Source organism: Elgaria multicarinata, chromosome 5 (assembly GCF_023053635.1).
Source record: "Elgaria multicarinata webbii isolate HBS135686 ecotype San Diego chromosome 5, rElgMul1.1.pri, whole genome shotgun sequence".
In the NCBI taxonomy this organism is placed as follows: domain Eukaryota; kingdom Metazoa; phylum Chordata; class Lepidosauria; order Squamata; family Anguidae; genus Elgaria; species Elgaria multicarinata.
Genome location: NC_086175.1, coordinates 44,066,866 through 44,131,262, shown reverse-complemented (window position 1 = coordinate 44,131,262; position 64,397 = coordinate 44,066,866). Strand labels below are relative to the sequence as shown.

General features: G+C 41.4%; 2 protein-coding genes and 1 pseudogene across 2 annotated transcripts in view; all 3 read left to right on the top strand.

Annotated features, from left to right (window-relative positions):
- Positions 1-3,695: 3,695 nt before the first annotated feature.
- On the top strand, positions 3,696-26,334 carry LOC134398750 (interleukin-1 receptor type 1-like; annotated as a pseudogene).
- A 4,439-nt stretch (positions 26,335-30,773) lies between these two features.
- Positions 30,774-47,135, top strand: LOC134398752 (interleukin-1 receptor-like 1). The gene is made up of 10 exons (XM_063126233.1): positions 30,774-30,833; positions 32,819-32,898; positions 34,017-34,203; positions 34,281-34,455; positions 36,055-36,217; positions 37,309-37,377; positions 41,094-41,214; positions 41,537-41,676; positions 45,313-45,385; positions 47,065-47,135. The coding sequence occupies exons 2-9, from the start codon at positions 32,829-32,831 to the stop codon at positions 45,333-45,335; spliced, it is 948 nt and encodes a 315-aa protein (XP_062982303.1). The 5' UTR covers positions 30,774-30,833; positions 32,819-32,828; the 3' UTR covers positions 45,336-45,385; positions 47,065-47,135.
- A 17,081-nt stretch (positions 47,136-64,216) lies between these two features.
- LOC134399587 (interleukin-1 receptor-like 1) overlaps positions 64,217-64,397 on the top strand; it is a 15,446-nt gene continuing 15,265 nt past the window's right edge. Inside the window, exon 1 of the mRNA XM_063127670.1 lies at positions 64,217-64,283. Within this exon, the coding sequence (XP_062983740.1) occupies positions 64,217-64,283 (67 nt within the window). The remainder of the gene's footprint in view (positions 64,284-64,397) is intronic.

Sequence of the window (64,397 nt, the reverse complement as noted above, 5' to 3'; positions counted from 1 at the left end):
TGCTGTGGTCCAAATCTGGCTATATTGGAAATAAGTTTAAAGAGACTGAGATGTATCGTGTTTCTCTGTCAAAACCTGGTTTGATCCTAGGTCTGAGCTAAGAATGTATATTCTTATCTACACCACATTGACGTTCTGTGCCAACATAATTTTCTAGGTTCTCTTCATGTTTACATGCAGCCATTAATTAAACTCATTATGTGTGTATGTACTCGTCTTTTCACGGTGTTCTGCTTTTATATAATTCAGTACGCATGGTTGAGTATGCTTATAGTTGGATTAAAACCCTGTATGACACATGTGTACAGAGCTCAAAGTATTGCATATATTTCTCCTGCATTAAAAAAATACATTGTGCCAATCGTCCAGCATGTTTTCATTGCTAACAATACTTCTTTCTAATCTGAAATGCTCAGATTTGACAGTTGAAATGTCTTCTTAATTGGAAAATGTCCACCCTTAAGAAAGGAGTATTTTGTAATGTTCAGAGTATCATTTCCTGGGCTGACTGATTTGAGTCTATCTATGGCCTCGTTGAACTCAGAACATGCCTTTACCCCTGTCCTGTGTTCAAGGCTGGTCTAAAGATTAGTTGTGTGGGAGGTTTCTTCTGCACTAGAACATTCCTTACCATGCTGAAACTTGTAGTACTGCTCAACATATGGAGTCTGAGGAATTTCCTTGCCGAGGCTAAACGTTCCTTTATGGCAAGCAGAAGCTGCTTGCCATAATGATGACAGGATGTGTACAGTGGTTCTAAGAAGGATAGAGAGAGCTGGAAAATTTCTCGGGAGCAGCTGTGTGGATGGGGTGAGTGTGTCATCTCACACACAAGACCTAAGCATGGGGTTTTGTAGAGGAAGGAGACATTTTACCTGTGCCAGCAGAACTGGGATGGCCTGACCTGGTGGGATGAGGCTACGTGATTCTCAAGGTTGTTTATGCAATATTATTTCCTTGTATCTATATGGAGTGTCCAGATTTTATAAGATCTTGCAATTTACCAGATATAACAATGTGCCGAACAGTGAGATACTGTCCTCGGCTCACTGCTGGGGAAGTAAGGAAGAATAGAACAAACTGGTGAGGTTGCAAAGCAAACTCTAGTTTAGGTCTTGAAGAGTCAGAAAGAAGTGTGTCTTCCTATGTGACATGTTCCTTAAGAACCATTTTTCAGAGTTTTAGGATGTCCAAATGCAAAAGAGAACAAGGCTTCTGCACCTTTAATACTTGTATAGAAGATGGAAGTTCAGAAGGTGTAGCTTGCTATTATACTACATTGGCTTGTTAAGAGAGGAACCATTAGATACATTACACTCCAATGCTACCCCTTTTGGGAGCACTTAGTTTGCCACCTTTTAAAAAAGCACCTTATGCTTCATTATTATTATCATTATTATTACTATTGGTCTTGCACAAGAGCACAGAACTGCCTATCTGCCATGTGTAGTTTGGTCTAGTGAGTGGATAAATATATGGATATTTGGTCTGCTTTTTAAAAAATAATGTTTTACTTGATGGAATATTGATATTTCTATTCATGTAATTTCCTGTTTCTTTCCTTCTTTTTTCCTTTTCCTTTTCTTTGTTTTGTTTTCACAATAAAAGGCAAAAAGTTTAATTAAAGAAATGTGTGTCTGGTCTTGTTAATTTCCCTGTATGTTACGTTTCTCCAAGGAAACCCAGAAGTGAAGTAGGTAGCATACAAGGAAATTGATAAGGTGAGACTGCACAGAGGCTAATCTGTGCATACTTGTAAAGGACTCTGGGCTGGGTGGGGCTGGGGAATAATACTAAAACAAAGTGTGAATGTATTTGCGTCATTCAGAAGCACTGGAAAAAATGAGTGAAGGCAATTGATTTCGGATGGAAATCAATCTATTTTTTTCTGTGTCTGAAATATATCATTTGGCCACATGGGGGTGACACTTAAATAGCCATGACACATGGAAGAGTGACAGTTTCTTACCTTGCCTTTACAAGTTGAACATGTAAACAAGTCATTGGTCCACAAAATATCTTTTCCAGAAAAACGGTAATAAGATTTATAATATCTTCATTAAACCGGAAAATACTGTAAAACAGAGTTTTATGGGTTGAAGTAGGAGACAGATATTAGTAAGGCATCTATACTGTCAGGCAGTGCTCTGATGGTATCTTTGTGGCAGGTGTTCTGTCATTTGTGTCTTCCAAGTGAGCCTGCAGCATAAGCCTCTGAAAATATGGGAGAAAAGGTGGTTTGAGTTTTCTTCTGGGGGGAAATTAGCTCTGCTGAGTGCGGCCACGTCTTCAATAGTGCACAGGAATGGAGATGTGCAAATAGAGTGCAGGGTAATTCACAACTTTCCCTGCCAAAAATGAAGTAAAATCATGATGGAGGAGAAGAAGGGGTGGGTTGAGGAGAGAAGGTTTTTGTGGGGGTTGTGGGGCTTCTGCCCAATGCCATTCTCCCATAGGGTGAACCCAACAACATCGGCTCCCCCTCCTTACTTTACTGCAAAGTTAAGAAGAAAAGAAGTGGTGAAAGACAGAAAAAGTGGTAAGGGAACATGGGAGGGTCTCTAATAGATGTTGGTTGAGCTCATGGTAAATGTCTGTGAATGAGGCAGGGTGAAAGCCTCATCTGGAACACCCCAAACCTGCTTGTAACCATCCTGTGTTTGTCCAATACTGCTTCCATATTTTTTCTTGCCACAGAAAATCTGTCAAAGAGGAAAAAAAAAAGGCAGAATTGCTGCACCATTCTTCTGATTGTTAATACTGGGAGCTCCCCACCCTCTCATTTCCATACAGGGCTTTTGTCATAAGCAATCCATCTTCTTTTCTTTTTCCATCTGAGGCAGTAAGCCTATAAACACCAGTTGCTGGGGGACATGGGCAGTGGGGAGGGGGGTTGCTGCACCCATCTCCTGCTTGTGGGTTCCTCTTTGACAGCTGGTGTGAACACAGTGCTGAACTAGATGGACCCTTGGTCTGATCAAAAGCAGCACTCTTCTTATATTCTTATGTCCTTAATGGATTTTCCATGGCAGGAAAAAAGTCTATATAAGACTGTCTACTTTTGGTTTCATTGAAGAATTGAGATCTGAGATCTACATAAAGTGCTTTTCTTTTCCTCTTCCTCAACTACATAGGGCTTTTCTACATGAGGCTTTTAACCTGCCACTTTACTGAGGCTTCTGCTTCCGGATTCTTCTCAGGATTAAGATCTGCTCTTTTACACTCCCTCCCCCAGAGTTTTTCTTTCTCTGCCTTTCTGTATGTTCCATTACACAACCATGAGGTGGCAATCTGGGATAGTGGAATTCCACAAATATATCAGGGTTTCACGCTGCCATTCACAGAAATACCAGACTTTCCTCATTAGAAAAAACAAAAACACCCATGCTATAATGCTTGCAAAGAAAGGGAGAGAGCCTGGAGGATGACAACATTGTGTAAAGCATCTGCAAACTACAGTGAGTGGGGAATCTTGAGCCCACAATAGAAAGGCTTGAAACCTATATGTGGAACTGTGCAATAGCAGAATAGCACAAGTAGAAACAGCAGTTTCAGAAATAATATCCCATTTCCCCTTTTCTAAAAAACCAGGGAAAGTGCTATAAAAAAAACTGAAGCAAAACTAGAGGGTCACAACATCATGTAAAGAATCGACAAACAATTGTGAGTAAGGTATCATGAGCATGCAATAAATGCCTCTGGTAGAAAAACTCTGACGCAGGGAAATGGCAAGATAAAAGCCTCATCTGGAAAAACTTTTGTCTACTTAACAGTAAGTCCCTTTGAGTTCAATGTAGTTTACTTCCAGCTAAGCAATCATTGCGTTGCAGCCTTAGGTGTCCAGCCAAACAACACTCAGGCAAAGCGTCTTTCTCACCCCTTTCTCCAGCATGCGTCCCAACCTCAAATGGCACCTCCTGAGGATCAGGGGATCTTACTGAGTGACATTCCTGCCTCCCCAGCCATCAGGAGAGGCTTTTTGAGGGTGTACTGGGGGCTGCATGAGGATAGCAATTGCAATCCTATCATGTCTTTAGCTAAGCGGCTTGGGACTCGATACATGAGGTATTGCCTCTCCCTATACATGTCTGCCCAAGATTTGAGATCTGTTGGTGGAGCACCTGCTGTGTCCCACCAACCTGAGTCATACATTATGGTGGGACATGGGAGAGGGCTAACTCTGTTGTGGCATCCCGGTTGTGGAATGCCTTTTCCTTGGAGGCCCAACTGGTGCCAACACTGGCTTCATTTCGGCACCAAGTTAAAACGTGGCTCTTTATCGAAGCCTTTGAGGACTAAATTCTCCATGGCAACACATAGTTGTAATTGTTTTTATTGCTTTAAAAAAATCTACTGGTTTAAGTTTGTTAACAATTTAATACTATTTTAGTTGCGCATATTATGTTTTACATTGTTCTGATTTTATCTGTACACTGCCCTGAGATCCCAGTGATATAGGGCGGGATAAAAACATTTTAATAAATAATAAACAGCTTCTGTTCTTTTCTCGCTCTCTCAGCCTGCGTGCAGTGCCAAACACAGGTTTTGTAGAGGTTAAGAGCTATGCAAAACCAAAGAGGTTTTTTCTTTTCTTTCGGAGAGCTTTAAAAGGCAAGATTTTGTACAGCTTTGTGGAAATATATCTGCATTTTCAACCATATAATTATAGGATTACTGTATTATTAGAATAAGTTAATTTATGTTTGCCATTGGCCAACATTCAAGGGAATCCTGTCCTTTCATAGCTGATCCTTGAAGTAAGTATGAGGAGTCACTTTCCTCCCCTAAATTTCCTCCTGGGGGCTAAAAGAAGCGGGGGGGGGGGGAAGACAACCTCAATTGGTGGATTTTCTATCCAGTGTTCCATATTGATTCTACTATTTTATTTTACTCTTTGGGGAGGGTGAGCAAAGAAAATCAACAAAGTACAAAAGTAAATGCATTTTTGCAGAAGACAGGAAATTAGTAATACTTCAGTTATGCATGATGTTGAAATGGGTTGGCATAACTGAGCCGTTTTCTCTCTTTCCTCTTGTGTAGTAAAACATGAAGGCTGCGCTGGAGATTTCCTGTACTGTTATACTGTCATTCTTCTATGTGCTCAAATCAGGTGGGTGCTATGGCAATGGATAGTGTGGAAAACTTTCCAAATATTTAAATAAATGGAATGTATGCAACTGTGAAAACCAGAAGCCTTTTTGTTAGCTGCCGAAATGCTTTAGACTTTTCAGTACACTTCTAAAATTTGCATGATACAAAATTGTACAAAATTATGCTCAGTATGTGCAAACATACCTTTTTCAAAAGAATACTGTGCATATTGAATGCATATTGAGAAGGCTAAGAATTGGTGAAATTATGGAGTGGTCTTTCGAGTTATAGAACTTTTTGTGTACATTGACTGTGTCATATTTAAAAAGGCAGGCAGTTATTTAAGAGTCTTGACTGCTGTGGTGAGTGGAAGTGAAGATTCCTAAGATAACAGTTCCTATCAGGTCTCACTATGAGAAAATTGAAATAATATTTTTTTAATCACTTTTTAAGGTTGAGGATCAAAGCAGGGAGACATAGTGAGTGATAATAATGTCTATGTCTCCACGCTAGGGTTGTATAGTTAACCTTTGTTTTGATTTCTACTTCCTGGAGGGGATCTACACAGCGTACTGAAGGCGCACGCAAGCACATTCAGCGCGACCCGAAAGCGGGTGTGTAGATCCTGCCCTGGAAGAGGCGGAGGAAGAGGCGGAGGAGGAGGCATCCTTGCTGCCGCCGCCCACCTCCCTGCCGGCCTCCTGATCAGCCCAGAGGACGTGCTGGGGCTGGGGCTGGCCTGGGTTGGGAAGAAGGAGCCTGGTCCGCGGCGGGAGGGGGTCTCGCCCCCCACCCCCATGCCTGGGATGAGGCTGGCGGGGAGGTGGGTGGCGGCAGCAGCGGCAAGGACGCGGCCGGATTCCCCAGCCTCCTCCTCCTCCTCTTCCTCCGCCTCTTCCAGCAGGTACACACGTGCTTTCGGGTCGCACTGAAGGTGCTTGCATGCGCCTTCAGTATTATTTATTTATTTATTTATTTATTACACTTATAGACCGCTCCCATAGCCAGGGCTCTCTGGGCGGTTTACAGAAATTCTAAAATTGAGGTAAAAACAAGTATACAAAATTTAAAACTCTAAAACACAGAACATACACACATAAAGTATGCTGTGTAGCTCCCCTCCTGCTGTCTTGCCCTTCATCTATTCTTTTGCTCTACTTCTAACTTCTGCAGCATGAGCAGGAAATGAGTAATAAGTGATGAAACAATTGCCTCATAGGATATATGCAACAGCTTGCTATTTCTAGTGTCTGGGATGAAGTGCTCCAGTTTGCTATTCAAAAGTCAAGGTTGAAAGGACCACCTGCTCATTGCAAAATATTCCCAGAAATGAGACCATTTTTAAAGGAATTTTAATAGTATTTTAATCGAATACAAACTTTCCTGGTACAAAAACTAGAATGCAGCCCCAAGGATGCAGTGCACAATCTGTGCTAGTTGTTCCCATTATATCCTGAGATAAATTATCGAAAAGACAGATGTTATAGGTACTAATTAATATTAAACATGGCATAGCTTCATATTTATTAGGGATGTGCATTAGATTCAGACAAAGTCCACAGTCAGAGCAGAATTGGGCTACTTTGGTCCAGTAGTGATTGATTTCGAGGTGAAGCAGGTTCCCCTCTGAAGCCAACAGAACCGAAGCATTGTTAATGTCTCGTGTTTCAGATACAATACAAACCCTCTAAATAGTGTTTCTGGGTTTTGTCTGACTGTCTGATAGGTCAATTTTCTAATCCTAAGGAATATTTTATCATGGGCTGCAATAACTGTGCTTTGGAGAAAGGCACAGATGGGATCCTGAGTTGGCCATTCTTCCAGTGTCATCGTGCTTCACTATGGAAAAGCCTTAAACTAATTTGCAGACTTCCTAACTCCCTAACCCCTGGACCTGTCATTCTGAAACCTGGAAGGTTTCTTGCATGTGGACAGCTCCACGACATGTGCCATTTTCATACAAATTGACCAAAAAACCATGAGGGGAGGGAAGGGGGTATGAAACATCTTTCCATACAAAAATTGGAGAACACTCCTTCCACGTGAACTATTACCTTCTGATACTTTTCATGTGTCTTATTTTGAGGCACCTCTAGGCTGTCATTTTCAGAACAATGGTCCTCAAGGAACATAGGGGAATAACTGTGTCCTCTTTTGGAGACTGTGAGAACGTCAAGGCTCCTCTAACACAAAACTCCCTGTGTTGATCTCCTTGTTCTCTCTTCCCCTTCCTCTCCTCCCCACTACTGCAGCACTTGACTAGTCTTGGACTGATGGTAGTGGGTTAATTGAATTTCAATTGATTGTTCACTGTCAGTTACAGATTGATGATGACAAAACTCCCTGTGACTATCAAATGAAATTTGGCAGCCGTGATCCCCTCAGGAGGGGCTTACTCAGAAATAAGTGTATTTAGGATGGCAAGCTTAGGCTGTGTCCTATGCACTCTAACCTGAGAAATACAAGAACTGTATCAATTTTTTAAATCTCATGATTGAGGATGGATGAGGGGGAAGAGCAGGAACAAGCTCATTAGCACTGTCCCCTTGGTCATGTCACTTTCACTGGCTCTGCCATTCTACATCTGTTGCTGGGCACACCTCTGCACTGGGAAGTCTGCTGGACTCAAATAGGCTGCCGAAATGACTTAGAACCCTGATCGTGCACCTGAGGAGGACTCCTACGTAGAATTCTGCTGTTAGACTCCTTTTGATATCCAGAAATTGACATGCTCCCACAGCTTTATTGCAATCACTTGATGAGCCAAGAAAATGTAGGACATGAGGAGGGGTGCTGGCAGGCTCTATGGTCCAAGGAATGTCTGTTGAATATTAGTTGGGAATGGAGTGTGTGCAACATGTCATGCAGGCTCGGGAACAAGGACAATCACCAAAATGTTCACATGCAGAAAAGCTTATGGGTTGATGTAGTAACTGCCGATTGATACATGGGTTAGCTGGCCTCGTTTTCTCCAATAAGCATATTAAAGAGTAAAAACACACACCCCTCATTTGTCACTTTCTATTTTTTTTCTCCCTGCAGAGAAATGTGTTCAACACGAGAATGGGTACCCGAGGCAGGTTGAAGAAGGGCAGCCTCTTGGAATCGATTGCTTTTTTGACAAACTATCATATCACGAACGTACAAACTATAATTTCAGCTGGTATATAAATGGAAGTAAGACACCTGTAACTGAACAACAATCTTCAAGAATTCATCAAAATGATCATTTGCTTTGGTTTCATTCTGCAAAATATCAAGATTCTGGATCCTATGATTGTTTTGCACGGTCAGGATTTGCATTTATCTGTGCGGCTTTTAGGATGTTGGTGGTAATTTTTGCTGTACCATTAGAGTTGTGAATATTTTTAATGTAATTGGCAAGAATCCCCTCAAAGTGGTGATAAATCATCACCAGCCCTCCAGAGTAGGAAACTGAGCTACATACACCCCATGCTGTCTCAGCTGCCACCACCCACATTTACCCAGCTAATCTCTTGCAGGGAAGCAGTAGTAGGGTGACCATATGAAAAGGAGGACAGGGCTCCTGTATCTTTAACAGTTGCATAGAAAAGGGAATTTCGGCAGGCGTCATTTGTATATATGGAGAACCTGGTGAAATTCCCTCTTCATCACCGTAGTTAAAGCTGCAGGAGCTATACTAGAGTGACCAGATTTAAAAGAGGGCAGGGCGCCTGCAGCTTTAACTGTTGTGATGAAGAGGAAATTTCACCAGGTTCCCCATATATACAAATGACACCTGCTGAAATTTCCTTTTCAATACAACCATTAAAGATATAGAATCCCTGTCCTCCTTTTCATATGGTCACCCTAAGCAGTAGGAACCTTCCTGCTTAATAGCACCTACTCATGACTAGACTACTGGTTAAAGCCTGTTCCTGCTCACTATTCCCTCCCTCCGCCTTGCTTGGCACTCAGCATGTATAACCCAAGCAGCAGGAAGTGGAGGGGTTGGGGGACTCCAACCTTCCTCTTGAAGGTGAAAGATAGGAAAGCTATCCAGCTCAGTAATTCAATTAAGCAAGTTTATTAAAGTAATGCACTGGGCACTGGGCATGAATAGGTTAGGGAAAGGGAAAATGGTGAGAATGCACAATAAAACCAGAAAATAAATCCTATACCAGAAATCCTGGTTCATCTTAGATCTTTGCTGACTAAGCTAGTAACATAGATAGGGTCCCTCCTGGTACTTCTTAGAGCGTCATGGTGACTGGAGAAGCTCAAAGACAGGACAACTAACATGGGCGCTGAGTCATGTTTTATGCTGTTTGGCATACAAGGGCTTTGACAGCTGTCATTAAGTAGCCAGTGCCCATCATGCCACATAGGCGGGAGATGCAAGTCACATACACAGAGTTTGCCCAAGAAAGAGGCAATTACTGGCAGTGAGAAGTAGTGCTGAAGTGCTTAATCTCCCTCTATCAGTCTCCTTGCGGGTAACTGATGGGCTATTTGGAGGTGACCAGAGAGTTGTAACAATGGCAGTGAAATTCCCTGTCAATACTCAGCCTGATGTGTTTTAGGGTATTGTGACAATAATAAAGTAATAAATCAGAGAGAAGCAAATATTGTCAAACCACTACTTGGAAATTATTTATTTTAGTTTCTTAGTCACCTTTCTCTTAAAAAAAGACCCAAGGTGACATACAACAAAATGATTAAACCATACAAAATATAAAATAGCTAAGAATATTTCTGTGAAATACCAAAACACAATAAAACAACTAAACCATCAGGACAGACCATAAACAAAACCACTGATACATAAAAAGCCCATCATATTTTGCAGAGAAATTGCGGATATGGCATTCCACTCAAAAGCATGCGCTCTTGATTGGCTCATTGCAAGTAGGAGTTCAACCTCAGGCACCTGCTGGCCCTGCTGCTCCTTTCCACCAAAGGCCCAGCGACTTACCTGTGGTTGCATGGAAGGCAGCAGAGGTGGAAGCTGGTGCCCCGTTCCTGCCTTTCCCACCAGAACCTGTTCCCAATGACCCAAGAAGGAAAATGATGCAACTTGTATGAGTTTCCTCTTGGGATAAGGCACCTGGAGCTATTCACATCCATTTCTGCAGGGAATACTGGGACATAATTCCTGTTCCCTCCCCACAGGAAGCTGAAACACCCGCTGTTATCTACATTACCTTTCTCATTTCTGCAGGAAGTCCTTGGGTCCTTGAGAGGTAGGAAAAGGAGAAGATGGTAGAGGTGGGTGCTCCATGAGCATTCTTGAGCATTTGCAGGTACTCAGTCTGGGCATTAAGGGCTTCAGGGTTTGCAATGCTGAACACAGTTGTTAGTGAAAACACAGGCTTTTGGGGGTCAAATTTCAGGATGCACAAGCATCACTACATTGCACGATGTCTAGAAGCCCACGTTCGAGGATAGAGATGGGGCTTTCAAAATTGTATAGCCTTTGTGTTATTCTATTATTGCCTCCCAAAGCTCAACTGGTCCTCACTAGCTAGATTTTCATTGGACCATCTTCTAACAATTCCAAGTAGATTTTGTTCACAATTTCCCATATACAAATTATTGCCCACCCCCTCCATTCCACAAAGTGGAGCAAATAAATACGGTTACCTTTAGCTATATTAGCCTTACCCAAAACATTTGTGGAAGATTGAGCTATATATTGTGAACCGCCCAGAGAACTTCGGCTATTGGGCAGTATAAAAATGTAATAAATAAATAAATAAACAAATAAATTTCCATGCTAGGTGAAGTCTCAGAAAACTATAATTCAGTCACAATTTTTCAGCAGATGCCTCACTTTTGGACTCTATTATTTAATTTATTTATTTAATTCATTTATTGTTGCATTTATATCCTGCCTTCTTTCCTCCAAGGAACCCAAGGCAGCGTACATAATCCTCCTCTCCATTTTATCCTCACAACAACAACCCTGTGAGGTGGGTTGGGCTGAGAGTGTGTGACTGGCCCAAAGTCACCCAGTGGGTTTCCATGGCCGAGTGGGGACTAGATCTTCCAACTCCCAGTCCAACACTTTAGCCACTACACCACACTGGCTCTCACTTATGCCCCCGCTGGAGGAGTCCTCTTCGGAGGAATGAGCTAGAGGCCCCAGAAACACAGGACACCCCAGACCAGGGGCTGCTACCAGACCCACAGGAGCTGGAGACCTTGGGATAGGTAATTGCAGGGCCATCTCGCCAGATCTACACCAAGTAGGATTTAACACTTTGAAAGTGGTTTGAAAACAGTATATGGAATGTGTCATGGGCCTCAGCTGTTGTCAATACCATTATAAAGCACTAGTCACTAGATTCTGCCTGTCAGGGGAAAGGGATTCTGCCTCTGACCACCCAGGAGGGTCATCGTCTCAAGTGTCAGGCAAGTAAGTCTCCTGTGTGAAGAAGTGCTTGCCTCCAGAAAAGGTCTCCTCAGAAGAAATTGACTCCTCAGGAGTAAAGGCCTATGAAGGGAGGGTTGATCATGACAGCTGAGCTCTGGGTGGGGTCCAGCAGGTTTTGGTCTTATAAGCATTCACAGAAAATTCAGTTAGTGTTGGAATAACTTGGTCTATCCTGCCTTGTATCCAGTCTCCTGAAGCATGCCTGCAATTGATGTCTTGTTTCCTGACCTTTTGGACTGCCTAATGACTCTGCTTCTGAACTGTGTGATGTACCTGATTGATTTACCATGTTTGATCTCATGATTGTTATCCTGACCTGCCTGATCTTCTTGTCTGGCTGACCGTGCTGACCTCTGTTTTATCCTGAACTGCATCAGCTAAGCACCTGTAGGCTGAACTGTTTGCTGACTGCACTACAGTCAAAGTAGGGCACTCTAAAGGCCAAAAAGGTTATTGAGATGGATTCACTGAAAATTGATTACTCAGTCCAACGATGAAATTACTTTAGATAAGAATCTCCCCCACCCCCCGAATAAACAGTTACTTGCATATGTAATGTGTACACTCTTGGTTTTTTTCAGTGTTTGCTAGAATTCACATTAATATTGATTAAACCAAGGACCATCTGGAAAAAATTGAAACATCTTAAAACTGATAAATGATTAACAGGATTTGGAAATTCCCCAAATTAATGTAAGCTGGGCATGATTGACTGTACATCTCATTCTCATATTTGCAGCTTCCCATTCTTTTGCTAAGTTCATAAGAATTAGGTGGAAGGAAAAAGCAACAGAAAATGATAGGGAAGCATTGTTTTCCTTAAATCAATCTCTGGATGTAAATTCTGTTGAGGTAGTGGAAGCTTATATTAACAATACTCTTAATCTGTGAACATAAACTCATAGAAAAAATGGAAGTAATTTTAATAGTATTTTTGTTTGTGTTTAGTTACAGGAACTCAACAAGATGTTACAAAAACACTGTCCAAATAGAAGTTGTCAATAACAGTGACGGGCTTTGTTTTAATGAGAAATTCTACAAAGAGCAAAAGTTACCGCCATCAATATCTTCATCGGTTGTGTGTTTTCATGAACTATGGAAGGAAGTTGTGTCCATTGAATGGTATAAGGTATAGATCTTACAGCAATCTTACGTTTTTGTTTAATATTATAAGATTTTAACGTATTGAATGTGAGGAACTATGGGGTTCCCAACCCTGTGACCTCAAATAGGAGGTCTTGTGGGGGATTTGCTCCCAGCGCTGCCACTACCTGTGGGAGAAGCCTCAGTCTTTGGCTTGAGTATCCCATCACGAATGTTCACCATCTGTGGGGAAATGATCCCACCTATGGATTTCTTTTTAGCAATATTATATTTCAAGGCCTAAGGAATCTCTGCCACTGTAACCGAGAGTTCCACAAGTTAAACCTTCTCCACTGCAAACAGTTGGAATCCTTTAAAGCCTCCTAGTGGTTTGGTATAAGGGACTTAGGTATGACACAACACGAACTCTTCAATTAAGAGGGTTATTTAGGGATACGTTGCACATGAGAGAGTAGAATGTTGTTCAAATTATAGGACAGGGATGCTTAAACTTAACTTAAATATGCTTAGTTACTGTACTTAATAAGAGATCCTTCCCACTAATAAGCTGTCAGTAGCTTCTCCCCAAGATCCAGTTTCTAGCCAGTCCAACCACCCATAATCAGGAGTGTGAAGTAGATCCTCTAGTGCTTTTGACTTTTGAGATGATGATACTCTATTAAGCATCACTTGCTCCAGCTCTTTCTAGTCAGTCCTCTGACTGAATCCCCCTGGTGCTGGGCTCTGCTGCCTGCTGGAAGTATCACCACAACCTCACAGCCTGGCCTCCTGCTCTCTGGATTCAAAGGGGCTGTCTATATGCGGGGAAAGCCCCACGGTCGCTGTGTATCTGCACCGTGTCAGTTAGACAATGCGAGCGTAGCTTTACAGCCAACACAGGGCTTTCCCACGATGTGGTGATATGAAAAAGTTAGGGATTTACCCCAACCTTTTCAAAGGGAATGACGTCAACATGGCGCTTCCACCCACCATGTATTGTTGCTGTGCTACGCGGCCAGTCTGGGGGCAACTTGGGGATGGAACCTGTTGGAAGGTGAGCAGTGACTGGTTGCCTTCCACTATGGCCACCCAGAAAACCTGCGCTCCTTCCTCAGCATCAGGATTACTTAATACCGCCCTGGGAGAGGGAAAGTGTGGGGTTGAAGAGGGAGGCAGCACCAACCTGGTGCCATGAAGTGAGCCCCTCCAGAAGAGTTCACTCAGAGTGGCTTACTCTTTCCCTAGCTCTGAGCACTGCTTCCTTCAGCTAGCCACCGGTAACTCCTAACTCCCTGTCATCTACTCTTGAACTGACCCTGGCAGTCTCTAGTTGACTTCTCCCAGACATTTCTAAATCTACTGGCCAATCATGTTTCTTGTTGAACTCACAACTGCCAATCACCTTTGCTTTCTCACTCAACCAATCAAAACCAAAGTAACATCTCCTCCTTTACATTTTAAACAGCTTGAAGTCTCCCTTCATAAGCTACTATAACCAAGTATATACCACTGTTTAAGTTTCCATTCACAGTAACAAAGCTAGGCCTCTGGATTTCTCAGATTTGTTCTAGCCACACAGAGGTCACACAAAATTTTTAAACATAAGAAAACGTAAACCAGGGGTCCACAATGTGGCACCCATGGTTGCCATGGCACCTGCAGAAACCCTTAGTGGTGCCCATGGAGCTCCCCACACCCTGGGGTAAGCAACCTTGGGCAAGTCACACTATGTACCCAAACTCAAGGGGTTGTTTTACAGATAAAATTGAACAGCCTCACATACATTGCTCAGAACGCCTTGAAGGAAGGATGGAATAAAAATGCGATATAAAGAAAAAGCTCATCACAGAATAAATAATACAAGTCATGGTACTTACATAAGCTATGTATACATCCACAGACTCACAAACATGCAGGCTAATAAAACAGCTTGTATGTCTCTGTTCAATACAGATAATATGATTGTATTTTTTTATAGAATGCATATTATATTCAGTAAAATAAAATTATGTTACATTCACATCCTGCATTTATCTATTCACATGGTCAGAACATGCATGAGCACAAAACAATTTGAGTGACATTGATTTACATAGAAATGTAATAAATAAATAAATTGGATAAACAGAGTCAAATTACTTAGGAAAATTTCCATCAGGATTTTTCTACCTTCGAAGGTCAGTGTTTTCAAATTTTGGTATAGTATATTGTGGTCATGTTGTACATCATACAAAATGGAGGAACAGTATAAGCTCTGAATGTTTATAAGGATTTGTCTAGGATAAGCAGAAGTCCATAGTACGCTTGTTGCAGCTTAATAAAGTGTTCACTTCATATTCTGTGCTTAATTTTTTTAAAGCTCTACTTCCTTGAATTTAGGAATGTACACCATTGAAGCCAGAGCGATTCATCTTCTCAAAAGCGAAACTTATAATACCCAACATTAGAGAGGATGATGAGGGAAAATACCAATGCAAAGGAACATATGCTTATTTGAAGAATAAAGCCAACTTTTCAGAGAGCATTTTGGTGACTGTTCAAAGTAAGTGTTTGTGTTGCTAGTTCACCAGGAATGCTGTTTGTACCCATCTTCCCTGGGTAGTGTTTTCCCACTTCCTTTTGTCAATGCAGAACTTCCATTTGCTTCACTGGGTTTCCAAGGACTGCCTGGTATGATCTTCAAGGTGCACAAATCACAAATTTCAACTTTGTACATGAATTCAAACCCATTGTGCTTTAAAATTGTTATCCCTGCTGACACTATAAACAATTTGTAGTCTTGAGGATGCCTCTTTATGAATATTGTTAGTGAAACAGAGAAAGCAGGAGAGAGATACTTTAAAACCAAATGGCACATTCTGTTCAATGATTCTATTTAATTCTAATCTTAGTGCTCCTTCTGAAATCTCCCTCTGAAATGATCAGTTACTGTGAAGCAGGAGCGTATCCCTGTAAGTCATGCTTCAGTGTGTGCTAGGGATTTTGGAAGAAGTGTGTGTGTGTGTGTGTGTGTGTGTGTGTGTGTGTGTGTGTGTGTGTGAAACTCACCATTCATCAGCTCAACCCCCTCTCCTGGATTTTGGCTCGCTTTCCTGTGAGCTGGCCTGATTTGATCTGCATCAAGTAGGGCCAGCTCGGAGTCTTTTTTTATTTGTGTGAAAAGCAAATTGCACAAATTGCTATTTCAATTTGTGTAATGTGCACTGATTGCTTTTCACTCATTTTTTTAAAAAACATCAACCCTGAAAAGTTCCCAGATTTTGGGAAGAACCTATGGCTTGGCTCACAAATGAAAGCCAAGCTGGGGGCACTGTGGAAATCTGGTGAGCCCCATAGTACCCATGGGTGCTTGCTGACGGGCAGTTCTTGGTGCTGCCCATTGCCTTTTTATTGGGAGTTGCATGAGTTATTGTAGTTGACCTTCCACACTTTGAAGGTGGCGGGATAGTGCATTTTGTGTCTGCATCTCACTATGTTTCATCCATACAAGTGGGCATAACATGCCCATGTGTCTAGAAGGGAATTAATTCACTGTCTTCAATCCATTTTTTACCCTTTTAAAAAAATGAACTACGGCACTATTAAAATGTAAATGCTATTGCACAGGTATTTCAGTACTTTAAATTGGGGAAAGTCAGTTTTGCTGTTTGTTCTGTAACTGAAGCGCAATTAGAGATTGTGTGAATATTGAAATATTTCTCAAATTAAAAGTGTACGTACATACAGCATAAACAGAGCAATGGCACCAAAGAAAAGAGTTGATTGGACACCCAGGAAAAGAAGCAGGATTGTTGTATTACGCAAATCAGGTCTTTCAACTGATATATAAACATTTGAGTTTCACGAAACAGAACATTTTCTATAAGCATGCAAAGTTGCGAAACATGACGATTTCAAAAAGCGTCCACAATTCTGGCCACCACTGTATAGTGACGAATCAATGATTGAAAAAGACATCATAGACAGATTTAGCATCTGAGTAATAATATATTAAGTAATATATTAAGGAACACTCTAAATCCCTAATAAAATATCAATGATTAAGAAATGTTGATCTGAACTGTTGTAGCAATTTGTAGCACGCTATCACTTTTCTTTGTATACACAGAGACACACATACTCATACATGTTCTTCTTAAACAACAAAATCCCTCTTGTTTCTTTCACTGCTAGAAAAACAAGAAATGAAGAGAACTGAGATTTTGTACCCCAGAAACAATACAATTGAAGCTGAACTTGGTAAGTCTTTGGTTACTTTCTAATTTTTGATAGAATATTGGCAAAACAACAAAAATACTTATAACTTGCAAGTAATATTAACCCCAGTGACAGAAACATAGATGGTTCACATTTTTGTCCAGCCTTTACCCATAAGCCATAAGCAAATACAATACTGTATTTTTCTTTTTCTGCTCTTCTGTTGGAAATGTTGGAAATGGAAGACACCCAGCACAGGCATTAGGGTGGAAGAAGCCGTCTCTTTCTTTGGCGATGCACACAACCATTTTGTTTGGTTGCGCGCTTTCCATTATTTCCATGCATCAAAGGCAGTAATGAAATTAAAATTGTAGAGCAGCAAAACTTTATAAAATACCAAAAAAAATAAAAAATGGAACAAAACAGTATGTACTGCCCATCTAAAGCAAGATGAAGAAGGGAGTTCCATAATTAGGGTGCTGCTACCAAAAAGGCCCTGTCCTGAGTACTCACCAAACTAAACTTTCTAGGTGGGACATATAACAGGGTCTCTGATGATCATCCTAAGTAGATTCATATGGATGGAGCAGTCATTCAAATATCCTGGGCCCTTCTTCGATCTTTTTTCTTACTTCAAAAATAAATAAATAATAATAATAACAATAATAAAAAAAAATCTGTTAAAGAGAGAAAGATGGAATGGTTGCATAATGTCTTTCCATTGGTAGCACTAATAGCCAGTGAGGGCACCATAAACCTAACCAGGAAGCATTTCAAATGATAGCGAATACGACTTTTACTTTATTGTGTGCATGTCAAACCTCATCTGCAGTACTGTATCTCATGCTTCCAGATGAGGTTTTTATCGTGTCATCTCCCCTGCCTAATGCATGGCAATTGCATCTTCATTACATTGTGCAACTATAGTTTATTAAAATCTTCTGATGGTACCAATTTTTCAGGATCCAATATATTTACAGAGTGCAATGTGTCAAGTTACAGAGACAATTTTTTTGATATATCGTGGAAAGTCAATAACACTCTGGTTAATTATCTGTATAAAAGTAGAATTCAAGAAGGATTTCTGTAAGTATATATTTTTCATCTGTAAATTAATCAAGTAAGATTTGACTTCTTTTTTAAAAAAAAATCCAATGAATACTAATTTCATGGTTGGTAAAGATAAACCTTGAGAAATAGAATTCAGATAAATAGTTCCTAACAGAAGATGAAAATATTGACTATCTTTGATTACTGTTTACTACAGAACAGTGCTTAACATTCTTGCTTCTTTATATCTCTTTCTACTATAGATTTTCAACCTGTGTTCCAGGAACTCTGATTTCCTATATGAGGAGATTGATCACTCTGCCATGCCCGGCACAACCTGGGCATGGGGAGAGGATTGCAGGCAGGGCAAAGGAAGAGGCATGCCCAATGTGCATTGGGCGTTGGGTTTTGCGCCATTGGGATGATGGGCATAATAAAAGCTGGGCACTTACCCTTCCATGCCCTCTTTTGCTTCGCACAGCTCCCTCCCTGTAGGTAGTGTGAACTTGCTGGTTGCCACTAGGGGACCGAGTAGGATTTTTTTGCTCATGTTCTAACTTGGCCATGAGTTTTTTCATCTACTCCAGACTGCAAGACTGTGGGGGTGATTAACTAGGTTGATTCAGATGCTAACAATTTGGTCACATTACATTACAGGCAGGTAGGACTGGGCATCCAGAGGGATTGAATGGTGAGCATCCATAGGCACTGTTACGGTGACAGGTGTTCCTGATGGCTACCAGTGTTGAGCCTTGTGGTCGGGCTGGGAGATAAGATGTACCCCTGAGGGTGACCTTTCTTACCCCACCTCGAGCCTAGTGGCCGGGTTGGGAGGTGATAAGGGAAGGTCTCCCTACCCCTCAAGGGGACATCCAGGGGGTGGGCGAAAGATGCAGCGCCAACCTCCTGGAAAGGAATGCTCATCCTTACTCAGTAAGGTCTGTGAGCAGACCAGGCTGGATGCCCAATAGGATTACATCTCCCTTTGCAGATTTTAAATAAATGTGGCCCCTGTTTAAACCCAAAGTTCTGTGTCGTCTCTTTATTCCTTGCATCTGTCCTGCAAGAGTAAGGGCAGACAAGCTTCCATGATATATAGCTTGCCTACCCTTTCTGATATTTCCCTACAATATAGAGTTGGTAGGAATATTGGATATGTTCTATGTCTTGCTTTTAGTTTTATAGGTCAAATGGGTAGGCCAATAGATCTGGTCAGCGACCTGAGTAAACTGTATTACTGTGCCAAAACATACTTAAAATCCTTTGCAACAATATGTCTTTGCACACAAATGGTTTGCTTGCACACAAATGATATGTATTAGTGTTCCCTAATACAGAAGATGTACAAATGCTTTCCATAAAAGATAGTAAGACGTTTTGCTTCCTTTCTACTAATGATTTGATCATCAAAACCGTGAAAATGATTAATTTTTTCCATAGGAGATCTCTTAAGCATCCTTGTGCTTCTAGAATCTGTGACAAGGTATGTCTTAAAGAGTAAGAAAGAGAACTCCAATCTAATGTCTTAAATTTTCATCCATCTACTCCAGATTTTCCATAACTCAAATTCTGATGGCTTGAACAGATAATTTGTTTGAAGATAGTTCAACATATACATTCCATCTGCTGGTTGTAGAGGATACGGTTATCTTTTATCCAAGTTATACCTCTATTGCAGATAAATGGCTTTACCTAGCACTCAAACTACAAATTGCAGTTGCTGTGCAGTGTGATATTCTGTCTTTAGTGTGAGTATCATAGCCATTGTTGGATTATATCCATTACATTACTGGTAGACACAGAGTGCTATCTTCCCATATATCCACATAGCAATTGTCATGGTGTAGCCCTATTCTGCAATTCCACCCACTAGAGATTCACATGGGAACTGCTTCTTTGAAGGTGGTTACATAAGAAATCAGAAGGCTGTAAAATGAGAAGACTGCATCACATCAGTTCCTGAATCATCCCAAAGGCCTAAGGCTCATCTACACCAAGCAGGATATTCCACTATGAAAGCTGTATGAAAGTGGTATATAAAAGGCAGGAGCCACACTAATGCTTTATAGCTGTATTGAAGTGCACTGCAGGATTTACACTACTGCTTTATAGTGGTAGTGAAGTGCACTGACAACTGTGGGGGCCCATGACACATCTACACCAAGCAGGATATAACACTATGAAAGTGGTATGAAAGTGGTATGTGGCATGTGTTATGGGCCCCATCAGTTGTCAGTGCACTTCAATACCACTATAAAGCAGTAGTGTGGCTCCTGCTTTTTATATTCCACTTTCATACCATTTTCATAGTGGAATATCCTGCTTGGTGTAGATGAGCCCCTAGTCCATCTAGAAACTAATTTAAGTGTGGGCTGATTCAGCTGCATCTTGTATCCCTTTGCTCCGAACAAAATCCATGGTTTTGTGCATATCTTCATTGTGTACTTTGCTACTTTTTGGTACAGAGACCAATTTCCTTATGATGGAGCTGAGCTTTTTGTACGATCTCTGAACATTACAAAGCTGAAGAGTGAAGATTATGGCCAGTTGTTTGTTTGCCATGCAGGTGAAGTTGCTGCATACATCTCAATACAACCTCCAAGTATGTCTTCTAATTTTTATTCATAGAAGTTATAGCTGTGAAAAAGACAATTGAAGAAGGAAAAGTTAGAGACATGCAAAGAAATTAAACCACTAGATTTCCAAAGTCTGAAATATATACACTAAGGGTGGGGGCATAGAGAACCTCTGCATGTTTTCATGGAAGTAAGTCCTATTGATTGCATTGAGAATTCCTTTCAAAAGTGGAGAATGCCAAAGAATTGCAGAATGTGGAGCTGGAAAGGTACAAAAGAATCATCTAGCCCAATCCCTCTGCAATGTCCAGGAAAACCAGTTAAACCATCCATGTGGCTTTCCAGAGATGGAGAACCTGCAACCTCCATAGGTAGACTGTTCCACTGCTGTACAGATCTTGTCATCAGGAAGTTTTTCCTTATATTTGATTGAAATCGAGGTAGCTGTAACTTAAAACCATTTTTTCTGACACTAATAGCTGCCATTTATTTATTTTTTTGAGAGGGAGGGATTTTCCCTATAAATTTAGAATATTTTCAGCTTTTATTTGCCATGCTGCAATTTCCAAATTCAGCCTGGTGAAGAAATATGAGTGATTCCTCCTATGTTGACACTGCATTAAAATCAATCAAACAGGCCAACAGAGGGTAATGCCAGTGGCTGCTGCCTTTAGAAAATACTGCTAAATCTCCCATGTTGCCATGGGCCCTATTCTGCGGACGAGCAGGCCATTTGCAATCTGCTTTTAAAAACTTGGGTGCATTTCAAATGCATCTGCAGTGCAGAAGAACAGCACTACTATGCCATATGTAAAGGTTATTCTTGGATTGTGGCCTATGTTACAAGGCCTATAACTTATATTGGCACCTTGCATATGCATTGGTGAATTAAGCCAAATTTTAAAATGGATAGAAATTAAATTAAAAGTAGTTCTTATGTCTGATGCAAAAACCTTTCTTGGTAGGCCCGTGCCACAACCTTTATTTCCTAAAGTGCTCTACTGTCAGATTCTGGTGCCATACATATTGTTTTATCCATGCCTCTTTGTCAACTGGGGGGTGTCTATACGAGGTCACATTTGCACCTTGAGCGCCCACTATTCCACACTTGCACTCCTGCTGGTTTTCTCCATGGCAAGGAGTGCAAGTGTGGGTTTGCAGCCGAAGAAGCCACCACTGCTGCACCTGTGCACTACCACACAATTGTGCATCATTGCATGTGTGCCGCGGTGCATCTGCATGTCCCCACATGTTTTTTTAAATCTTATTTTTACCTTTTTTACGTTTATGCACTCCTCTGGCATGGGTGTCCTTCTGTCATGCTGGAGAAGTGCAGAGGTGTTCCAGCAGTCATTCAGCTGGCTGGTCCAGCCCCTCCTTCCTCCTCATCCAATGGCGACCAATCAGGGATTGCTATTGGCTGGGACACGCCTCTGGCACAACACTGGAACAAGGTGACAGATGGCAAATGCACATCGACGCCTTGCTCACAGCAAAACGTCGGGGTAAGTCCCCAACTTTTTAAAACCGGAGCTTTGGGGGAATGCCCTGGGATGGCTCCGCGATGGCTGCAGCAACATATAAATGACCTAGCTCTACTGCGGATCCATCCTGGGGCTTTCCCCTAGTCAAGACGGGGAGAGCCAAGCAGCTTCCCTGTGGGGACATGGATTTGTCCAGCAGTTTCCAGTTGTTAACCCCTATTGTAACCGATTCATATACATTTGTTTATCTGAGTGATTTCACTTCCAATGTTCTCTTTTTGTTTCCCAATGCAGCTAAAAATGTTACAGGACTTGTTGTGTTGGCATTACTAATAATTATTCCTATATTAATCTGCATGTTATTCAAGATCGACATTGTGCTTTGGTATCGAAAGTCATGCCGCCCATTTCTTTGTAAAAAAGGTAACGCCACATTATTTACTATACCTTGCCCTGAAAGGGAAAAGAATGTTATATTTATATCCAATGCCTAAAATATAAAATAAAACATGCCACAGCAAATACGTGCATGGGTGTAATGAAAAATTGATAGCAGCATTAACGTCTACAGATGGTGGCAAGATGACAAGACAGTGGCTAACTGTTGAGACTTGGAACGAATAATAAGGTTACAAGTGTTGCCACTCTTTTGTAGTACTTTCTACACTGTTACCGTCTGGCTTCGGATCTTCAGCGTGGAAAAGAAATCAACGTGGCTTCCTTTCAACATCCCGGCGTGCCGGTCGTGTGCTCATCATTTTCCTGATTACCTTTGCTGTGGCACAGGGTGCCATGACACCTGCACCTGATGAGGTGCGCAGCAGTGGTGACTTTCAAACCACCTTGTAACCCCATCACAAGTCATGGGTGATTTAGAAGCCCCTCCCCATTACTCACCTTGTTGGGTTTGGCTGAAATGACAACCCACCCCACAGGAAGGGCAATTAGGAAAATGGTGGGCGAGCGAGGGGCACATGTGTGGCAGAAAAAAGAACAGTGAGGTTTTTTCCTCCACTGATCATCCAAACCCAATCACTATAATGACTGAACCCTGGAGATCATACGAACAGGGCCTATAACATGGTCATTTCTCACATTCATGACTCGCCCTCTTCCCAGAGCTGACAATATTGGTTTTGGAAAGAGTCACATTGTCAGCCCTTGTCCTACATCCTTCAGTGTTAAAACATTACTGGAGCAGTGTGGGAAAGAATCGCAAGAAAGCTGCCATCATGCTGCTCCTGTAATGTCATGTAAGAGTTTACTCCAAATCTGAATTACACCACGTACACATGGGGCATATTGGCTGATAATAGGTAGCTTATATACATCACCTAAGCTCTGCAAATTACCTTGCTTTGTGGTGTTCAGTTTCAGATGGGAAGACCTACGATGCATATGTTTTGTATCCAAAAAAAGTCTCTCGAGACTGCTTTGCCGTGAAAGTGCTTCCTGAGGTTTTGGAGAAACAGTGTGGGTATAATCTATTTATACTTGGCAGGGATGATTTACCAGGAAAAGGTAAAATGGAACATTTTTTCCCCACATGGCTTTTAAAATTACCTGATAGTGGCCTCTTAATTTTATCAATAATAAATGGGTATAACTTGCAAGAAATAGGTATCTTGCTGTTTAGTTTCATCTTGGGCATGATCCAGGGGCTTATGCATACAACACAGTAAAAATTCTCTCTTCTCGCTGGAACCTGTGGCTTAAATTGCTCTTGACTTCATACATGTTTAAGGCAGAATGTTTAGGACTATGAGCTGCCACTTTAAAGGGGGAAAAGTCTGCAAACCACCAGAGCCAATTTTGCAAATAATAGCATTATATCCAGATGCCAATGAAAGCTCCAGCAGAACCAGCCAGAACACACTCACCTTGTAGCTATTACTCTTCCAAAACAGGGCCTGAACCCAGATCAGTTTCATCCAAGAAAAGTTGGGGATGAGTTGCCACCACTTGCGCTAGGACCTTACTCATATATATATATATATATAATAATGTACAACATGCTGCATGTACCTCTGAATCTTTATCCTTTGTCTTCTGCTTCTTCTGCAAGAGTTTTGCCTTCTAAATATGTAGTCCAGGTGTGCTGCACTTTGGAGGCTCTGGGGGCCATTTTCAATTCCCCCAAAACACACTGAGGGTTACATACCTGCCATTGCTGCTGTACACTACTGAATTCCAATTGGCGATTTACACTTAATTTTGGCGGCAAACAGCGATGGTGGTCTAAAGGGGCCAAATTTAGCTTTAAACCAAGGCAGTTCAGCTAAATTTGTTCTTTTAGGCCACAGTTGCTGTTTGCCAACAGTTGAAATGCAGCAGTGTGCAGCGCATGTAGACGGTGGTCTGCTCATGATGTAGGCCCTCCATGGAATTTGAACAGAGGGCTATGATAGTGGTTGGTCTAATGACGAAACTCGACAGGCCAAGGAAGCAATGTTTAATTGCCCGTTCGATAAAGTCGGGAATCTAATTTAACAACAAAAGGTGGACACAGTTGAGGGAGGATATACCATGACCTCTCCTCCTTCTCATTCAGTTGGTGCAGGCACTATTCCTCCAACCTGGCTCTGAAAGTGATCCCCGGATGAGAAATAAATATCTGAAGTAATGAAGCACAGTGAAGTGAAGGAGGGAGGGAACAAGGTTAGGCTCCCCAGTTGCACACACCTTTTAATTCCCCCCCCCATTGCTTAACTTTTGGGTTTTTTTTTAAACTGACCCCAGAATAGTTGTTTTAAATAGATATTGTCATTTTTATGGTTTTGATGGTTTAAAATTTTTGTATATTTGTTTTTAATGTTCACTGTTTTTAACTTTGGTTAACCACCCAGAGAGCTTCGGCTATGGGGTGGTATATAAATGTAATAAAATAAGTAAATAACTCCCCCTTTATACATTAATGAGGCAGTCACAGAAATGGTTACCCCATGTCCAGCTTGCCAGGATGCCTGGAGGCCATTGCAGGTGATGGGGGGAGGAGAGACATGGGCCATCACCATTGCTGTTTGCTGCCATTGGCTGGAGGACGGTTTCACAAGGCATTTTAGCCTGCCAGGCAATTCTCTTCAGCCCCTGTGGGAGGATAAGTGTCAAGACCAACTCATTTCACCCATTCAGTGTTTTGCAGCCCCGGAGGGGGTGACATGGGAAGGCCTCCCTTCCCCTAATGGTGTAATCCTGAGGGGTGGTGATACATATAATATGGCTCATTAATTGCCGGTGTAGATGAGATGCCCGCCCAGGTATTTCCGCTTTGCAGTTTTTTCAATAAATGCAGCACGTGTTCTTATAACACATACATGTGTTTTTTCTCTTTACTTCCCCCTCTCCTTTTACCCACAATAAACAAATGAAGCGATTCCTATCACATCTGGTTAGCTGCTAAGAATCTTGGGAACGGTTGATATAAAGCAAAAAATTCCCTTGTAATGTTATTAAATTTAGCAAATACAGCTTAATTAAGATATACAAGAAAAAGCATTCTAGTCTTGTTTATCTCTGTTTGTGAAAGTAGCAATAGTATGAGAATGTTAAAGTGTGGTTGAATGAACTTTTGAATCTTAACTATCCTGTCTTTATCTCTTGTGATTTACAGCTTTAGTCAGTGTTGTTGATGAAACCATAAAACAAAGCAGAAGGCTGATAATTATTTTAGAACCAGGACTGCTAAGCTCAGAAGAGGCTCCTGAGCATCATATAGCTGTGTGCCATGCCCTCATACAAGATGGAATGAAAGTAATCCTAATTGAAATGGATAAAATGAAGGATTACAGCAACATGCCAGAATCCATTAGATTCATCAAGCAAAAGCAGGGAGCCATCAAATGGAAAGGGGACCTCACAAAGAGAAGTTCTCGTTCTCCAAATAGCAAGTTCTGGAAAAAGGTCAGATACCAAATGCCACCAGAACATCATATTTCTCCTGACGTACTTTTGATGCCAACATATTTCAATCCCTACTAAACATTAGAAATGTAACCTTAATGTAATTTTAACAACTCTTGGTGCAACTGCTTTGAATGGTGGTTTGGACATGGTAAGCAGACTCCTATGATTACAGCCCATCCATGTTGGAGATGATTTTTAGATAATTAGCATCTTCATTTGCAGAAACCATTTGGTGTTTCAAAGAAAAAATCATCAGACTGAAAGGACGTGCTTTACAAAGCTCCATGGCGCAATATGTTTTGCAATTTCTCCTCTTTAGCAAGAGAAAATACGCACAATGGCTCTACTGCTAACAAATTCCTGCCGATTACCTGGGGCTGCCTGGGTTGCCTGATAAACAAAGGTGAAACTCTGAGGATCGGCTGTGTAGTGAATTGTGCCTCCAGACAGACAGACTATCGGCAGAATTCAAGCTTTGGGTAAAAGTTTGGATCACGCACAGGAATTGCATCTGCAGCATAGGTTTATTTGTATGCTGTCCCACCCAATGAGGGATATGGTACATGGTAGCCCTTAGCTGGATTGTGGGAAGGGTTTCTTTGTTCTTCTTAAGTTCAAACTTGCAAGTTTTGCTTTGCTATGTTGTTGCTTTGAATAAAGATTTTTAGCTGGCTGAAATAATTTGAAGGCCCTATTCACTGACGAACCTTTTCTCTCACTGTGGTGCTTGATTGATATTCAGAATGGCCACTTTATGGTCATGCATGTTCAGCAGCTTCAGAGACTAAATGGCCTCAAAACGACCTTAAAAGTATCCTTTATAAGAAATCACCCCTTGTAAATATTCAAAGTAGTGCCAGGATTAATATTCCTTTGTGAATGGTCACTTTACTTATTTTACATATATCCAAAGTTTTAATGCAATTGCCGTATTCTATATCTTTGCATTTCATTTCGTGCTGACTTCATTTTTTCCTCTGTACCCACGTCTATAACAGCCCCTGCTTAGAATAACATTTCATGCATCTGATGAAGTGGACTCTAATCCACACAAATATACGCCATAATGAATTTGTTAGTGTTTAAGATGGCATAAGAATGTTTGTTGTTTATTCCTTAAAGCATTTAATACATTAGTTAAATTCTAAATTCGTGGTGATGTTTGTCTGTTTGGACTTCCCTTTGTCACCTATTGGGTTATTTCAAACCCTAATAGTCTACATTCTTAAGCTATATAGGAACAGGGCCCTATCTATATGGGGAATTTACTGTGGAGCTACTGTGCCTTACTCATGGGCATGACACATGACTTTCCCCACAATCTGTATCAGTCCTAGGCTCTCTTGCTATAAAAACTGAATTTTAGCAAAGTCCTTTTGTGATGGATTTTCCCTTTACTGTGACTTCCCTGGGTTTTGGGACTCAGTGTGTCCCCACTCGGGGGAGGGGGAGTGGCTTCAGCACCAGCTGGGGAGAATGGGGCCAAGAGGAGGAAAGGAAAGTTGTGTCAATGAAGGGGGTGGGGTCTGCCAGGAATGGATTAATTCCTCCTGTTGGCTTTACCCTCTGCTGACCAAGAATCTTTCTTTTTTAATAGTTTGTGTGCCTGCGGAGGTGTGAATCTGTGAATAAGACACACATTTCTGCTGGCTTCTTGCCCCCCCCCTCTGTCCACACCAGTGAACTAAAGAGTGGGTACTATGTTGCTTCCCTCCTCCTGCCTTTCAAAAAAATAAATAAAGTTTAGAATATTTGTTAAGCCTTCCAAATCCTCTCCTTTGTCTTTTTTATTTCTTTGCTTCAAGGGACAACTACCTGAAAATACGTGAGTATAAATGTCAGCTAAGTAGTAAATCACACACTCTTCAATGAGGCTTACTCCTCAGAAAGTCAGCCTGTTGCTTTTGGAATGACTTTAAAAGAAAAATCCCTCCACTCCTTCATGCCATCATACCTGTGCATAAGCTTAATGGATGGGGGTGGGGGGGTGGAGAAGGAAGGAAGGTAACTTGTTGATTTACTGCCTACATAGCCAATTTAATGTGGTTTAAGATTATGTTAGCCTCATAAAAGTGACTTTTATGTCAAGTCTACATCACCTTAATTGGCTACATGTGCCACAGGAAGAGTATATATAAATTTGAAAACACATTTCTTGAACTGTGTCAGAAAATGCCTCTGTGGAGATTGGACCCAAATTAACAAAAATATGTGCGGAATTAAATAACTATATTCATGGTAAACCGGTCAGAAGATAATGAATTTTCATTGGCTGTGTCCAAACTTGTTTGAGAAACATTCAATACTTTTGATTCCATGGTGAATAGGGATGTAGCAAAGGCATTACTTAACTGAACCCTCAATATCCTGTTGACATTTCACTCATGCCAGTTTTGTTTACTATTCAACAAATTCAATATCCTATTGCTTGCATTTACTGTGCATATTTCTATGATGAGAGAAACTTTCCTCCTGGCTTGTAAGATGTTCAAAAGGTGGGGCTGCCAGAAAGAAGGTTTTCACCAATGGAGGATATTGCACAATTGCTATGTAAGCATGTTTGCAATTTTTTTGCATCACTCTTGACTTTGGTTTTCTGCCTTGAGCAAAAAACTACATTCCAATGTAACACAGTGCCAGTCACGAGGTGCCAAACTTTAAAACTCATTTAACAGTGTCAGCCATATATTTAGATTTTGCTGTTGGACTCTGGCAACTCTGACTTTAAGGACAAAAAAGTAGACATTTTATTTTTTATTATTACATTTATAGCCCACCTTTTTTCCCCTCTTGTAAGCCACCTTTGGTTCTTTGCATTCTATTCTTCCTCTCCATTTTATCCTTACAACAATGCTGTGAGGTAAGTTAGGCTGAAAGTAAGTGACTAGTCGAAAAACCACTAAAAATTGCTCATTTTCTTGTCCCTAGCAGGGTAATCCATCATTCATAATAAGTGGATATTGAAAAGGTTTTCTCCCTCCCTCGTAATACTAGAAACTGAATGATGGGTCACCTCTCAGTAATGTTAAAAGCTTTTTCACACAGTGCACACCAAAGAGAGCAATCCTATGCTCCCACAGACAGTACCGGGGGAGGGGGGGATAGGTTAGTTCATTTTCCTGGATCCAAGGTCAGAGGCGGTTCTCTGACCTTGGACCCGGAGTCCAAGCGTCCTCCTCCCTCCCCTTACAGCCAGTGCAGGTGAAACCGTGCCAGCTGCCTCTCTGGGATGGCAAAACGAACCCCAGAGAGGAGATGACCTGGCGGCTCAGGGATAAGAGCTAGCCTCAGCTTCCATGTGCAATAAAGCCACTCTTCCCTCCTGTGTATTGCTGTCCTTGCGCTATATCGGACCATCCCATTTTCTGTTGGGGGCATGTGTGTTGAAGGGTGGTCTTGCTGACAAAAGAGGAGGGTGGGGCAATTCTCCACTCAAGTGCTCAACTGTGAAGGGGGAGGGAGAGAGAGCAGCCAAACACCCCACAGAGAAGGCGAGCAAGGCCACTGCTGCCTGTGCCCAGGACTCGGTCCCATTCAACTCTATGGCTCTTACTCCTGATAGTCATGTTTAGGTTTCCTGACCAGAGCAATGTTGGCTTCCCCTTGCCATGCCAACATTGACCACAAACTTCTCCAAAAACTAATTGTAATACTTTCTCTTCACTTATATTGTTTAGCATGATAGGGGAAAGCATAGTGTGTTGTTTTACCATAATTGTGCAGTTTCAGGCTGCCATATTATTGTATTTGCACAGAAATAAAATAATAACTGCAAGGGGAAGGAGAACGTAGGGGGTGGGGTGGGAGATTTCACTGGCATAGTAGCAAAACAGGTGAAAAGATACATGAACTGAAATAGTGCAACAACACACAGACATGAAAGTGCCCAGTCCTCAACTTGCTAAGGAAATGGAAGGGGAAACTGTGGACTCAAAGTGGGGGGGGGAGGCGTCGGTGTCATGGAGCCTGTTAACACAACGGTTGTGATCCTGGATAGCTAAATGATTGCCTCCACATTCAGGAGTGAAGTATTTCTGAATGTCATTTGTTGGGGGTCAGAAAAGAACTGTTTCCTCCATGCCTGCTTATGTTGGCTTCCCAGTGTAATGAGACTTGGGCCAGATCTACACCTTGTGTCAAATCATTATGATCCCATCATGGTACTGCTATATACCTCTTGCACAGTTATACAATGACATTTGTTGTAGTGTTTTGGATGTTGTGGAATAAAAAACAGGAAATAATGTTATGAAATTGTTATGTGAAATGAGTAATGTGCTCCAACAATTAACAGTGCATTTCAATGCTGTTATAAAACGGTAATGTAGTTCTAGTCTTAGGCTAAATAATCTTTTATGAATCCCATACAGCATAGCTGTTCTTTTGCTTACGTGATGTTGTTGGAAATTAAAATGAAAGACATTTTGTTCTTCAGTGCATTAAGGCATTTCTGAGAAGAACATCTTGTCCCACAGAGCAGCACTTATTTTATTGACTACATTTGGTGTACATGAATTAAATCTTTATTGCTAAAAGCAATTCGACCTAGCAAAGTTCCAGAGCATTATTCATTTTTATTTTGGGTGGTGGGGTGGTGAGAATGATAGTCACTATAAGAAAGTGGTGAAGAATGGTAAATGAGAATTCTGCCTAGTGATTTTTTTTTTAATAATGAGGCAAGAAAATAAAATAAAAAAACTACAAAAAAAGCAAAGGAAAATAAATGGAAAGGAAAATGCATTTTGAGAAATTTCAACTGAGCTCTGCCATTTGATTCCCTAGAACAAACACAGAGCCTTGTAAATACGTCTATGAGTATGACCAAATCAATTCAGGAAATAATTTTGAAATCTGGGAACATTCTTGCTCAACAAAATACTTAACTGTACAGCAGGTCATGTAAACTAATACATTCACAAATCACATAGTGGGAGGGGCCTCAAACATTATAAAAGCTCAGTAGTTTTGTAGATTAGTTGTGCTGCCTAGCAAACAAAAAGGAACAGGGAAGGACACAGGACCTGTTGGATCTCTCCGTCTGACATCCTTCAGGTAGTGAGTTGTACATCTATGTTACTGTAGTCCTATACAGAAAGTGGGGAGGTGAGGGATAGTTTCATGAAGGTATTATTCTTTGGTATTAATCACTGCCACTGCATTCATAGTGGATATAATGTATTTATTCCTATATGTCTAGTTTGAGAAAATGGACTTGGATATTGTTTCTCGGGTGCTGCCATCAAGGAGTTGGGAGTCAGATCTGAAATGGGGTCAAATCGCAAGGAACAGGCGGGGGAGAGAGTGAAGAGGATTAAGATTAGTTGCTACAGGAACAAGAAACCACAGGAAATGGAGAGAATGTGGTGGTGGTGGGGGGAAACTGTGTCTGGGTTGTACCACTTTGTTGCAGAAAGGTGACTGAATGCTCCTCTATACAAAATAATGTGAAAGCCGTTCTGGACAGCAGATACAGTGTCATGATCTAGCCACATTTTAACGTAGACGAAAATTCCTAGTGTTTAAACTCTCTTCAGGGGCGAAGAGATGTTTATTTGCTGAATAAAGTTTTGTGGATTACTTGGCAGACCTCTTTACTGTCTCACAGGGCAGTGGGAGGGCTTGGAAACATGATATATACAGACCTCTTTTTCTTCACTGAATGTCACTCTTACGACAGTCTTCTGAAGTAGGTTCATCTGAAAGATCATAGCTGTCTAAAATTACCTCATGTCTGAGTGAGGATTTGAATCCAGATATGTTCAAAGTTTGATACTCCATATACTACACCACACTTGCTCTCTAAAATGCCAGTTAGTTCTGTCAGTATGGACAATAGGTGGTTCTACTGCAGCTCAAGTGGTATCTTCCATCTGGCAACTGACAGGCAGAATTAGGGATGGATGAGAAATTCATTCAATTTGCATTTTAATGTGAATTTTTCCACTTTCGCATTTTTGAATCAGTGCTTGAACGCAAAATTGAGTTGTCCTTTGAAATCAGTGCTTTCCCAAAAATTTCAGTGAAGTTCTCCAATCAAAAAATCTGTGCACTAGGGAAAAGTGCATACAAAAATATGTGTGTTAGCAAAATAACATTTTAAATGTGTTATTTTGGGGAAAGTGCTGCCCCCGAAGTGTATATTGAGCAACAGTGAGTACAGAAGTGCATGAATTGAGTACAGAAATGAATGTACACAAAATAATGTACAAATTTTCAAGAAATCAAAATTTTAAAAAATTCTCAAAATTCAGGGCAAATAAAGATTGTAAAAATGAGAAAGTGAGAGAAACCAAAACTGATAGATGAATCCATCCCTAGGCAGAAGAACCACACCAAACCCTTCTAATAATACCTAATGCAGGGTTTTGAACCACTCCTGTGGTGCCAAGTATTCTGTAGAATGATATGCTGAAGGGCTCTCAGTTGTGTCACCATCCAACACCACAGAAATATCCTTAAGCTACTACAGTTACACCATGACAGAGGTAACGATTCATTGCCAGCACGGTGGCACCAGGAGAACTCCCAGCTCTGGTGTAACATTGTGAATAGTAACATTGCGCCAACAAGCGTGTGATGCCTGTGTACTCAATTCTAGGTATTCCAGCAGGGCAGCACCTGTTCTCAGTGTTCTTGTTTGCAACCCAATTCTATACTAATGAATCTGAATATTGGAAAGTTCATTCCATTTGTAATCACTAAACAGCTTGCAATCTGAAGACAATGTAGGTTATAAAAGGAAGATGGCAGGGAACTTCCTATGAGGAGACAAAATTGCTCCTGAGAAAGAAATTTATAAGAGGATATTTATTCCTTGTTCTAGAGCTGTCTTTGACCCACATTTCTGTGTTTAATGGCTGTCTCTGCGAACTCAAAAGAAAATATAATTTGGCACAAGTTACAGACATGACAAGACACATTTCCTTCACTGGAAGCTTTAGACAACAATGACTTTCAACTGAATTAAATTGAAAATATGAGGTTAATTTTGAAGATTCAGTCCAAACTATATATTTTAAGTGCTTTTTATTTTTCAGATTTAGCAACATGATGGATCTTTTGTTTTTCTTCTCGCTAGCTGCTTTCTTCCCTGTTTCTGAGTCATGGAGAACATACTGTAAGTCTTACTCTGTTGGTTTTACTCACAAAAATGTCTGAAATGTGAATATTTCATTCTGTATGTTCTCATTACTTCAAATGAATTTCTAAACATCCATTACTCTTAATCAGACTTCTTAAAACATAGATAAATAAGTGAGATCCAGTTTTTTATGAATTCAAAAATCCAACCACGGCAGACAGAGCTCTATACATGCCAATGGGCATGAGCATTGTAGTGTTTTCCAGGACCCCGTTGAACTGGCTAGAGGGTCCTAATCTACAAGGGGATACATGCACAGAAACATCTCTCCCTGCATGGATTGTCCTTAGTCGATTGAACATTTTTGTCTCAGGAACATACGCCCCCCCCCAAAAAAAAATGGGAGGGGGAAGCAGAAGGGGAAGGAGATGCACAGGAGGCAGATGGTGTCATCAAAAGGAACTGGGGAAAAACCCCATTAGTGGGTAGTAACAAGCGTGTGATAAAATACTTGTCTGATGATGTTCTAGAAGCTCCATCACATCTAGGAAGAAACGTTGGCTACGGTTGCTTTTCCGTTGTCGCTCAGTTACTTCCTGTTTTCAAACAAGGAGCATGAGGCCCATTCAGACTGGCATTGGGCATGTCTATACCAGCCCTATATCCCAGGATAATCCTGGGATCATGCCTGTGCATCCAAATGCCACATAGGGGATCCCAGGAGCAGGCAGGGACGATCCCTTCATTTTCCTGAGATAACCATTAGGTGTAGAAAGGGCCTTTGTGATCATGCCGCTTCTCCCACACACAGCAGGAAACAGCAGCAACTGGATTTTTCTGGTTTGTCTTGCGATGCGAGGAAGGCCAGAAGGGACAGAAGGGGTGAGAGAGGCAGACAATGTCATGTGAGGGACCTCCGAGGAATCTGTGAATGCCCAGTAATGAGCGTGCAATAAAACACTTGTCGGATGGTGCTCTGGATCTCCTCTGCCTTATAGCGGAATGCAATGATAACTGTTGGGGCACAATCCACATTCCATATACTGCCTTCAAAGTGTCGATCTGGCCCTTCATCCACAAAATATTGTTGTGAACTCCTGTCTTGATAATATGCATTCATTTTACAAAGGAGTTTTAAATCTATTCTATTGCAGGGAATGCAATAGAAGGTGAAGCTTTCGTCGTAAAGTGTCCTCCCTTAGACTCTCCTGTGATTTGGCATCTCGGTGACATGAACATCTCCACAGACCCAGGAGCGCGAGTGCATTCTTCTGGGAGGGACCTTTGGTTTCTGCCAGCAACAGCCAATGATTCTGGAACTTATACTTGTGCCACAACTATGTAGGTAGAAAATGGCAAACATTGATTTGTTTGTTAGTGTCTTTTAAAATATACTCTACTTGTTTTTTAATTCACAGGTATCTTTCTAATGTGTCTAAAACTCTGAAGGTGACAATACATCCAAGCGAAGAAGGCATTTGTTTTTATGAGGATTCTCTCTATTCAGGATGTGTTGGAAGTCCTGGATCAGGACACATTTATTGTCCTTCTTTTTATAACTATGAGAATGCAACTATTTTCAAGTGGTACAAGGTACGTATCATCAAGAAGTGGCTGATGATACCAGACAGCCAGTGTTGGCTCTGAGGATACTTTGCAAAACCAGGCTAGGGTAGAGGGCAGGAAGGGGAAGTCCAAATGATCTGTAATGATGTCAACTCCTTTGCCAGGGATCTGCTGCTGAACACAAAAATTTGGAATCTGTGCACCAGATATTAGGTACTTGGCGTTCCTTTATTATTCACATCTTTTATTCCCCAACAGATAGTCTGGCTGAGATGCTGAAATCTTGGACCTGACATTGATTTCAAATTGATTCTCTTGAAAGAATTTATCATTAAGGCCAAGGGCAGCTCAAGAGTTTATGGCTGCCATGGCAACCATGGGGATATCCAGCATGTTATTGGTCCAGCCCGTGCAGTAGGTCACACAGTGGAACTGTTTTTCTGCACTGTCCTGGAAGTAGGGGGACATTGTGGCACCTTGGTCATGGACAGATGAAGGCCTGCTTAAATGGTCCTTCCAAGAGACTTTAAATGTTATCACAGGTGTGATAAAACTGTGTACCCCTGTAATGTTCCAGGTAGTTTGTTTCATGTTCAAATAAATTCATCAGCTTCTAGATTGCAACATTAACATGCCAGTGGAGCACCCACTGTGTATCCTTCCCTAGCTAGGTGCCCTTTAGATGTGTTGGACTACAACTCCCACCATGCTGGCTGGAAATCATGGCATTTGCAGTCTAACACACTGGGGGGTATCAGGCTAGGGAAGGCTCTCAATTAGATAGATAGATAGATAGATAGATAGATAGATAGATAGATAGATAGATAGATGATAGATGCATGCATGCATGTTATAATCATACATACAAGCTGCAAATAAAATTAATGCAAAATTTGCCCAAGTTTCCAGGGACTCCTTAATAGCCACAATAATGGAAGACTACTGGAGTTCTTAGGGCCACCTGTCCTTGGTCGCTGACAACCTGATTGACTTTCATTGTGGACCAGGATAGCAATTATGCATACAAGAACAGCGTTGGCAAATTGTGTTTGAGAAGTTTAAACCTTTGATGTTGTATGCATAAGAGGTCTGCAAACGTCAAAGCCTTTCCTTTCCATTAATGTGGTCATTTTTTCAATTGAACTGTAGATCGTTTCATACTTTCTCCAGTTTTACTGTTAGCCACTTTGAGCATCATTTCTTTGGAGGAAAGACAGGGTCTAAATTAAATCAACTAAGACAGCAGTCCTATGGTTCTTAGGAGAACTTTTCAGCAATAGAGGTGGTTTTGGATTTCCCTTCCCAAAGCTGTAGACACACCTGCAATCAGTTTCTCCGTTGCTGTGGAAAGTACTGTGGTGTCTGCTTTCTGAGGTCAGAAAAGTGGCCTAAGATGATCTCAGTGGGATGATTTGTGGGGAGGGGAGGAGAGGGGGAGGTGTCCCCTGAGGTGTTTTTATATTATACTTTTGCAATCCTCAGGGTTTCCCTGGGCCTGCTGGTCCTTTGCCCTTGATTTTCAGGGATCTTGTTTTAACTGCAATCCTGTGGGCACTTGAGTGTTCTATTAAAGCGAGTAATAACAATAAGAATTGTCAAAAAATAAACAAGTATTTTGTATTTCAGGACTGTAAAGAACTTCATGGGCCAAGATACAAAACATTTCGTGATGTACTTGCCATTAATGAAGCCAATGTAAATGATATCGGGAACTATACTTGCAAATTTACATACAGCCATGGTGGAAGAAACTTTACTATATCTGCAACAAGGGGTTTTAGAATTGCAAGTAAGATTCTAGTGCACCCACCCAATTCTTTTTTAAAATTTCCTTCCTTCCTTCCTTCCTTCCTTCCTTCCTTCCTTCCTTCCTTTCTTTCTTTCTTTCTATGATTATATGTATGTTGATGATACAGACTTAAAACTCATACCACACCATATAGAACACATAGCTATGAATGAACTAAAAAGTTCTGTCTGAATTGTATTAGCAACAATTGCTTGACTTGAGTTACCAATTTTCATTAATCTTTCACTACTTTGTTTAATACTCTCAAATATAGAACTAATGTGTCCACCAGATTTAATCTTAGATAAGTGCTGTAGCATATTTTCACATGTGTTGGCTTTAAGTTATTGATGTATTGGTTTATTGGTTTAATGATGTTGTCCTAAATCACTTCTAAATATAGATTTAAAACATTTTACATCAGTTTGGGGGTATTAGATTTTATTATTTTTTAAATAATACATTTAAGGAGTACTGGATTTATTTTAGGATGGCAATAAAAATATAATATCAGTAAGATTTAACATCCTATATACACTTATCTGGGAGTTAATCTCATTGACCTGTGGGAGTTACTTCTGATTATTTGAAATGCATAGAATTGCACTGTAAATAAATGACAGAAGTGGTTGAAAAGAGAATGTGCACTTTCGTCTTGGCACTTGATGCTGAAAAGAACGTTGATCAAGTTGAATGGAGGACCTTTCTCACAGTTGTGAAAACAGTTATTTTGAAAATGGGTGGTTTAGTCATTTAAAGTTTCTTGAGGAATCTGATAGTTATGAACACTGGAGGCTGGTGGCTCATAATTCAGCGGAGCGGTGAATCCACTCTGGGTTTCAGGCAGAACCAGGCAGAACTCTAAAGGAGCTGTCCAAAATGCTGGGCCCTGACTCCCAAATGGGTTCAGCAAATAGGTTCAGCTTCTTCAGAGTTTTGAGTGTTTCGGATAAAAAACCAGAGCAGCTTCACTGCTAAACTGAAATAGGAGCCACCAGCCTCCACTGGACATGAACTGTTATTTTAAGCCAGTCTTCAGTAATAATGCAATGTTTTCTTATCCCACCCCCACCCTATTTTACTTTCCACAGAACACTCTATACGGACAGAGCTTGTAGTTTGGCATCCAAAAGGCAATACAGTTAAGGAGGTAAAGATTGGTAAGGATATTATTTATTTCATTGCTGTGTGTGTGTGTGTGTTTTAAAAGAAGTTATGGAAACAATTTTTAAAATTCCATTGGTATTCAAACAAAATGGATTTTCAGTCATTCAAGAAAGAAAGCAACAAAAGATCCGTAGATTTATGGACAAATGCTTGTGTTTAAATCCTACCTTAAGCATGGTCTCATGGCTTGAGCACACTGGTGTCTGATTCTTGATTTCCCATCTGCAATAAAGTAACAATATTACAAAGGCATTGGTATTAGATCTGGATGATTGTGTGGTGTAGATCACTTCTTGGTAAACTTCCAACTTATTGACTCTGTAAATGATCTCTGTAAATGTTTTTTTCCCCCCTATCAGTATAAATTGCCTGAGGCATACCTAACCAGAGGCAGCTTTGATTAAGACACAGAAGGGAATCCCAGAGCTTTATCACATGTACTGTACCTGCTTCCTTCGGATTATCCCCATAGCGCTAAGCTTTCGCTGTTGTTGTTTTTGCTGCCGGGAGGCAGCGATCCTTTGCATACCAGGAAGTGAGTTAAGGGGGGAAATGTAAAAAATCATTAAAAAATCAACGGATGACCCAATTCAATTCAAATTTGGTACGCTTAAAGCTCTCCCTAATATATATTAATGTGCCCATTTTGGTGTCTTTATCTTTAAAGCTTACGCAGATGTAAGCATTTCTTTAAAATCCTGCTCCTGCGCCCCAGTGGCCGCTCGGAAGGTATGCTCAGAAAGCAGGGGCTAAATAGAGCGAATCTTTTTGCTTTGAAGCCCAATTAAGGCAGGATGCATGGGAGTACTTCACAGTCAAAGCAGATTATAAGGTGGAAAACTTCTGAGTCCTTTGCATGCAATTCGCAGTGATTGCACAGTATAACGCTGCTGTGATAAAGCTCAGAGACCTGGATAATTGGCTCTGGAAGCATCTTAGACTGGGTGACCATGTGCTATTTTGATCTCTGCCTCTCCTGGCTTGTGAAATTTAGTAGGGTGGGGTTGACTGCATGGGTCCAGTAAGTGACAATCACCTCATTATTGGGAGTGGGGAATCAGTCACCTTGAAAGCGGTGGTTGTTCATCCTTTCTTGCAGAGGCTCTTCCATCATTACCCTCAGTTCCTGGACATAGTTATTGAGACAGGGGTGTTCAACCAGCTGCAGATGTTCCAGGATGATGTGGGTTATCTAATCTGTAGTCAGGAATGGACATGGCATTGAAACAGACTTGGTCACTCGGGGAGAAGTTGGGGGAGAGTGCTACCCTCAGCAGCTTTTGATACTACCATCCTCAGTGTCTTCCTGGAATGACTCAGTGGGATGGAGTAGAGGCATTGTATTACAATGGTTCTGCTCCTGCTCTTCCAGAAAGTAGCACTGGGAAACTTCTGCTCAGCTCCATGGTAGTGATTATATGGGGTCATCCAAGATTCCACCTTGTCTCCCATGCTATTAACATCTATAGGAAACTGCTGGGGTGGGTCATCCAGGGATTTGGAGTACTATGTCACCAAAATACGGATGACACCCAGCTCTCTCCATTCCATCTGAATCAGGAGAGGCAGTGCTAATGCTGGACCAGTGCCTGGAAGCAACGCTGGGCTGGCTGAGGACCAATAAACCAATGTTCAATCCTGATAAGATAGAAGTTATGTGGGTGGGTGGTTCCTGGGTCCTGAAATTAGTTAGATGACCTATTGTGGATAGGGTAGCACTTTACCTGATTGATCAGATAAGCAATCAAGGAGAACTTCTTGATTTAAAGCTGTCAGCAGAGGCCCAGGGGGACTCAGTAGCGTGGGATGCTTATGACCAGCTACAACTGGTTTGCCTCTTATGGCTGTTTCTGGAGTGAGATAACCTGGAAAGAGTACTCCATGCTCTGATAACCTCCCAGTTAGACTGTTGCAGCACTCTCCATGTGGTGCTCCCCTTGAAGATGGTCCAGTACTGACCAAGCTGGGGTTAAAAGTAGCAAAGGAGGTTCTGCTTATGGTGCCCTTAAACAATTTGGCTACCACACATGGGGCTACCACATGGGGCAGAATCTTTGCATTGGTGACACCCTGGCAATGGAACTCTCTTCCTGTCGGGCTTTGGCTATTTAGGTGCCAGCTAAAGACAAATTTATTTGTTTAGGCTTTTGAGGTATAGGCAAACTTTTTAGGAGTTGTAGTGATTATTTCCTTGTATTTTATTATGTTTGTGGTGGTGGTGGTTGAAAGCACAATACTGGACAAAATGGGTATTTGGTCTGATCCGGCCAGGCTGTTCTCATGATGTTCCAAGCTATAGCATCCTATGGAGGTGGTAAATATTGGAAGTGCAATCCCTCAACTAGAAAGCAACAAGGATATGGATTGTATCCTGGATCACCAATGAGACCCTCATACTAAACAGCATTTCAGCTTTGGAATATTTTATGCACGTTGTCTATGTCATTCCTTAAGACAATGTTAAGATGCAATTGTTTTAAAGTGCAACTAGGTATCTATGATTAGAATTGTCCATATTTAAATAGCGACAAAAAATAGCATTGCCCACACCCACTGGTTTTGGGCTATGGCAGAAGAGGAGTGGTGTAACACAGCACACACACACACACACACCATATACTCACAGTGCAATTTTCCTGATTATAAATAGCCCTATTCTCTTACTGCTATTTGCCCCATGGGGAAAAACATCCAATACCATAGCTGTCTTTTCCCCCACAGAGACAAACAGAGATTTGGAGAGTTTTTCTTTTTAAGAACCCTCTCACAATGCCAGGTTCCCAATCCAATTCGAGGGCCCTTGTGGCTACTATATCTTTTTAAAACAAAACAAAATAAGTTCTAGCTTGATCCTCAGTTGCTGTTTCTAAGAGAATAGCTGTATTGCAGCTCAGTCCCATGCAAGCTTATTGAGAAGAAGTTCTGCTCAGTCCAATGGAACTTACTTCCAAGCACATATTGGACTGCAGTCTTACAGCACAATCCTTTGCATATTTACTCAGAAATAAGCCTCACTGTGCTCAATGGTTCCTACAGCCTAGTAAATTATTGTGGTTACAACCTTAGTGTCTCACAGCAAAACCAACAGATTTCTGTGGCATCTTAAAGAAGAACACATATATTGCAGTGTGAATGTCACTGGCGAGAGCCTTTTTCATCAGATTCAAAAAGCTCATGTCACAATAAATGTGTTACTCTTGAAGGCTTCATGAGAATCTTTGTCATTTGAGATCCTCTTGGGTGTTTTACTCAGCTTGGGAGAGTTCTCAACAAAGTTTTGGGTGTCTCTTAGGAAGCCTAACTTGTTACAAGTCAATTAGGAAGCCTATCTTGTCAGCATGATGAAATGCAACAAAGAGAAATGAAATTAATATTGCAGAGAAAAATACATTAAAGAAATATGGTATCTCCCATATGTTTTACTGCAGTCTTATCAAAGCTGCATGCTTATCACTTTTCACATCATGGTGCTAATAATGAACTGGCTGAATATATCTTTTTGGGTGCAATCCTATATCCACTTACCTAGGAGTAAGTGCCTTTATTCCCAAGTACAGGTATAGGGTTGCACTACATATGCACATCCCCATATTCAGCCACCATTTCTTATGAATGATTAGCTGCATGCAACTAGAGCTGGATCTAATACAAGACATTTTGCTGTACGTTACTGAATTTCCATAAATGTGTATGGAATTCTTCCTCCTAGGTTCTCCTCTGAACGTTACATGCAAGGCATGGCTAGGTAATGGAAAGCAAACCATGGCTGGCAGTTCTTGGAAATATAATGGGGAGGAACTTCCTGAACACTTTGTTAGTTGCAGTCGAGAGTAAGTATCTGATTAAGTAAAAGAATGGGCATCATTTGGAATGAATGAATAAATTATGTCACCAGTCAGATTTTTATTCTCCCCTTCAACATTGTTTCAAATGCATATTAAATAATAGTGTTGTATTGTCATTTTAACAAACCCACAATTACAATCATAAAACATAATTAAAACAGCACTAGAAGACCATTTTAAACCAGTTTTTAATAAAGTTGTTGCCTGTTTCTAAAAAGATAACAGTGTGAGTGCCAGGGAAACTTCCCTGGGGAGAATGTTTTATGTATAGGATTTGCAATTCTTCTAATGACATTCTTTCTGCTAGGTACATGGAACCCAATGGGCTGTTTACAGAGGCCATATTAAGTACCAGTAAAGTAGAGAGAGAACACCTTGGCTTGAATTTCACGTGTGTTATGTTCAATGATGTGGGGTATAAAACAGTCAGTATAACGTTGTCCGAAGGTGAGGTTTCCTTTAATTGTCTTTTTCTTTCTTGTGCTTTCAAATATTACAGCTTTATTGAAGTTATTTTAACAGGCAAGTCATGTAAAAGCAACTTTTAGTGAAGAGCTAAATACCAGGTGGTGAAGGCAAGCTGTATTACTGGATCAAATAATACTAAGCAAATGACATGCAAGCCCTTAGATCCATAAAACTATTGCAAAAGTAATTATATTTACAGTCTTATAAATAGGAAGGATATTTACTAATGCAGACACTTTTGGAAACTTTGGGCAAATAAGGCAACTGGAAGGGAAAGGCAAAAGAGAGTAAAACACCATATTTTGCCTTGGTTCCATTCCATACACAGAACAGGGCATCAATGGTCCTTAAAAACCTTGATCAACCCAGAGCACCTTTGGCACCAGGGGTGTGCAACTTGGGTATTCTGGTTTTTTTAAAAAAATTGTTTCATTATATTGATATTTTTCTTAAACTCAAATTCCATATACATATAATAGGGCCAGATCTATACCAAGCAGGATATGACACTTTGAAAACGGTTTGAAAACTGTATATGGAGTGTGTCCTGGGCCCCAACAGTTGTCACTACTGTTATACACCACTTAAAGCAGTAGTGTAGATTTGCCTAAGTTTGCTGTGAAAGATCTTCTGTTAAGTCATTTTCTGCTGCCACTGAGTGGGAAATGTTTTTTCCTCTGCCTCCACCAAACCAGCCTTAAAAATCCTTGGATCTCAAGTGTCCTCTTTTAGTTAGTGCGGGGATTGATTATTAGACATGTTATGAGTCTCCAAAAATGGCCACAAAGTTTCAAAAAGCAACATGTAGAGAAAAAGTATTTTATCTCTCTCTAAATAGCTACACACATACAACCACACACAGAAGCATATGAACATTGGGGTAACCATTAATAAATGCAGCCAGCTATCCTAGACAGTAACCTTATTCTATCCAAGTTCCTTCCCAACAATATCTTACTGTTATGGAGCCAATATCCATTTAAGCAGTTGTCCAATTGCAGCAATTCTATCCTTCCTCTAGGACTCTGAACTTCTTTCTGTGTTTTTTAACTGGGGCTGGATGGGAGGTCCAGAAGGCATTGGGGTCTTTCTGATAATTTGTTAATATCCAATGGGATTTACCTTTTTCTCCTTTTGCTCACTTTTCTGCTGCTTAATGAATGGATTATTATTCTCCTGATTTTTCTTTCTGTTTTATCGTGGTTGTCATTGTTGCTCTTATTGCACTGTCAGTGTGCATGGCAATTTACACTGCTTAAGAGCACAGGCCCGGCTCTAAGATGCTGAACAATGACAATTTGGCAAAGGGAAGGCAAAAGGGCAGCAGAGCCAGGAGGAAAGAAAGGAAGAATCTGTGTTATCTCAGTTACACATACTTAGGCTTAGTTACAGCAGGGTATGGGAATAATTGTGGAATTGTTTTATTGATTATTATTTTAAGTAGCATTATGGATTTTAAATGTTTGGTGGATCACCTTGTTCAAGCTTTTTGAGTAAAAGTTGGGAAACAATATTTTTCAGTGAAAGCAGCTCTGTGTGCAGTGTATTACAGTAGCTTAGCATCAAGATTACAAAGGACTGAACAACAGTCAACATGTCCTCCTCTAATAGAAAACATGGCAGCCTTCCCAGGTGGAGATTGTGAAAGGCCCATTTGTCCCCTTTTGAATCTTTTACTTCTAGAGGCACCCCAAGCCATCAGAGATCATAGCAGGCTGTATACCACTTACTATGGGTTCCCAGTCATAGGAACACAGGAAGCTGCTATATATTGTGTCAGACCACTGGCCCATCTAGCTCAGTTTTGGGCTGGCATCATCTGATCAGGGTTTCTGATGAGAGGGCTTTCCCAGCTGTATTTGGCATGTACCCGAGTCTTCTCCATGCAAAGCCTTAATCATTATAAATCTAAATCACATTGAGAGTTAAGGATATGATGTCATGGGCTTGGTTTATAAGATAGGAATCTCTAAAATCATACTTCAGAATCCACTGAATATTCAAAATTGGGGCTTATTTATTCCTAGGCAGGCTTTACAGATAGAAAACAAGGATTACCGCTTAGAACATATGCTAAAGAACAAAAGAAACATACTTGCTACAGTACCTAGGTACAATAACTCTAATGCTGGGATCATTTAGAGTGGTGGTGGTGGGACAGTTTCCGGGTGGAGGATCATATGACCACTCAGTGTTTTGAGGCCTGGATGACATGAGGGGATGCTACCACACCCCTAATGTGCCTGGTCCTCGGTTGAAGTGCAAACTGGCACTTAGGTTGCAGTCTGGGTTTTCCCTCCCTGGGGAAAACTTGTGCTCAGCAAAACCACCTGACTGAGGGGCAGCTAGAGGTGCTCTCCCACTACCACCTCCACTGGGGAGGTTTCACCTGTGTTGTGTCCTCCCACCTGGGGAAAGGTGCAGCACAGGCAAATACCCAGGTTGGCACACCACACATTGTTCTCATGGGACTGGCATACAGATGGACTCAGCTAGCATTGGAAGGAGCAGGTGGACCTCATAGCCCTACCCCCTGAAGGAATCCCTGCTGTTATGTCTGACCTGTCACCAGAGACAACAGCTTGAATTTCCCTGTACAAGGACATGAAGGAGACTCTGTGGGCCAGAGGTTCCCATGCCTGATACTAATATATACATGTGTAACAAAGACAGGCTTAGATTGAGTCCATCTCCTTCTTTCTCTCAGGTGAACTTCCCATTCTCTAATTGGCACATCCCAACTGTCAGAGCGAGATGGTCTTCTCTCCTCTTTTCCTGATTCTTTCATGGAGGAACAGGCCTTCCTGCTGACACAGCTCCTCAGGCCCAACTGGCCAGATCACTTTAAACTTTAGGTCAAGGCCTTGTCTAATGGAGCCTAAAGATATATTAAACTGGTGCTTGAATGATTCTTGTTCCCCTTAGTTCACAAGGAAGACCAACATATATCATCAGAGATACATAAAACTGAGGCTTTCTGTGAGGACAATTCCATGTTTTTTCTTTAAAATGTCTACTGTTGTAAACCACCCAGAGAGCTTCAGCTGTGGGGCGGTATAAAAATGTAATAAATAAATAAATAATAATAATAATAAAACAAAAAACCCTCGCATACACTACATGTCAAGCTGGGTGAGGAGGTTAAGGATTGTGCTTTAAGGCGTTTTTCTTTAGTGTTACTAATTTGATACCACAGTCCTAAATCTTTAACAAATATATGCAACTTCAGTTAGTGCATGCACCTTCACTCACATTGAATAGCCTGAATAATTTCAAATCTAGTAAAAGGTCTGCATGTTCTGTTTATGTGCATTTCCTAATCTGAGTTGTATTATTCTCTAAAAAAGGTCCTCACCAATTATATTCCATAAACATTACACAGTTTACAAACACGTGTGTCATAATCTACAATAATGCAGTGGATCTAATCATATCTGTCTCTAAGATTGCCTTTCTACCTTGAAATGACTGCTGTTTTTATTCACACCACAGTTTTGTGCTTCTTTCTCGTTTTATCTCATGGATGGAAAAATATATGATGCATATGTTATCTATTCTACTAATCACATAAATGACATTTCTGAAAATAATTTTATGGTATCTATTGTTCATCAGGTTCTACTGGAAGTGGAAAATAAATTCAGATATAAACTGTGTATTTATGGGAGAGATGGGTTGCCTGGAGAAGGTAAGCTTCCAATTCAATGTTGGGGTGTTAGTACTCCGATACTTACTGATTTTCTGGTTCTGATATCTTCTGTTACATAGGGTAAGCTCTGGCAAGTTGTATTTGTGGCTGAATGTACAGTGATCCTACTTAAATAATACTAAATATAATACTCAAACAATGAAGTAGTACCTCCTGCTATAGCAGATTTCCCTAATCCAAGGGTTGTCTATACACAGGGAAAACCCCATGGTGGCTGTGATTCGCAGCCACAGTGGGGCTTTCCTGTGAAGCTGCGCATTGAAAATTTCGGGGATTTCCCCTGACTTTTTCAGTGGGAGGTCAGTACAGCAATTCCACCATCTCTTTCACAGGAAGTGGATGGGAGGGCAGCTCCGGTACTTGGATGACTGCTGAAAACCCTATGCTCCTTCCTTGGCATCGGGATTACCTGATGCCACCCCAGTGAAGAAAAATCACAGGGTTTGAGGGTAAGGCGGCACCAATTCAGCATCATGAAAACAGAGCCCTGGATTATAACTTGCAGCCAGGGCCGGTGCTACCATAGAGGCCACTCAGGCAGCCGCCTAGAGAGCCAAGCTAAGAGCGGCGCTGGGCACAGCGCAACACTCACGCGCATTGGCTGTGAGCCGGCCCGGCCCAAGGATTCAGCTGAGCCTGGACAGGTGAAATGGCGCCCTGCGCCCGCCCAGCCAAAGCGAAGCCAGGGATGCTGGGGTGGGGGTGGGGCAGCTCCACGTTGGGACTTCTGGAACGCACCCGGAAGAGAGAGAGAGAATGTATGGGTGAACGGGGTGCATGGGGTCTTTGAGTGAATGCACCCCGTCCATGCGTGTGTTTGTTTGGAGTGAGTGATGCGGAGTGTGGGTGTGCGCGGCATGTGAGTTGGGGGGGGATGAATTGGAGGTGATATTCCTATTAAATAATGCATTTTAGACCCATAGACGTTCCTTTCCAATTTGTTTGCTATAATTGGTATGACGTATTTCTTGCACTTTAAAATAAATTTAGCAGTTTCAAGTTTTGTGCTTCTTATTTTTTCCAGGAAACATATGTTCTTAAAAATCAAAGTTGGCATTTTTTGGGTGTGTGTGAAAGTAGCTCACCTTGCCTAGGGCGCAAAATAGTCTGGCACCGGCCCTGCTTGCAGCATTCCTGACCACTGGCCATACTGCCTGGGGTTAATGCAATTTGAAGTCCAAAACATGTAGAGGGCATCACATGGAAGAACACTGGTCTATACAGAGCTGTTGTTTTTTCCCAACTTGCCTGCCTCTGACCATTTAGCCATGATGACTGTAGACACTGAGAATTTTATCCTCCATGAATGTTTTTAATCTCCTTTTATAGCTGTCTGTATTGGTAGCCATCATCATATTCTGTGGAAGTGAATTCTGTAGTTTAACTATGCGTTGTGTGAAGAAGTACTTCCTTTTATCTGTCCTGGACCTCCCACCAATCAACTTCATGGGCTGTTCATGGGTTTTAGTACTATGACAGAGTTCCCCCTCCCTCCCTATCCACTTTCTCCACACCATGCAAAATTTTGTATACCATTATCATGTCTCCTTTATCTTCCTTTTGTCTAAGCTCAACACTCCCAAAGGTAACCTTTTGTCATAGAGGAGTTGCTTCAGCAGTTTAATCATTTGGGTTGCCATTTTCTGCATGTTTTCCAGCTCTACGATCTACAGTGGGGGCTCTCTTCCAAGTCTCCGATTCTATGACCCTCCAGAAAGATGTGCAACAGAGTCTTCTCAAAATTTCTTTACGTATTGGCAGAGGATATAAATGCAATTGAAAAGAGAATACAAAAGAGCAGAAGAGTGATACTCCTCCTAACGCAATGCCTGGCCAAGAATGGATGTTTTGTGTATGAGCACCAGATTGCTTTATGCCCTCATCCAATATAACATGAAAGTGATTCTGTTGGAAGTTGAGAAAATTCTGTTGGAAGTGGAGAAAATGGGAGAGTATGCACAACGTCAGGATTCTCTCTGGCATCTCATTCACCAGCAAGGAACTATACAAAATACAAGGCCCACCTATCTTCACGTGGCTCCGCATTCTGGAAACATGTGAAATACCAAAAGCCTCTGTGGCGTAATCGTACCACAATTAAACCTATAAATCAGTAAAATGTTTGGTGTGGTTTATTTCTGCAGCAACTGTATGTAAATGCGGGGTCCCCCCCCCCTTTTCTTCAATGACAGTCCTGCAAGACTTAGCTAGAGTCTTTGTTATTGGCATAAAATCAATTAGCATAGAATCAAACTTCAAGGTCTTCATGCCCATGGCTCAGGGTCTGGAATATACCTCTGGGAGTCTTTCAGATATGAGTCTGGGGTCTTTTAGGGTGTCTTCTTATAGATCTCTCCAAAACCCTCACTCAAACCATTCCACCATTCCAGATCAAATCATCCATATTTTATGCAGCATAATTTAACCCTTTTAGCAGCAAATTAACACTGTATTTTTTCTCCTCCAAAATATAATGCACTGAACAAAGTATATAAGGAGAGAAGTATGGCTTTTTGTTTTCGTTTTCTGGGATTCATTTAAAATAAGTAGAGCTACTGTTTCAAAGATGCGATCGGTCATAGCCAGCAGATGGCACTCTTAGCAGCAGGGAAAACATAGACCTGGAAGACAATTGCTAGCATGTATTCCCAGCTGTGAAGCTTTTCACTCTCCCAGAGAGAGAGGTTTGCCTGGCACTTACCTTTATATTTTTAGGGGTTTTTTTTAATGTCAGGCAAAGAGTTTAAATGCCTTTGGTTTTTAGATGCAAGTTTAAGCCACCTGGCTAATTTATGCTGTTTTGATGATTTTGTGACTTTTAGCTTATTATAATTTATTCCTTTGATAAACTGCCCTGCGAATATAGTTAAAGAGAGGTATAAAATAGTTATAATAAATAAATATTCAATATTTTAAATCCTATATTATTTCCTTTTTCATGTAGCTATATCTACTGTCTTTGTATATATCCCTGAATAAGGAATGCACAGCCTGAAATGCATTGGGCATCAATGGGTCTTTTGGATTAATCTGTTTTCTCTGCACTTGGTAGTCTCCTCTCTATTAACAGCTATTAACCATCATATAGATTATAGAGCCTCCATATTCATAGATAGTATACCTTTAAATACCAGAGCCCGGAACAAATTAATGGAGAGAGGAGGGCCACTACTATGTGATTAGATGCAATGGAGGATATGGCTATTGTACTTCTTAATATTTGGATAGAAGAGGGAATTTAAACAGGTGAAGCATCTCCCCTCTTGTATGACAAAGTGCATGTGTAAAAATTCCCTCCTTTGTATCTATTTATCTTAGGCCAGATCTACACTTTGTGTCAAACCATTACAAATATGGAATAAAAAGCATGAAATAACACTGAGAACTTTCAGATGGAGGCGGATAGTGTTTCCTTACTGTCTCTCTGCTTCCTGCTTGCCTTCTGCATTTAAAATGAGCTGAATTTCACAGGAAGAGAGCAGTGACCTGTAATGTAAAATCTCCCAGTCCATACAGTTCAATGGGACAGCACCCTCTAGTGGGTGTTTTATAGCACAACATTGACTGCACACAGCAGCAAATCCCAACATATTTCAGAAAAATCTGGGATTTTGAGGGCTATTTTTTAATGGGAAAACCTGGAAAAGAAGTGGGAAATGCGCAGGAGGCTTGTCAAAATGTCCTGTGAACATCTGTGAGTGGCCAGTCATGAGCATGTTATAAATTGCTCATTTAAAGAAGCATCAGTTCCTCAGACTCCCTTCAGAGGTATCTGTCCTATATCTTCTGCAGTGAACACCTATGCGAAGAATTCATTCAGCGTCTCTGCAATCTCCCTGTTCTTAACTCTATTGACATCCAGTGGTCCAACTGGTTTCCTAGCTGGTTTCCTGCTTCTCATATATTTAAAGAATTCTTTATTGTTGGCCTTGATATTGTTAATGATATGCTCTTCAAAATGCTTTGCTTTCTTTCTTTTTGCATCTCTTATTGTGTGCTTGCATCGCCTTTGTGCAAGATTGTGCTCCATTTAATTTCCTCACTTGGGCAAGACTTCCATTTTATGAAGGAAGCCCCCTACCCTGTGTGTGTTTTTAAAAATAGCTTCTTTAACACTGCTAATTAACCATTCCAGTCACCTCTTTGACTTGGTGCTACCTTTCATAACCTGTGGTATACATTTTAGCTGAACTTCTGTTATTGTGATTTTGAGTAACTTCCTTGCACTGTGAAAGGAATTAACCCTCTTGACTCTCCCTTTCAACTTCCTTTTCACCATGTCTCTCATTTTAGAGAAGTAAGATTTGACTCCATCAGGTACCTTTGATAATGGTTTACCAGACTTGAAGTCCCTTGAAGTCCAGCAGCTTGCTCTGCCTTGAGTTTTCAACCCAGCCATTTATTTTGCCCAGCCCTCTTCCTGAAGGTTGCCATTGGAGTCTACCTCTCCTTACTTGTTGGCCTTCCACCTTGCTTGCATCCAGCTTGGCTTCTGAGTATAGCTGCTGTCTTCCTCAAGGTCTCAGTCTCTCCTGAAGACACTTTCCCACTGACACTTTCCCCTAGTAACACTGCCAGATGAACTACCCCAAATGCCTCTCCACAGCTCCTTACATTTTCTCCAGTCAAAACTCTCTACCCAATCAACATTGGTGTGGCCAACATTTTACCTCAATTCAAATTCAAGACCTTTAGACATCTATAGAACGTTTGTCTATCTTCCAGTGCAATTATACCAATTTCGATCCAGCCATGCTTTAGATAAGGCAGAAATTCCAATATCCCCCTCTTATTGATAGCAGTAACATTAATTGCACATCAGATTTTTAGTATATCTCTCCTCTGGCTCAAGGCTCAAGTAAACAACATACATTTTTATCTTGTACTATTAACCCCTTCATCTTCAGTCCATGTAACAAAAAATAACAGTTGAACATATTAAACTTTTACCTCACAAAAAGGAGTTTGTTCACACAGACCCTTGGACTTCAGCACATTCTTTCACAAGGACTATAAACTAGGCACATTTACCTCAACCAAAGCAGATTCAGGCAAATCACTTTGCAAGATCCTGCCTTGCAGGACAATTGGGTAATGTGATGTTACAGACTTCCCTTCCCTGGCTCATACTGCTTTTAAACAATCCTACCCTACATGCAGCGGTTTACAAGGAGAGAAAAGGAGAAAAGGGGATGACCTCAGTGGCACAGAGTGCCTTCTACAAACTCCGGTTGGTGGCCCAGCTACGCCCCTATCTAGACAGGGATAACCTGGCTTCAGTTGTCCATGCTCTGGTAACCTCCAAGTTAGATTACTGCAATGCACTCTACGTAGGACTGCCTTTGAAGACGGTTCGGAAGCTGCAACTCGTGCAAAATGCAGTGGCCAGATTGATTTCGGGAACCAGAAGGTTTGACCATATAACACCTGCTCTGGTCCACTTGCACTGGCTGCCTGTATGTTTCCGAGCCCAATTCAAGGTGCTGGTTTTGACCTATAAAGCCTTACACGGCTTGGGACCACAATACCTGACAGAACGCCTCTCCCGATGTGAATATACCTGGTCACTACATTCAACATCTAAGGTCCTCCTCTCGGTGCCTACTCCGAGAGAGGCTCGGAGTGTGGCAACGAAGGACAGGGCCTTTTCGGTGGTGGCTCCCAGACTGCGGAATGATCTCCCTGACGAGGCTCGCCTGGCGCCAATGCTGCTATCTTTCCGGCGCCAGGTTAAGACTTTCCTCTTTGCCCAGGCATATGGCGGCACATCTTAATCACCCACGTTTAGTTTTTTTAATGGTTTTTAATGCTTTATGTGTGCATGTTCTGTGTTTTAGAATTTTAAATTTTGTATACTTGTTTTTATCTCAATTTTAGAATTTCTGTGAACCGCCCAGAGAGCTCTGGCTATGGGAGCAGTATATAAGTGAAATAAAGAAATAAAGAAATAATAGATTCTTATTTCATGTATTTCTGACCTTCTCATAGGCTGGAAAGCATTCTGCCTACCCCAGTCAGCAAAGCATTCTGGGAGGCAGCCCTGGTTTCTTCTGATAACTGAAATTGTAGGGTCACTTGGAAGTTTCTTTTTCTGCTTTTAATGAACGATTTGTAGTTATTCTTCTCTTGTGTGTTTTTTAATCTTCTAGCTCAGGACTATCCTGTGGATGTAGGAAGAGGTCCTGCTCTTTCAGGAAATGCTTGTTAGCCCTGTCTATCCACAGTACCACAGGTGAAGCCTTCCTTAAACAGAATGCTCTCCTGCCTTTAAGGAGAACAGATATTCACCATGAAAGAATTAACACCTTATTTGTTAATTATATTTTAAATTAAAAAAAATTCCTGCCCTTCCTCCAAGGTCAGGGTGGTGTACAAACTAAGTTCTCTGCCCCATTCTATCCTCACAAGCCCTTGAGGTAAGTTAGGCTGAGAAATAGGGCAGGATTTATTTTTAAACAACAATATCCACCCTGTTAGCTTCGCAGCTAAGTGGACAGTGTTTGCTTCTTGTCACCGAACTGAAAAGGATTACATACCTCTATTGCTTTTTCACTTGCCAAAGGAAGAAATATTGCTGATGGAAGTCTTACATTTATTTATTGGTAGTACAACTCATATCTCTCTGCATTATTTTGCTCAACCATTTTTGGTTTAAAAATGGTTCATTCTTTGCTTCACTGTTTCATTTCTTTTATGACAATATTAATTAATTAATTAATTAATTAATTAATTAATTAATTAATCTATATAACTGGTCCTGCAAGCTATAAAAGGAAGCAATGGGAGATCAAACACATGAATTTTCTTTAATGTCAATACATCTCCAAATGGCTACAGCCCAGCTTTTCAGTTTTTGTTGACGTTCCTGAAAACTTTTTCTCCACAAACCCACACACCGAACCCTTGGGTTTTTACTATTACTATGTTTATCAGATATCACTTGTGGACTGCGAAAACAGCTGTGGTTCTTCTGAGAAAAGCAAAAGGATGTTACATTGATAATGTGGTTCTATTTCAAGTTCCTAGTTTTGCAGGGTGTATATTACCTCTACTTCTGCAGCCAAACAGCTTGGATATTAATCAGTGTTCTTCGATTTATCATGAAACATACAGAGATCTGTTGCGTTTATATGCACCTCAGTAGTATGATTCTAGTCCAGAATTATAAGTGCAAAGTAGTATCTAGCACTCATTGTGGATGGACTTTAACACATTTTCCTAATGCCATAGAAGGGACTTTCCATGCATAACATAAACCTACTGTTTTCCTCAGTTATCAGGAAGAATAATCTGAGCATTATCTCTCAGTTCTTCCTTCCAGCAAACAGAAATATTTTTAAGTTTGAATAATCAGTTGTGCATATTCTCCGTGAAATATATGATAGCACTCCAGTGTGGTAATGGACAGGATGGGGGCCAATAAAGTGAGACTCAATAGAGATAAGATGGAGTTACATTTAGTGGGTGGGGTCGTCCAATGGAGCTTTTCCGAGTGGTTAATGACCTTTTACAATCTGGGCCAGGGAAAGAGATGGTGGAAACCTTGGTAATAGGGCTGTGCTCCGCTCCATTTCGGGTCGTAGAAGCGGGGGTGGAGTGACCCGATCCGCCTCCACCAAAGGTGGATCTGAATCGGGTCGGGGGCAGCGGATTGAGGTGAAGTGGTTTGCTGAGTTGAGGAGCACCTCACGTCAATGTGGAGCTCCGATCGCCATTTTGGACTTTTTTTTACATAGGATTGTATTGGGCGAAGAAACGCATATAATTTCTTTGCTTTTAAACTAGCTCCCTTAAAATTACTGTGCTTAGAGGTTGATGATTGGGGGTCATTTGTGTAGATTTTCAAAAATCTACATTCTGTGGTTTGCTTGCAATACATTTTTATTGACTGGGTAAAAAGCGGGAGGGGGAAGCTTTTTTCATCGTTGATAGACAGCTTTATCTCCCAATAGTGATGATAAGTGATCACCCCATGAAGCATCCTCCAATCCCAATGTTGGAGGGGCGGGGGACTAAGCCAGAGGCATACAGAAACACTTTTCTCCCTGTGTTTATTTTTGAAATGGTTAACCTGAGAGGAAGATTCTGATTTAGGTTTAACTTTAAAAAAATCCCCCAAAATCAGGGCATGATCTGATTTCCTTCAAAGTGGCCATGCCTAAGGATCTATGTGGAAGCTATCATGGTGCCCAGTTACATGTGTGAAGTTGACCAAATAATGGAAATAACTGCATTTCTGTAAATGGGGAAAAATCTTTTAAATATTCCCAAAAAATCAGGGCATGATCTGATTTCCATCAAAATTGGCATTATTAAGGATCTATATAGAAGCTATCATGGTGCCCATTTTGATGTTTCTAACTTGAAAACTAAAAAAGTTATAGGCATTTAACCTTTGCAATGCAAGTCTATGAGGGAAAAAGCGGAGCTTCAATCCGGATCCGGAGCTCCGCAGCAGAGCGGAGCAGAGGTGGATCTATGTGGAGCAGAGCAGACCCAATCCAAAAAGAGTGGATCAGGATCTGGAGCGGATCGAGAGGGTCCGTCCACAGCCCTACTTGGTAACATGCTGTGACAAGTTTGTACAACACTTTGAAGGTAAAACCACTTGCGTTCATCAAAAGTTGGACATCACATATCATTCATGGGGTTGTCTTTGAAGATGGCCCATAAACTTCAGCTGGTCCAAACTAGGGCAGCAAGACTGCTAACAAGGACTGGCTGTTACGATCACATCACACCAGTGCTTTGTGATCTGCACTGGCTTCCAGTCCATTTCTTGGCCCAATTCAAAATGCTGGTCTTAACTTTTAAAGCTCTAAATGGTTTGGGGCCAGGATACCTGAAGGATCATCTCCTCCCCTATATATTTCCCTGGACTTCCAAGATACTTCCCTGGGTCCCCACCACCACCAAATGAGGCAGGTGGCCACTAAGGGAGGGGGTCTTTTCAGTGGTGGCACCCCAGTGGTGGATTGTGGCTTGCCTAATGCTTCTGTTGTGGTCTTTTTGGTGCCAGGTGAAGATCTTTTTCTTTTCCCAGCCTTTTTAGTCTTTCTGTTTTCAAAGCATGAGTTAGTGTGTTCTAGCATTCTGGCACTACTGCTGGCTTTTACTTTTTTTTTTTCAAACTCTAGATTTATTCTGTTGTAAATGTTCTGATATTATGTTTTATTGTGCTATTGTATTTTATGGTTTTAAGTTTTGTTTTGTGAAGGGCCCAGAGAGCTTTGGCTATTGGGCCATATAGATATGTCATAAATAGCATAACGCTAAATAAATAAATAAATGTACATTAATTCGATGGCATGGGGCCAAGATGGGGAGATAAGACTCCTCATCTTAGGTAGGGAGTTAGACTGGATGAGTATCTTTGCACATTCACATTTTGACTCCTTCTGAGTCTGCAAGATGCAGAGGTTGGAGCAGTTGCTCATTCTCATCTATGTCCACCTGGGTATATTGTGCAATAGCAACCAAGGCTGGAGGTTGGTGGGGGCGAGATTGAAGTTGCTGCCATCTCTCTCTTCAGGAAACTAAACCGGTCTAGACTGTTTGTACCTGGTGATAGCCTTGAGAAACAGACTGGGGATTCCACTGGTGCATTGACACCCTGCTCCCCATCTGTCTCCCTGCAGTGGAGGCGGTGCCAGGCATGGTGTTGGAATCTCCCAGGACAATTGTAATATTCACACTAAGGCTGCTGGCTGGGGCTGGGGCTGGTCCAGGACTTCTTGGCCACCATGACAATCTCAATACATCAGATGTCCTACACACTCTGCAAGACACATACACTCAGGACCGGGCATTTTTTGACTGAATAGGGGTTTGTTTGTTTTTAAGAAGAAAGTTGTTTGAAAACCCATTAGATAACAAGAATGCAAGTGGTGCAAGTCTCATAGTGGTTATGACTAGGACTGAATCCCAAACCAAAGTGGGATAATTCGGACCGAATCTTTCGAGATACGAATTGGATCCAGATCAGTCCAACGTGATCTGAAGCAGCTCAGATTGATCCAAATCACTTTGGATTGTTTTGGACTGATCCAGATGATTTTGAAGACCAGTCAGCCTGTCTGGGAAATGTAACACTTTGTGTAAGATTAGGGAGGGGGCAAGGAAGTGTTGGGAGGAGGGAACTGAATTAGGAGCCATCACTTTGCTGTTTATTCTTGTCATTTGACTGCTTCAGGTGAAGACAGTGCCTGGATGAGGGCTAATATTGAATTCTGGCAAATGGAGTCATGTCAGTTGAATTGTTCTCAGGTCTGGGAAATCAGGGTTTCTCGGCGTAGCAGGCTAGCTTAGGTAGTGCAGGGCAGGTTGCTTGGGATGGTTGCATGGATAGTTTCCTGTTTTTCTGAGCCAGCTTTAGAACATGCCAGGATATTAAACTATGGTTTGAAATTGGCTAATTCAGAATGACATTTGCCATAGTTTCCCACTTTGGATAAAACATCCTGGTTTATTGCTGGAGCTGTGAAGATGGGAGTGAAGGAGCTGCATGTAGGCGAAAAGGCTTATTCATATCTTGGCCTAAGTATATAGAAAATAAAAGAATGTAGAGGGGGCAGCTTCAGGGAGATAGGTTTCAGGGGACAAGTACAGTACAGCTCCTGTCCCCTAATTCATTCTTTTTGGGGACTTTACATGGGCTGAGACCTCAGCCATAACATCTAGATTTAATCACTGAGTCATATCCTGCATCTGAGCTGGACTCAAAATGACATTTGCTAGTAATCATTCAGTGATCATTTTATTTGCCACATCTTGTTTTATTTATTTCTTTATACCTTATCAGAAGCAACTTTGTTCCATTTCCTCATAGAATGCTTCAATATCTGATCTGCGATTTCCTATTCATAGTCTTCTGTGATAGTTATTACAAATGTATAGGCTAAGCATGAGTGGAGTGTTTGCAGGCTTCTTTGCAAAAGGCAAGCACTGTAGGCTCTCGAAAAGGTTGGCAACCCAAAATAAAGATGGTCATTTTAAGAATTCTTTGCTGAGGTCAAGGTAGGGAGAGGGACGTCAGAGTAGTCTTGCAGAATGGCTCTGCTGGTCACTTACACAAGGTCCAATCTAGCCATTTTTAACTTTTGTAAACCACCCAGAGAGCTTCGGTTATGGGGTGGTATAGAAATGTAATAAATAAATAAATAAAGACCAACATAATCAGAACCGCAAGTATTTAATACACTTAAATTCTAATATAATGATATGTGCAAGTGCCAGTCTGAAGAGAAGACCTGATGCACAATCAACCAATATCCAGGTATGAAGTTTTCAATGCATCAACAGAACTCAATCCCTGAATTGCTGCAGGTGATGCACCCTCTTCATTGAGCACTCATCCTCTTCACTTTACATATAAGATAACTCAAACTTAGATCTGTCTTAAGCCAATTGTTGTAGTCTAGAATGGATATTGAGGCCATCTGGAAATTGTTGCTTCACATTGTTGTTGTCATGCAAGATATGATGTTAATTTGTTCATCTTGAAACTTTTGTTCCAATGGTATAAGAACCCAGGGCTCAAAGACCGTACCGCCTATAGGGTTCAGTTTCATTTGGACCAGTACAATCTGGCTCGCTCTATGCTACTGAAACCCATCTTGGTTTCCTTGCCACCCCACTTTTGGAAGGAGCATCAATCACTTGCCTGGAGTAGGCCAAACTCTGGAGTCCCATAGCTTCATCCCACGTACAGTACCTGTTTACCTTGAATTATCCCCTGCAGTGTTCAGCTGTCGTTGTTGTTGTTGTTGCTAGCTAAATCACACCCCGAGTGGCAGCGCTCCTAAGATCCTTTGCATACCAGGAAATGGGTTTAAGGGGGGAAAAGTAAAAAATCATAAAAAATCAATGGATTACCCAATCCGATTCAAATTTGGTATGCTTAAAGCTCTCCTTAATATCAGACAACCAGGCAATAGTTGTGCTTTTTTAGGGCCACTAAGCCTCCTAATTCCTTTAGGGTATGTTAGAAACACGATTTTGAAATGAAATTGCTTGGACAAAGTGGTGAAAGTTTAAACACTCTGTTTTATTGAGCAAACTTGCAAGTTTGGGTGTCTAGGCAGGTAGGCACACCCACCAGTTAGTGCATAGTCTTTTTATCCCTTAGCCCGGCTGAAGCAGTCCCTCCCCAGTCTCTCCATTGGTCAGAGACTAAAGGGGTTACAGCCTATCCCGGTACGCCTTGTAACTCCTCCCTTGTTTACTTGTTTTTTCATTTCATTTGATATTCCACCCACTATTATTTACTTATGTCCATATTTAGGTTTTATTCTTTCTGGGCACACCTTTCTTTATTCCTCTTCATCACGTCCCCCCCCCATAAGGTCATGAGTTCAAACAACAGATTTGTTTCTCTTCCCTTATCATAACCTCAAAAACATAAATTCTGACAGTTCACATAGTTATTTAACTTCAAAGTCATAAATTCTGAGGGGCTCCAGTAAGTCTAACACACAATTCCGTTGCTCTGTTATTTTTGTTATAAAAATTAGGGGTGTGCACGGACCCCCCGCTCCGCTTCACTTGCAGATCCGCCATTTTCCGGATCGGGCCGCTCCGCCCCGCCCCCGCTCCGCCCACTTCCGCTCCGCTCCGCCCGGAGCTCCGGATCCGGATCCGGAGCTCCGTTTCCCCCCCCCCATAGGCTTGCATTGAAAGCTAAAAAATTATACAACTTTTTTTCTGTTCAAGTTAGAAACCTCATGTTTGGCACCATGACACCTCATGGGGATATACACACGCATGCCAAGTTTCAAAGCAATCCCATCATCCCCTGATTTTTGGCGAATTTTTGAAAATCGGGCACCCCACACACAACATCCCTGCGAGGTGGGCAGGGGAGGAGGGAGGGAAGGCAGGCAGGCATGCAGCTGGCATTTCTGGGGGCATAAGGAAGTGAGCCAAGGATAAGCCAGTAATGCATATAAAATGGAATAAATCAATCAATAAACAAAGGAGGGGTGGAATTAAAAGCAGCAGTGTTGCTCAATAAACAGCAAGAAGAATTTTTTTTAAAAGGCTATATCTGTCTTTTACCAGCAATAGGGGGACGTGCCCGGGGGAGGGGGAAGTAGCTGCCAGTTCAAGACACTGACAGCCACCAACAGCTCGGAGAAGAAGTAAAACGCTCACTTCGACTCAGAACAGGCATTGCTCCACCACTGAAAAGTGACCATTCACTTCAACTCATGATAGGCATTGCTCCACCGTTTTACTCTCTTTGGAAGGCTCTATGGCCTTCCAGTGCAGGAGAGAGTGGGGGCACGTCCACGATGAGATGCCCTAGGGGAGCTCATCCCCTTGCACCACATCGATTCAGTTGTTCACCAAGGTTAGGGTGGGGAGCAGTGCTGTGTTTCTATCTCTTATTCTTGGCTTAGTATATGATTTCAGGTTGTGTTTGTGCATTTGGTGGGGCTACTGTGTTAAAAAACACGGGGAAAAGCCCGTTCAGATGAAGAAAGAGAAGTTTCCCAGAATCCCAAGTTACCTGTTTTGCCTATGCCCTCCTCCAACTTTGGGATCATCATGACCGGGAGCTGACTCTGCCCCTCAGCCCTTTGAAAAAGGTATTTTTCCCGCCGATTTTTAAAAAACGTCTAGCCCGCGACCCGTACGATGCAGAAAGTTGAGAGTGGTCTCAAAATGACCCCCATCCACGACTCTCTGTGCACAAGAATTTTCAGAATGATAGCTTAAACCCCCCCCCCCCAGTTATCCCCGATTCTTTCCCTCAATGCAATCCTATGGGCGAAAAGCCGAAAACGCAGTTTGAGCCGTGCGGTTGACCCGATTTTCACAAAAACATTGCACGTGAACCACAGCACGCAGAAAGTTGAGAGTAGTCTCAAAATGACCCCCATCCACGACTCTCTGTGCACAAGAATTTTCAGAACGATAGCTTAAACCCCCCCCAGTTATCCCCGATTCTTTCCCTCAATGCAATCCTATGGGCAAAAAGCCGAAACGCAGTTTGAGCCACGCGGTTGACCCGATTTTCAAAAAAATATAGCACGCGACACGGACAACGCAGAGAGGTGAGAGTGGTCTCAAAATGACCCCCATCCACGACTCTCTGAGCACAAGAATTTCCAGAGCGATAGCTTCAAAAACAACGTAGTTATGCGCGATTATTTGCCGCAATGCAATCCTATGGCGAAATGTTTTCAAGATGGCGACCGGAGCGCTCCGCCTGAACTCGGAGCTCCGAAAAATGGTCGCTTCTCTTCGCCTTGCTTCTAGGGGGTCCGCGGTCCGCTCCTACTCCGCCTCTGGGTAAGGCGGAGCAGGCCAATCCGCTACTGCTTCTACGCTCCTAATCGGAGCGGAGCACATCCCTAATAAAAATATGACCTTCCCTCTGCTAGGTCATATACCCCTGCCCCTCACCGTCTTCACTGTTCCTAGCTGAAAAGACCAACATTCTTTTTAGCTGACCCATTTCAGAAACTCTCACAAAATGTTTAATAATGCATTATCTACTATATTTCCCTTATAACATCTATATAATCCATTGGTTATATCTCATTACAATACCCTTATAACATTGAAAAAGCAACATATTCTATATCTAACAGGTAACACTTAGACAAACGGAACAATGCTTACACATTCTGTCATGGAATATGGCAAGCTGGGGAAACAAGTTTGTAGATTCTGATTTAATCCCCTATCTACAAACATTTGATCTGTTATGTCTCCAGGAAATATCTATTACTGTGCCAATTTTGATGTCTTTATCTTTAAAACTTACGCATATGTAAGCATTTGTTTACTTTTTCTTTAAACATAGCAAATCCTGCTCCTGCGCCCCCAGTGGCTGCTCGAAAAACAACAAATGATTTGCTCCAAAAGTAGTACCAAAATAGGTCGGTTCTTTTGCCTTCGAAGCAAAATTAAAGCAGGATGCATGGGAGTACTTCACATTCAAAGAAGATTATAAACTGGAAAACTTCGGAGTCCTTTGCACGCAATTCGCAGTGATTGCACAGTATAACCCTGGTGTGATAAATCTCTCTCCTCTCTCTCTCTCTCTCTCTCACACACACACACACACTCACACACACACACACATTGCTGCCCTTTTTCAGTTTCGAGCAGCCGTGGTTGGGTGGATGGCTCCAGTTTTGTTTGCTCAAAGACACTGAGGATGTTTGCTTAACCACAAAAGGGTTAAGCAAACATTGTGGTCAGAGATTGTAATTGGGAAAATGACAGCACAGAAAGGGTTCAGCCCCCAGTGAAACCCCAATCTAGCAAACTTTTCCTAATGGGGTGAGAAAATTAAAAATCTTTAAAAATAATAATTGGAAAATAAAGGGAAATAAATCTAATCTCTCTCCTTCCCTGTAACTACTTTTAAATTGTTAAAAAGGCATCAGGAGATGTGATCACTGAGGTCCCACATGTCATGTGTTTCAACCTAGCAGAGCTGAAGGACATTATTTATTTTTATTTTGGTGGGTGGGGAGAGAATGAAAGACACCTCAACAAAATGGTGAAGAATATTCAGAGAGAATTCTGCAAAGTGACCCTTCCTTAATAGGGTAAAAATGAAAAATAAAAATCTAAAACATAAAAAAGCAAAGAAAAACAAATGGAAAGGAAAATGTATTCTGAGAAATCGCAGCTGAGCTCTGCCTTTTGAATTCCTATGCAAACACAGAACCTTGTAAATACTTCTCTGAGCATGACCCGAGTGCCTTTGTGCAAACAAATCTTTAATCAATTCAGGAAATCATTTAGAAATCTAAGAATGTAAGTTTTGCTCTTGTTCAACAAAATGCTTATCTGCACAGCAGGTCATGCAAATTAAATACATGCTCATGTTTCCTGGAGCTGATGTGTTCACAAATCACATAGTGGGAAGGGCCTCAAAATATATGTTATAAAAGCCCAATAGCGATTTAGATCTGTTGTGCTGCCTAGCAAAGAAAAAGGAACAGAGAAGGACACAGGACCTGTTGGATCTCTCCGTCTGACATCCTTCAGGTAGTGAGTTGTACATCTCTGTTACTGTAGTCCTTCATAGAGAGTGGGGAGGTGAGGGATAGTTTCATGAAGGCATTATTCTTTGGTATTAATCACTGCCATTGCAGTCATAGTGGATAAAATGTATTTGTTCTTATATGTCTTATTTAAGAAAATGGACTTGGATATGGTTTCTCAGATGCAGCCATCAGAGACATTTGAAATGATCACTGAAGCAAGGGGGTGGACGTGTGAGCTGACAGGGAAGAAACACTTGTGTCCACCATAGATCCTAGCCTATTGTTTTGGTGAGATTGGGGTTTTTTCCCCCCTTTTATCTGGGTTGTACCACCTGGTTGTAGAAAGGTAGGAGCTCATGGGACTGAATGCTCCTCCATGCCATGCGCATAGAAAGAAAGCACATAAATCTTTGCTTTGACATGCTAGGCAGGATCTACACTACTGCTTTATAATGGTATTCAAGTGCAATGGCCCATGATACATTCCCTATACCGTTTTCAAACTGCTTTTATAGTGATATATCTTGCTTGGTGTAGATCTGGCCCTATGTGGAACAGAGGAGATTATAGATATAACTGCAGGGCCGGGTCCTGTGTCTGGGGGGGTTGTTTGTTCTTCCCTTAAGGTTAGCTCTGGCTCAAGCCCCCACCCAGGAAACCTGGGACACCAGTTTAGGGATGTCTGAGTAGAACAAGTCGCTTGTGGCCACTTCTCTTTGCAATGCTTCGCTAGCCCCCCAACTCGCTTCTCTTCCACCTATAATGGAGGTGAAGCTCCCCACTTCGCTATTGCTTCTCCGAACCAAAGAGAAGCAGATCACAGCCCTAATTCCAATACCTGTTCCAGGCCATAATCTGTATTCTGCAAAACAGGCCAGAATGGCAGCTTTCGAGTGAGGCAACTCAGCTAAACTCACAACTCACACACTAATTCAAGGGACTGATGCAATAAGCACCAACCCTTCTGTTGAAACCACGTTTGGGTACCTGTTCTGGGCCATAGTCTGTATTCTGCAAAACAGGTTGGAATGGCAAGTTCCTAGTGAGCCAACTCAACCAAACTCATCACTCACACTTTACTAGGTGGGATAGATATAACAATCTCCAAAATGTCCACTGGAACTGTGTTCCATTACCCGTTCTGGGCCATAGTCCGTATTCCGCAAAACAAACAGGAAGGACAGATTCAAAGTGAGGTAAGTCAACCAGACACACCAGTCACACTTTACTGGCCGATCTACACTAAGCAGGATATAACACTTTTAAAACAGTATGAAAACGGTATATGTAATGTGCCCTGGGCCTGAACAGTTGTCATAATCCTTATAAACCGTTATAAGTAGTAGTGTAGATCCTGCATAATGCATCCCTGCCACAGAGTTACATGTGACTGGTGAGTTTAATTGAGTTGGCTCACTTGGAAGCTGCTGTTCCGGCCTGTTTTGCACAAAATGAACAGATATCGGAACATAGTTTTTGTGTAAATTTTGTGGCTTGTCGTTTCTTCCTGTATAATATTGCCAGGATTCGACCATTTTTGTCTGTCTCTTCTGCCAAGACTCTCGTTCACGCACTGGTTATCTCTCGGTTGGACTACTGCAACCTTCTTCTCTCTGGCCTTCCTTCATCTCACATCAGTCCGCTGGTCTCTGTCCACCACTCTGCCGCTAAGATCATCTTCTTGGCCCGCCGCTCTGACCATGTCACTCCACTTCTGAAATCTCTTCATTGGCTTCCAATTCACTCCAGAATCCAATATAAACTTCTCCTGCTGACCTTCAAAGCTCTTCACGGTCTAGCTCCTGCCTATCTCTCCTCTCTCATCTCACACTATCGCCCCGCTCATGCTCTCCGCTCCTCTGATGCCATGCTTCTCGCCTGCCCAAGGACCTCCACTTCCCTTACTCGGCTTCGTCCTTTTTCTTCTGCTGCCCCTTACGCCTGGAACGCCCTTCCAGAACACTTGAGAACTACAAACTCAATCACTGCTTTTAAAACTCAGCTAAAAACTTTTCTTTTCCCTATAGCCTTCAAATATTGAGTTTGTTCTGACTCTATACTGTTAGCTTCACCCTACCCAGTGCCTGTTTACACTTCCCTGTGCCTGTTTGCATTCTCCTTCCCTCTTTATTGTTTACTACAACTTATTAGATTGTAAGCCTATGCGGCAGGGTCTTGCTATTTACTGTGTTATCTGTACAGCACCATGTACATTGATGGTGCTATATAAATAAATAAATTAATAATAATAATAATAATAATAATAATAATAATAATAATAATAATATCTGTCCCACCTAGTAATGTGTGAGTGGTTAGTTTGGTTGACTTGGCTCACTTGGAAGCTGCTGTTCTGGCCTGTTTTGTGCAAAATGGACTATGGCCTGGAACGGGTATTGGAACGTGGTTTTCATGGAAGTTTTGTGGCTTGTTGCATCCCTGCCATGAAGTTACGTGTGACTGGTGGGTTTGGTTGATTTCAGTCATTTGGAAGTGGCTGTTCCGGGCCATTCATTCTGTTCCTGATGTTGTTCCAGGAGTTATGAGGTTAGTGATATAATATTGCAAGGGTTTTAGTCCTAAAATATTGTTCTCAAGCTTTTCTAACACATGCCACTGTTTTTGGCGTGTTTTTTTTTATATAAAGGGCTCATTCCAGCCTGTTTCGTTCCGGCTTTACATCGTCTCTATGAAGGAACATTGTTTTTCCAATTAATAAACTTGAAAATATGATGATACTTCTGAAGAGTTAGTCCAAACTATATATTTTAATTGCTTTTTATTTTTCAGATTTAGCAACATGGATCTTTTGCTTTTTTTCTTGCTAGCTGCTTTCTTCCCTGTTTCTGAGTCATCGAAAACATACTGTAAGTCTTACTCTATGTTGGTTTTACTCGCAGAAATGTCTGGAATAAGAATATTTCATTCTGTATGTTCTGCTAAGTTCAGCTGAATTTCTAAACATCCATTACTCTTAATCA

Excerpts from the sequence above, each read along its gene's own strand:
- LOC134398752 (XM_063126233.1), top strand. The coding sequence starts at position 32,829 with ATGATGGATCTTTTGTTTTTCTTCTCGCTAGCTGCTTTCTTCCCTGTT. Across the intron at positions 37,378-41,093 it reads AGTTAAGGAGGTAAAGATTG|GTTCTCCTCTGAACGTTACA; the intron begins GTAAGGATATTA and ends TCTTCCTCCTAG. Across the intron at positions 41,215-41,536 it reads TTTGTTAGTTGCAGTCGAGA|GTACATGGAACCCAATGGGC; the intron begins GTAAGTATCTGA and ends TCTTTCTGCTAG.